The sequence below is a fragment of the Emys orbicularis genome, chromosome 9 (genome assembly GCF_028017835.1).
Source record: "Emys orbicularis isolate rEmyOrb1 chromosome 9, rEmyOrb1.hap1, whole genome shotgun sequence".
NCBI classification, from domain to species: Eukaryota; Metazoa; Chordata; order Testudines; family Emydidae; genus Emys; species Emys orbicularis.
Window position 1 is genome coordinate 54,213,482 of NC_088691.1, and position 70,181 is coordinate 54,283,662.

General features: G+C 52.6%; 1 protein-coding gene across 2 annotated transcripts; it reads left to right on the forward strand.

The window, feature by feature from the left end:
• The first annotated feature begins 9,188 nt into the window (after positions 1-9,188).
• Positions 9,189-53,336, forward strand: PFKL (phosphofructokinase, liver type). 2 transcript variants are annotated; one of them, XM_065411023.1, is made up of 22 exons: positions 9,189-9,276; positions 24,229-24,302; positions 27,071-27,148; positions 31,361-31,550; positions 32,446-32,611; positions 32,880-32,924; positions 33,404-33,512; positions 34,925-35,020; positions 35,117-35,209; positions 36,007-36,132; positions 36,630-36,694; positions 39,308-39,371; positions 40,300-40,449; positions 40,798-40,868; positions 42,743-42,830; positions 45,795-45,947; positions 47,468-47,632; positions 48,679-48,740; positions 50,229-50,340; positions 50,782-50,881; positions 51,412-51,517; positions 52,033-53,336. In XM_065411023.1, exons 1-22 carry the CDS (start codon positions 9,189-9,191, stop codon positions 52,178-52,180), a joined length of 2,349 nt encoding a protein of 782 aa, XP_065267095.1. In that variant the 3' UTR covers positions 52,181-53,336. The 2 variants fall into 2 exon arrangements, with proteins under 2 accessions (XP_065267095.1, XP_065267096.1); XM_065411024.1 differs by having other exon boundaries at positions 9,201-9,276; positions 40,303-40,449.
• Positions 53,337-70,181: the final 16,845 nt, after the last annotated feature.

A 70,181-nucleotide genomic window follows, 5' to 3' on the forward strand; every position in this document is an offset into this window, starting at 1 on the left:
AGAGACCATCTATCACAAAGGCAGGCTTGCCTGGGGGGCAAGATAAATCGGAGTGTCCAAGGGGACTGTCTGTGACTCTGTGTTAAGGCTGTTATAGTGCTTGAGTTCACTCTTGTTACTGGGTTGGTGAAATCTAACTCTAGAACACACCACCAGTTCAGGGTTCGTGCCCTGCTTTCTGACAATCTGCCCTGGGTGTGGCACTCAGGGTCATGAGCCACTCCAGATAGCGGGACAGTGCTCAACAGCTGTTTTAAAACAGATCATCGATTGTAATTCAGCATTTAAACTGACCCCTTGCAGGGGCCTGTCAATGGGAAGAGGAGAATTTTCCCCAAACACTGACATTCATCAGATGGATTGTTGGTAAACTAGGATGCTTTGAGAAAAGTGTGTTCAGCCGGATCAGAGAGAGGGATGCATCAGTTTCAGGGCGTGCCTGCCCTCCTGCTTCACCCATGTCCCAAGTCCCCTGCTGGGAAGGAAGAGCATGGATCTTTAGGGCATGGAAGGTGGCAGCAGAGTGGGGGGACAGCGGAAAAGGGAGGAAGGGGGGACAGCAGGGAGAAGAGCAGTATGGGCCAGAGCAGTGAAGAAAGGGTGATGGGTTAGCAGTGGAGTGGGGGAGTTTCACTCCTTCTACAGACCTTAAAAGTTTTATTGGCCTCCCTGTGAGCCTTTGGAAGCTCACTGGGACTCCCATAGCAAGCCTTGGGTGCTTCTGGGGGCCCCCTGCTTGCTCCTCACACCACAGTGTCACAGCAGGGTACTTCACAACCCCTTGCCGCTAGAAGCTGATCCCCATGAGTCTAGACAGTCCTATTGTGCTTTGGTGCATGGCTGATGATCCAATGAGCTCATGCAGGAGGAACAAGTCTCCGCAGGCTGGTGGGGTAGAGGGGTTGGCCTCATCCTGAAGAGCATCCGCCAGCTCTGTACCACAAAGGCCCCTTGACAATGGATCCCCTGCTCTTTGCAAACAATGCTCGTCTCAGACCTGACAAACTCGCTATGTCAAATCCATTGCATACAGGGAATGGCCTAGCAAGGGTAACAGCTCAGGTCTCTACTGAACACTTGCAGCTTGTGGATGTTCATAATCCTGGTGTGATGTGTGTACGGGTGATATTTAAGGTCTTTTAAGAATTAATATAACTATATTGAAAATGATGCCCCGATGGTCTTAAGGTTAAAAGGAGACACCAGGCAGTAATATTACTCGGTGACAGCCTATTTATGCAGAGGGCGTGGCCACCCCTCCCTGGTCAGCCAGCACCGTAATGCCAGGCTCAGTTGTCTGGCAATGCTCCACCCCAGAACCATCAATGGAAAATCATCAAAGACAACTGCAAACAATCAAAACCCTTGGAGGTCAACAAGGAATATTACAACCAGGGTGACCAGATGTCCTGATTTTATAGGGACAGTCCCGATATTTGGTGCTTTGTTTTATATAGGCGCCTATTACCCCCTACCCCCATCCCAATTTTTCACACTTTCTATCTGGTCACCCTAATTACAATAGATGGGGGTGGACCTGTCTATGGATAAAGACAAAAGACTGCTTCAGTACAACTAGATTTGGCAGGATTCGATTTTAATCACTATCTGTCAGTAAAGGGCAGTTTCAGCTGACCCACTGAAATCAACGCAAAAGAAATACTATTTTTCAATTCACTTCGTACAAGTACTGTAGTGCGATCTCTTTATCATGAAAGCACAACTTATGAATGTAGATTTTGTTAGTTACATAACTACATTCAAAAACAAATCAATGTAAAACTTTAGAGCCTACAAGTCCACTCAGTCCCACTTCTTGCTCAGCCAATCACTAAGACAAACAAGTTTGTTTACATTTATGGGAGATACTGCTGCCTGCTTCTTATTTACAATGTCACCTGAAAGTGAGAACAGGCGTTCGCATGACACTTTTGTAGCTGGCACTGGAAGGTATTTATGTGCCAGATATAAAAATTTTATTAAAGCTAAGGTTAAAAAAATTATATAATACGTAGGTTGAGAAAAGAGTGTCTGTACATCTGGGTATAGTGCTTAGATTGTCCACAAATACAAAGTTTGTTTTAAAAGTCATAAGATACATATAGTGCTTAATCAGCAATAACTCAAATTTAGGTGAATACAGTTTAGATCGGGGTCTCAAACTCAATTTATCTTAGGGCAGTGCCAGTCCTCAAATCCTCCCAGCGGGCCAATAATGTCACTCATGCCGCCCAGAACCCGCCCCCCAAAACTCCGCCCCCCCCACCAGTCTAAGGCTCTGGAAGGGAGTTTGGGTGGGGGAGGAGGTCTGAGGTAGGGGATTGGGGTGCAGGCCTGGGAGGGAGTTTGGGTGCAGAAGGGGTGAGAGGCTGGGCTCTGGGAGGGAGTTTGGGTGGGGGGGGGTCCGGGGTGCAGGCTCTGGGATGGAGTTTCAGTGCTGGGTGCAGGCTCTGGGCTGGGGCAGGGGGTGGGGGTGCAGGAGGGGTGCAGACTCTGGGAGGGAGTTTGGGGGCTGGGGAGTGTGGGGAGGGGGTGCAGGCTCTGCGAGGGAGTTTGAGGGCAGGAGGGAGTGCGTGGGAAGGGGGAGGGGGTACAGCCTCTGGGAGGGAGTTTGGGGGCAGGAAGGGGTGTGTGGGGAGGGGGTCGGGCGGTGCGGCGTTTACCTGGGGCTCCAAGGCGGAGTGGGTGGGGGGAGGCTCCACGCGCTGCTGCCCCCAGGCACTGCCCCCACAGCTTCCCATTGGCCACAGGGGTGCTTGGGGCGGGGGCAGTGCACTGAGGCACAGCCCTACCCTGCCCCGGGACAGCAGGGAGGGGCTGGCAGCCACGTGGAGCGAGCGCACAAGAAGCTGCTCAGCTCCGCTGTGCTGCCGGTGGTAGGCAGGATCCCGGGCCATTTTAAATCACCCAGGGGATGCACGGCGGGGGGGGGGGGGGGGGAAGCGCCCAGGGGCAGCAGGCAGGGCCAAGGGAGAGACCCGGCCCAAAAATTGCTGGAGCCCCACAGGCCATATTGGGGAGGTTCTCAGGCCGCAAGTGGCCCACGGGCCAGGACTTTGAGACCCCTGGTTTAGATATTAGCATCCAAGTATTTGGGTACATCACTCATGAAAAGTTATACAGAGAGTTGGTTGTGGAAAGAAAATATATCAGTGAGTGAAGATTGTCCCTCAGTAATTGAGAATTTAAGGTAGGTTGTCCATTTCGAAAATACAATCCATGAGGAAAGTATTTCAGTTACTTTCCCGACTGTGCTTCTCATCGGCTCTTCAGCTCACCCTCCTGGTATTACTGATGTCTGGTGATGTGTTCTATGTAGATGTCCCTCGACCACCTGATGGCATCCAACACCATGAATTGCCGCATCAGCCAAGCATAGTGCTGACCGATTCCGCATTCTCTCAACGCTCACTTGTCACTGGGGTCCCATGCGCCCAGGGCTCCAACGATCAGCACGTGTGTCTGAACCTGGTAACCGTTAGCTCTCAAGGTTTCGGCCAGAGGGGCGTATTTCTCCACCTTTCAAGCTCAGGCATTGTGGAAGGCCAGGGTCCTGTTCTTGAAGGGCACTGTGACATCCACCATCATGATCTTCTTCTGGTCCTCGTTGGTGATGACGATGTCCGGTTGCAGTTGGCTGTCGGTTCCAGGGATGGCAGAGTTCATGGCCACCTTCCCTACGGGTGGCGGGATGGCTCTGACTAGGCGATCTTGGATGGCGTTGTGTCACAGCTTCCAGGCTCTGGAATGGGGCTTGCAGCTACATAGGACGTGGGGTAGGGTCTCATTGCCATAGCCACACTTCTTGCATCGCTTGTCCAGATTTCCATGGCAGACGACTCCGTCCAGCGGAACGCAATTGAGCCAGGCCCTGTGGATGAACCTCCAGTCGGCAAATCGGGTGAAGCTGCCCCTAGAGAGGAAGTGGTTGCTGGCATCCCACTTGCAAGTCACCTCGAATGCCTTGCCCTGGTCTGGCTTCTGTTTCAGGTTTTTCACATATTGGCAGCAGATGCCATCCTTCAGGGTTCTCTCCAGCATGGTTCTAACTCTCAGAGTGACAACTGTGTGCTCTGCATTCTTTACCTGTGGTACCAGGACTCCCAAGTCCTGGCGTTCCTCATACCACATCCAGCGGCAGCCTATACACATCTCCAGTTGTTGAGTAGCATTGCGGACATCAGTCCAGAGCGAAGCAAAGTCTCCTCCATCTCTTCCAAATTCGCCTTCCAGTGAGCCACTCAGGTAGGTGGTGACATCTTGGTTGGAGGGGTCCTTGCGATTTGCTTCTTGATGACATCCAGCATAGCATTTTCTGCAATGTTCCTCACCATGGCATCCGGGCACATCAGAAGACGGAAGGCATGAGTGATCACTGCAATGTCGCAGAGATCACCCATACGAGGGACGTTGGCGCTGCCCTGCCTGTGCGAAATGTACACCAGTTCATTGCTGGCTCTCTGGGGAAGAAACACCCACTTCTTCACTAGCTGCCTGATGGTGTTGTCTGCCTTGTTAAGAGGTACCTTCATCACAGCAGATCCCCTCAGGATGAATGAAATACGGGGGATCAGGAAGGTGTTCAAGGCGTTGATCTTCTGCCATGGTGCCAGTAGGGAGGAGTCGATCCCGGCCACATCTCATAGGATCTCCGTGATGATATCCTCAGGTGTGTGCTGGACGCAGAAACCTGTGGGCGTGCCGAGATGTTGGTACGCTTGCCCATCCTTGAGGAAGATCATGGGTTCACCCTGGATCTGAAATGGTGTTGCCTGCTAAACCCAGGGTTGGGAGTTCAGTCCTTGAGGGGGCCATTTAGGGATTTGGGGCAAAAATCTGTCTGGGGATTGGTCGTGCTTTGAGCAGGGGGTTGGACTAGATGACCTCCTGAGGTCCCTTCCAACCCTGATATTCTATGATACTGCCATTGACATAACATTTGTATGCCCCTTCATGCTTCAACCACCATTCCATACTTCTATGCTGATGACACTTATTAAAAAAAAAAAAAAAAAGCATTAATTAAATTTATGACTGAACTCCTTGGGGGAGAACTGTATGTCTCCTGCTCTGTTTTACCCGCATTCTGCCATGTATTTCATGTTATAGCAGTCTTGGATGATGAACCAGCACATGTTGTTCATTTTAAGAACACTTTCACTGTAGATTTGACAAAACACAAAGAAGGTACCAATGTGAGATTTCTAAATATAGCTACATCACTAGACCCAAGGTTTAGGAATCTGAAGTGCCTTCCAAAACCTGAGAGGGACGAGGTATGGAGAATGCTTTCAGAAGTCTTTAAAGAACAACACTCTGATGCGGAAACTACAGAACCCGAACCACCAAAAAAGAAAATGAACCTTCTGCTGGTGACATCTGACTCAGATGATGAAAATGAACATGCGTTGATCCGCAGTTCTTTGGATCGTTATCAAGCAGAACGCATCATTAGCATGGACGCATGTCTTCTGGAATGGTGGTTGAAGCATGAAGGGACATATGAATCTTTAGCGCATCTGGCACATAAATATCTTGTGACACCGCCTACAACAGTGCCATGCGAATGACTGTTCTCACTTTCAGGTGACATTGCAAACAAGAAGCAGGTAGCATTATCTCCTGCAAATGTAAACAAGCTTGTTTGTCTCAGAGACTCGCTGAAAAAGAAGTAGGACTGAGTGAACTTATAGCCTCTAAAGTTTTACATTGTTTTGTTTTTGAATGCAGTCATTTTTTGTACATAATTCTACATTTGTAAGTTCAACTTTCATGATAAAGAGATTGAACTACAGTACTTGTATGAGGTGAATTGAAAAATACTATTTCTTTTGTTTATCTTTTTTACAGTGCAAATATTTGTAATAAAAATAATATAGAGTGAGCACTGTACACTTTGTATTGTGTTGTAATTGTAAGCAGAGTCAGGATGAGCTCTACCCTGACATCTGGTGGTGAATTGTGGGAGAGTTGTGGAAAAAAACTTCAGGGGCTGATCTTGTTTGCATAGGCACACCCACCCCACCTAGCATGAGCCCAAATGGTCACTTTGGCTGCTGTGGGATCCCCAGTTTCTCTGTTATTGGGGCAAGAAGAACAAAGTGTTGTTACCCTGATTATGTGAATCAAGGACAATGAAACTGTTTTATGACAGAGGGACTCGCCATCAACTAAGTAGCACTCGCTAGACAAGGGACATGGGTTCCAAAACCCAGTGAATTGAGAGAGGCTGGGGATAGAGATTTGTACCCGATAGTATGGGCCCCTCTTTGAGGGCCTGAAATACCAGTTGCTTCTTCTCTCTCTACTGTGGAATATCAGAGCTAATTTTAATTCCATTAGGAGTCTAGTTACAGGCTGCTGAGCTGAATTCATTTTGGGCCAATGGTGCACCAGCACTGAGGCTCCCCTACTACAAGCTGACATCACTAAAAAGCTAAAATTACTGAGTGCTGGGGGGGGGGGCCTGAAGATATGTTGCTGAGCAGCTGGTGGACTGGCTCATGATGAAGGCTGCAGCAGAACCCCATGGAGAGGCGGGGCAGTTGGCCTTGGACCACGTAAGGCTTCCCCCCTCCACACCCCCAGGCTGGGAGGTAAAACTCTGAGGTAAAACTCTGCAGATAAACTTTTGAACTCTGGGGCTGCACTGACCAGGGACAGAGACTTTTGGGTTGTTGGACTTTTGGGTTGCTAGACTCAAGAGACTTTTGGGGTGTTGGAGTTTTGGGACTTTGGGTGATTTTTTGGGTTGCTCTACTTAAGACCCAGAGGGGAAAAGGATACTGCCAAACTTACTTGGGGGGGGGGTGTCTTTTGCTCATGGTTTGTTATGAATCCTGTTTGTGGTGTTTCCCCATATAATGCCGCATTGTTTCCCTCCTTTATTAAAAGGATTTTGCTACACTCAGACTCCGTGCTTGCGAGAGGGGAAGTATTGCCTCTTAGAGGCACCCGGGGGGGTGATATGTAATTGTCCGAGGTCCCTGGGTGGGGGCTCGAGCCGGTTTTGCATTGTGTTATTGAAACGGAACCCCTAGATACTGAACCCGGCCCTTGTTGCTGTCAACTCAGATGGGCAGAACAGTTACATAATTGAAATCAATATATTTGAAAATGTAGAAAACATCCAAAAATATTTAAATAAATGGTATTCTATTATTGTTTAACAGTGCGATTAATTATGATTAATTTTTTTAATTGCTTGACAGCCCTACTTGTTTTATTATAAGTACTAACAAGTGCTGTGTGAGTAATGGTGATTTAAGATAACACTGGTAAACTGGGGTTCACTGCACCTCTGGGGCGGAGGATGTGCTATTTCTGTGAGTAGCCAACGTCAAGGGCTGGATATCCCAGGGGAATGATTCAATGGGACATAGATTCACCTATTGTTAATCTGCAAGGAATAGTCCAGAGGAGAGTGCTTGTGTGGCGGAAAGGCTGGTGGTCTTTGGGTGCTAACACCCAGCTCCAATGGGCCAGTCTACCTCTCGCTAGAGGGACAGGGTAACAATGTGACATAGTCCAGGGTACCACAAGAACTATCAAAAGCTCCTCTGGGTAAGGCTATTGGGGAATGAAGGGTGTGTTCAGGATGAAGATCGTGGATGGAGTGGAAGAGGCCTTGAGACCTGGCTGGGAGAGGGTGACTGTTGCTCTTGGTGGGGGCTGCTTCAGGGGAGCTGGACTGCAGAGGCCCTGGAGAGGAGCAGAGCAGACAGCATGTACGGTGAGGAGGAGGAGGCAGGTGGGACAGTAGTAGTAGTCAGGGGAATAGATAGGAGGGATTGAGGAAGCCAATGGCATGGGCAAATGCCAAGGGGGAAGATGCTCATGGGGAGAGACTGGCCGAGGCTGCGGGAGGGGAGGGCCAGCAGGGTGTAGTGCAGTTTCAGAGCAGGCTGGAGGCTGGCTCCTCTTGTGAAGGTGTTGGGGGTTTCTTTGAGGCTGAAGACTGAGGGGTCAAACATAGTGATTGCTTTGTTCAATTGCTCGCCCACAGATGATATGGTGGCGGTGCTGGGTGTGGTACTGAATGGGGCCAGGTCTGTAACGGGGACAGTGTCTGGGACTGGGTGTCACTGCTAGGCAGGGGGTTGTTGGGGTTGAGGTGTCTCTGCAAAGGGGCTGGGTGTAACTGGCAGGGAGAAGAAGCGGGTTGGGGCGTCTCTGGACAGGGGGCTGAGGGTTGCTGGGGCCAGGGTGGCTCTGCAGGGGGACTGGGTGTCAGTGGCAGACAGAGGGTTGGTGGGGTCAGGGTGTCTCTGGACAGGGTAGGGGCTGGGTGTTACTGGCAGGTGGGGATTGCTGGGGCCATAGTGTCTCTGCAGGGGAGTGCCAGTGGGGAGCAGGAGGTTGCTGAGTGTATCCGCAGGGGGACTGGGTATCATTGAAATGCAGGGGGGTTGCTGGGGCAGGTATCACTGCAGGGAGGTGTCACTGGGAAGCAGGAGGTTGCTGAGTGTATCCGCAGGGGGACTGGGTATCATTGAAATGCAGGGGGGTTGCTGGGGCAGGTATCACTGCAGGGAGGTGTCACTGGGAAGCAGGAGGTTGCTGGGGTGTATCCGCAGGGGGGCTGGGTATCATTGGAAAGCAGGGGTTTGCCGGGGCTGGGGTGTCACTGCAGGGAGGTGGCAGGGGGTTCAGGACTGCCTCTATATGGAGGCGGGGTATCATTAGCAGGTGGGGGTTGCTGGGGCGGGGGTGTAAGTAGGAGGCAGGGGGGTCGGGGCTGTCTCTATATGGGTGTCTGGCAGGTGGGGGTTGCTGGGGCGGGGGGAACTGCAGGGGGGTGTCAGTGCCCGGAGCGGTCTCTATATGGGGGCGGGGTGTCAGTGGCAGGTAGGGGTTGCTTGTGAGGGAGTGTCACTGCAGGGGGTGTCAGTGCCGGAGGAGGGGGGGGGGGGGTCGGGGCTGTCTCTATATGGGTGTCAGTGGCAGGTGGGGGTTGCTGGGGAGGGGGTGTCACTGCAGGGGGGTGTCAGTGGCCTGAGGGGGGGTTCGGGGCTGTCTCTATATGGGGGCTGGGGTGTCTCCACACGCGGGGCTGGCAGTCCCGGACGCAGAAGCAGCGGGGCGGGGGCCCGGGCAGGGCGGAGCGAGGCTGAAGGTCGCGGGGAGGCGGCGCTCGGCTGGCTACTGCCCGTGCTGTGCTGGCGGCGGGGAGGCGCTGAGTTGGCGGGATGGCGGCGGCGCTAGACCTGGAGAAGCTGCGGATGTCGGGGGCCGGTATGGCCCTGGCGGTGCTCACCAGCGGGGGGGACGCACAAGGTGAGCCCCCCACTCCATCCCTCCAGGGGGACTGCGTCCAGCCCCCCCAAGCCTCCTCCGCTCCCCGGGGTGCGTCCCGCCCGCCCCCCAAGTCTCCTCGCTTCCCCGGGGGGCTGCGTCCCGCCCCCACCTCCTCGCTTCCCCGGGGGGCTGCGCCCAGCCCGGCCCCTCCCCGCGGGGCTGCGCCCAATCCGCCCCCCCGACCCTGGGGAGGGGGCTACACGGGCCCTTCTCGGGCTCGCTCCTCGCGCGCGCTCCCCCCTCCCCTGAGGGGGCCCGAGGGTCTCGGTTCGCACGTGCCCAAACCCGAGTCACGTGTGCTGTTGGTGAACGTGCCTCTAGTCATGGCGACCGGCCTGAGCAATAGATCCCAGAGGCGAGGTTCCGCCCTCTGAACAACCTCGCGGAGGAGGGGGCGTCTTTGCTAATCGCCCCCAGAGCGCTCGATGGTCGGGTGGGCAGGTCCATCGCAGAGCCTGTGGGGGGGGCCAGACACCACCAGTCGATCCCTGAGCCCTTCCCAGCCCAGGTGGCATGGCAGTGCCTGGGTCCTGGAGGGCAGAGGGGGACATGCTGGGGGCCCTGCTTGGGCAGAGGGCCTGGCCAGTGGCATAGAGGTCAGGGCAATGCAGGGGAGCCAGGTGGGGATCCCCTCTCGCCCTGACACCCACAGGTGCAACACCCAGGCATCTCGCGTGCCAGGCCTTGCCTGTCGCCATGGTGCCCTGCACTGGTCACACAGACTGTGCAGCTGGAGCTGCGAGCGCTCAGCACCTCTGAGAGCCAGGCCCCAGCGACCCTCAGCTCTGCCATAGGGCTGTATTAGCCCCACAGCTGCCGTGAGGGGCACAAACCCAGCAGGGTGAAACGTATGAGGCACGTTGCCCCGCTGCCCCCAGCAGCTGTGCCTACTGCCTGGCTGTGGCCTGCCGGTTCGTCTAGTGGCCGCTGTGGGGTTACGCTGCCCTACTGGCTTCTCTTATATAGTTGCCAAGTGTGTGAGCCAGACCAGATGGTGGCCCAGGAGTGACCTGCAGTGAAACTGACTAGGGATTGGAAATAAAGGGAACAGTCTACAGCTGTCCCTACCAGGAGATCAGTGCATTACCACTTTATGGCATAGCTGTTGAATCTGTGATTAGGGTGATGGTAATACTCGGTGTTTACACTGATAGAGATTTCAGAGTAATGAAAGATCTGCTAGGTTACAGTCAGGATGTAAAGAAACGGAGTTCCTATATTGTATCTTTTTTGTTTTAAAATGTAATCTTCAGGAGCATTTGGCATCTTAAATGGTTCTTTCTTTCTTTTTTTTTTTTTTTTTTTAATCAGTTTACCTTTAATATGGGTAAAAAAAAATCAGGCCACTAACATGCCGTTTGCTGCCATCACATTGTCCACTCTGCTTGTGTGAGCTACACCTTTCCTGTGTCTGTCTGGTGTATTTCAATTGTCAGCTCTTTGGGACAGGGACTATCTAGTATTCTGTTTGTACAGTGCCTAGCACAATGGGGCCCTGGTCTTGGTTAGTCCTTAGGCACTACTGTAATAACTGTGATTAATAATAATAAGCACTGAAACATCAAGAAATAGCAAGAGTGCATCTAAACTAGTAGAAGAAGAAGAATTAGTAGGGGAAGCAAAAGTGGATGGGAACCTGGGAGGCAGTGACCATGAGATGGTTGAGTTCAGGATCCTGACACAAGGAAGAAAGGAGAGCAGCAGAATACGGACCTTGGACTTCAGAAAAGCAGACTTTGACTCCCTCAGGGAACAGATGGGCAGGATCCCCTGGGAGAATAACATGAAGGGCAAAGGGGTCCAGGAGAGCTGGCTGTATTTTAAAGAATCCTTATTGCGGTTGCAGGAACAAACCATCCCGATGTGTAGAAAGAATAGTAAATATGGCAGGCGACCAGCTTGGCTAAACAGTGAAATCCTTGCTGATCTTAAATGCAAAAAAGAAGCTTACAAGAAGTGGAAGATTGGACAAATGACCAGGGAGGAGTATAAAAATATTGCTCAGGCATGCAGGAGTGAAATCAGGAAGGCCAAATCACACTTGGAGTTGCAGCTAGCAAGAGATGTTAAGAGTAACAAGAAGGGTTTCTTCAGGTATGTTAGCAACAAGAAGAAAGTCAAGGAAAGTGGGGGCCCCTTACTGAATGAGGGAGGCAACCTAGTGACTGAGGATGTGGAAAAAGCTAATGTACTCAATGATTTTTTTGCCTCTGTCTTCACAAACAAGGTCAGCTCCCAGACTGCTGCACTGGGCAGCACAATATGGGGAGAAGGTGACCAGCCCTCTGTGGAGAAAGAAGTGGTTTGGGACTATTTAGAAAAACTGGACATGCACAAGTCCATGGGGCCAGATGCGCTGCATCCGAGGGTGCTAAAGGAGTTGGCGGATGAGATTGCAGAGCCATTAGCCATTATTTTTGAAAACTCATGGCGATCGGGGGAGGTCCCGGATGACTGGAAAAAGGCTAATGTAGTGCCCATCTTTAAAAAAGGGAAGAAGGAGGATCCGGGGAACTACAGGCCAGTCAGCCTCACTTCAGTCCCTGGAAAAATCATGGAGCAGGTCCTCAAGGAATCAATTATGAAACATTTAGAGGAGAGGAAAGTGATCAGGAACAGTCAGCATGGATTCACCAAGGGGAAGTCGTGCCTGACTAACCTGATTGCCTTCTATGATGAGATAACTGGCTCTGTGGATGAGGGGAAAGCAGTGGATGTGTTATTCCTTGACTTTAGCAAAGCTTTTGATACCGTCTCCCACAGTATTCTTGCCGCCAAGTTAAAGAAGTATGGGCTGGATGAATGGACTGTAAGGTGGATAGAAAGCTGGCTAGATCGTCGGGCTCAACGGGTAGTGATCAATGGCTCCATGTCTAGTTGGCAGCCAGTTTCAAGCGGAGTGCCCCAAGGGTCGGTCCTGGGGCCGGTTTTGTTTAATATCTTTATTAATGATCTGGAGGATGGTGTGGACTGCTCTCTCAGCAAGTTTGCCGATGACACTAAGCTAGGAGGCGTGGTAGATACACTAGAGGGTAGGGATCGGATACAGAGGGACCTAGACAAATTAGAGGATTGGGCCAAAAGAAACCTGATGAGGTTCAACAAGGACAAGTGCAGAGTCCTGCACCTAGGACGGAAGAATCCCATGCACAGCTACAGACTAGGGACCGAATGGCTAGGTAGCAGTTCTGCAGAAAAGGACCTAGGGGTCACAGTGGACGAGAAGCTGGATATGAGTCAACAGTGTGCTCTTGTTGCCAAGAAGGCTAACAGCATTTTGGGCTGTATAAGTAGGGGCATTGCCAGCAGATCGAGGGACGTGATCGTTCCCCTTTATTCAACATTGGTGAGACCTCATCTGGAGTACTGTGTCCAGTTTTGGGCCCCACACTACAAGAAGGATGTGGAAAAATTGGAAAGAGTCCAGCGGAGGGCAACAAAAATGATTAGGGGTCTGGAGCACATGACTTATGAGGAGAGGCTGAGGGAACTGGGATTGTTTAGTCTCCAGAAGAGAAGAATGAGGGGGGATTTGATAGCAGCCTTCAACTACCTGAAGGGGGGTTCCAAAGAGGATGGAACTCGGCTGTTCTCAATGGTGGCAGATGACAGAACAAGGAGCAATGGTCTCAAGTTGCAGTGGGGGAGGTCTAGGTTGGATATTAGGAAACACTATTTCACTAGGAGGGTGGTGAAGCACTGGAATGCGTTACCTAGGGAGGTGGTGGAGTCTCCTTCCTTGGAGGTTTTTAAGGCCTGGCTTGACAAAGCCCTGGCTGGGATGATTTAGTTGGGAATTGGTCCTGCTTTGAGCAGGGGGTTGGACTAGATGACCTCCTGAGGTCCCTTCCAACCCTGATATTCTATGATTCTATGATTCTATAAACTCTACCCCTCATAAGAGTCTATAATGATATGAGCACAGGGTGCTGTTCTTATTAAGGCATAGATTCCTTTGATTTAAAGAAACATTGCTTAACACAGCAGCAAGGGCATAGTGGAATCTGCAGCCTGCCACTGTCTGCTCTGACCTCTGCAGTCCAATGCCCTCCTTCCAAACTGAAGAATGAGCTTTAGTGTCTGTATCTGCCCCCTGATGTAATAACAACAGCTGCTCCACACATGCTATTTCTAAAATAAGGGGAATATTAGGGTGCCAATTCCATCTTCACAATCGCAGCCCTGTGAGCACTAAAGTGGTTTAAAATAAAGAGCTAGAACAGATTTTATAATGGTGACAGTGTCATTTATATTTTCATTCTCACACTCCAACAGGGCGGAACCAGCTGTGCCCAGGTATTCCAGAAATTTCACCTTGAGACTGAGAGCAGTTCTGGAAAACTTGAGCCTGAAAGGTGAAAGTTTTGGAAAACTATCAGCAACTGAAAACAAGGGGAAAAAATATAAACATTTGCATAGTAACCCCATGTTTTCAGTTGACTCCTCCCTCCATAATCTGTTTTCATTTCTTATTGAGTAATCTGTCTAAGTTAGATTGTAAAACTTTATGGTAGAGACTTCGTCTTTTCACTTGTCTAAAACGGCCATCCACACCAGCAGTGCTATATAGATCATCATAATACTCATAGTTATGTCCCTTGGGGAAAAAAAAAAAAACAATTCCTCTTTCCTTATTGTTTACATCTTTCAAATACGTGTAGTTATCATATTCCCCCATTAGCAGTCATTTGGCAAAGTTCTGTACACTTTAGATCTCCTAATCTGGCCTTAATTCCTAATTTCTTGGCTTCTTTGTGCCTCAATTTCTGAATCCTACTGTTGCAGTAAAATTTATTTGCAAGCAATATGAACATGTTGAGCACTATGGGCCAGATCTTCAACCTGTGTAAATCAGAATAGATCCCTTGATTTCAGTGAAGTTACGCTGATTTACACGAGCTGAGGATCTGACTCAACATGTTTATTGTATAGATAATGCACCCCCTACTATTATAAATATCACAACCCCTTTTTACATTCCTCTTCTTCCCTAATGGCAATGGTAGTGATAGGTTGGAAAACAGAGATCTGGTGGTGCCTAAATTAATCTTGCTAAGCTTTGTTTTAGGGTGTTGGACTTATGAAACCAGAGAAGGAGGAACCTGCCTGCCTGATAGAAAATACCCCATTTCTCCAAATATCGATTCAGGGAAGCACTTAAGCACATATTTAAAGTTAGGTCTATAAGCATGTGCTAAAATGCTTTCCTGAATCGGGGCCCTAGCGATCAGCCCAGCACTTACTGATATCCTGCCAATGCATTTTCTCTTGCAGATCCACATGGCTGGGATTACTGTATTTTTCCTCTGTGCAGTTTCATTCTCAGCCATAGGATAAACTTGTAGACAGCTTGTTTAAATCTCATGTGGATTAGTTTGTTTTACGTGCTGCAGTCCAAGGATTAGCTAAAAAGTCAACATTAGATTCTGCTAAGTGCTGGAATTCTGGGACAAGTTTCAGAGGGGTAGCCGTGTTAGTCTGTTTCAGCACAAACAACGAGTAGTCTTGTGGCGCCTTAAAGACTAACAAATTTATTAGAGCATAATCTTTCGTGCGCTATGACCCACTTCTTCAGATGTAGAAGTGAGTCATAGCCCACGAAAGATTATGCTGTAATAAATGTTAGTCTTTACGGTGCCAGAAGACTCCTCGTTGGAATTCTGGGAGTGGCTCTGCCCTGAAGGAGATCTTTCTAAGACTCCTCTGGCCTGTAGACAAGTGCTTGCACAATCTGTTCTAGCAACTTCACTCCTACTTCACTGATGTTTGTCTGGCAGGGCAAAGAGCATGTTAATGATGAAAGTACAGTACATAGCTGTAGTTACTGCAAACACTAGCAAACTAGCAGTCCTGCAAACACTAGCAAGTGAATAACTGAATAGCCCCGGGGAAGTTAATAAATGCAGTAAAGCTACTCATGTGTGTAAGTGTTTGCGAGATCTGGCCCAGTGTAACTAAACCGGTGGTTTTCAACCTGTGGTCCACGGACTTCTGGGGATCTGCAGACCATGTCTAAGATTTCCAAAGGGGTCTGCACCTCCATTTGAAAATTTGTAGGGGTCTGCAAATGAATAAAAGGTTGAAAACCACTGCTCTAGACCTGATAACAGCTAGGCACTGGCAGGTGACAAGTTGTTATTGCTGCTCCTGATTGGTTGAGAACTGCACTTATGCTGTTTACCTTCTTTCCCCCACCCTAAGCCATTAGTCTGTCTGTCTCATTCACCTAGATTGTAAACTCTTGGGGGGATGGGCTGTCGCTTCTGTGTTTATGCCTAGAATGATGAGGCTCCAATCCGGTTGGCCTCAGGTACTACTGTAATGTTCATGTTCATGTGACACCACTGTATTCTCCGATAGTCTGAGCTGCTTATGTCCTAGTTTTGCTGCCAGAGTCAGTCACAGCACAAAGAACAGCTAACTAAGGCGTGAACAAACTGTTCCATTTCTAACCCTTTTTTCCATCTGCCTTTGCTCAGGGTAGCTGGCATGGCACTCTGCCTGTCGAGGAGCCCCAGGAGGGCTGCAGCTCACATTTCTCTGGATTGCAAGGCAGTGGTAAATCTCTGGGGTTGTTTGACCATACAGCACTGCTTCTCTTCATAAACCCCCATCTCCATTTTTCTTTCTTGTGGCATCTTTGTGGGCAAGCTTGTAACTTTGAGCAGTGCTTTTGCATGTCACCTCTAAACAAAGGTTAGAAGGATCCCCTTTGGCAGATACTTGAGAAATCCTCTTGTTCAATTTCCTGCAGCATCGGGGTTCTGCAGAATCTGAGCTGTTACTTTAAAAAAAAAAATGTTTCTAGCACCAGTGTATTTTGTCATAGCTGGTAGCCTAAACCACCTGGCTGGTATATGCCAGGTACATTTTCAAGGCCTGCCCCTTGATAAAAGGTGATTGTATGTCTGGGCAGGGATTCACCTGGCCAGCGGTGTTTTTGCTTTAAGTGACTGGCTTAATTTTTTTAACAAAGAAAAGTGATTTTTATTGCATTTTAACACACACAAATATATTGGGTCAGATTAATCTCTGGCGATGTCACTGGAGTCAGCCCATCATGAATACAAATGAAAGGCTGGCTTGTTTGGCAGTGTGGTCTCCTGAGCCAAAGTTAATACAGCCTGAATCTTCATAGGAAGCATCAGGATATGGAGGTATGTTCAAAGAACTGCTAGCCATCCTGTTCCCCATTGGCACAACTCTAACCCCAAGGGACAGACACTGAAGTTTGCTCTTGTCGGAGAATAACAGAGTTCTCACTTTTTGTTTGGGTACAGCAAATCAGATACTTTATTTTCTTTCTCTCTATCAATTGCATAGAGGGAGAGAGCTAAGCAGGTCTCTCAACAGGTAAACAATTACAGCAAGCATTTATACCTTTTGTTACAGACAATAATGAGCAACAACTGCATTTTGTTTATACATAGGTCATTCTGATATCTTGTTTTGCTCACTAATGTAGACTCTTAGTCTACATTCCATATTATCTACACATTATCTACACAAGGTCGCAACAACTTCTCACACAGTTCTTTCCCACTCGCCTCACACATTCCTCGCTTCTACAAATCTCGCATTATTAGGGTTACAGTTAGCCTAACTCTTGCTAACGAACTGTCATGCATTGCATCCCCTTCATGTCAGTTCTTTCTCTGCTTCCACACTCTGTATGAAATGGCAGTGCCAAACACAGGACTGCCTGATGTGAGCAGTTGCTGTGGGATCTGAAACTGAAATTGCCCAATCAGGTGGGAAAACAGCTGAGACTTGCTACATTATCTTCCAAGGGCCTAAAATAGACTTGGGTTGAAAGGAGCATGCATAGAGAAAGGGAGGAACCAAACAGTTCTAGCGTTGTGATAAGTAACAGGAAAAGGGGATAGATGTGAAGGAAGAGCGTTAAGGGGAACCTGCTCTATGCTACATAATGTTAATCAGCACTCGTGGTCAGATGTGGTAACTAAGGGTATGTCTACAACAGGGGTTGGCAACCTTTCAGAAGTGGTGTGCCGAGTCTTCATTTATTCACTCTAATTTAAGGTTTCGTGTGCCAGTAATACATTTTAACGTTTTTAGAAGGTCTCTTTCTATAAATCTATAATATATAACTAAACGATTGTTGTATGTAAAGTAAATAAGGTTTTTAAAATGTTTAAGAAGCTTCATTTAAAATTAAATTAAAATGCAGAGCCCCCCAGACCGGTGGCCAGGGCCCGGGAAGTGTGAGTGCCTGAAAATCAGCTCACGTGCCGACTTCGGCACGCGTGCCATAGGTTGCCTACCCCTGGTCTACAATATGACATTAGGTGGATTTTATAGAAGTCGATTTTTCGAAATCGATTTTTATACAGTCGATTGTGTATGTCCCCACTAAGCGCATTAAGTCGGCGGACTGCGTCCTCACTACCGTGGCTAGCATCGACTCACGGAGCAGTGTACTGTGGGAAGCTATCCCACAGTTCCCACAGTCTCCGCTGCCCATTGCAATTCTGGGTTAAGCTCCCAATGCCTGATGGTGCAAAAACATTGTCACGGGTGGTTTTGGGTACATGTCGTCAGTCTCCCCTCCCTCCGTCCCTCTCTCCGTCCCTCCGTGAAAGCAACTGCAGACAATCATTTCGCACCTTTTTTCCTGGGTTACCTGTGCAGACGCCATAGCACGGCAAGCATGGAGCCCGCTCAGCTCACCGCTGCTGTTGCGAGCATTGTAAACACCTCGCACATTATACTGCAGTATGTGCAGAACCTGGCTAAGAGACGGCAGCACGAGGACGATTGTGAGGAGGACATGGACACAGACGTTCCTGAAAGCACGGGATGTGGCAATTGGGACATCATGGTGGCAGTGGGGCTGGTTGATACAGTGGAACGCCGATTCTGGGCCCAGCAAACAAGCACAGACTGGTGGGACCACATAGTGTTGCAGGTATGGGATGATTCCCAGTGGCTGCGAAACTTTCGCATGCGTAAGGCCACTTTCCTGGAACTCTGTGAGTTGCTTTCTCCCACCCTGTAGTGCAGGAATACCAAGATGAGAGCTGCCCTGACAGTTGAGAAGCGAGTGGTGATAGCCCTGTGGAAGCTTGCATCGCCTGACTGCTATCGATCAGTCGGGAATCAATTTGGAATGGGCAAATCTACTCTGGGGACTGCTGTGATTCAAGTAGCCAATGGAATCACTGACATTCTGCTATCAAGGGTAGTGACTCTGGGAAATGTGCAGGTCATAGTGGATGGCTTTGCTGCAATGGGTTTCCCTAACTGTGGTGGGGTGATGGAACCCATATCCCTATCTTGGCACCAGGCCACCTTGCCAACCAGTATATAAACCGCAAGGGGTACTTCTCAATGGTGCTGCAAGCACTGGTGGATCACAAGGGACGTTTCACCGACATCAGTGTGGGATGGCTGGGAAAGGTGTATGACGCTCGCATCTTTAGGAACTCCGGGCTGTTTGGCAGCTGCAAGAAGGGACTTACTTCCCAGACCAGAAAATTACTGTTGGGGATGTTGAAATGCCAATAGTTATCCTTGGAGACCCAGCCTACCCCTTGCTCCCATGGCTCATGAAGCCATACACAGGCAGCCTGGACAGTAGTAAGGAGCAGTTCAACTATAGGCTGAGCAAGTGCAGAATGGTGGTAGAATGTGCCTTTGGACGTTTAAAAGCTCACTGGCGTTGTTTGCTGACTAGGTTAGACCTCAATGCAACCAATATTCCCATTGTTATTACTGCTTGCTGTGTGCTCCATAATATCTGTGAGCGTAAGGGGGAGATGTTTATGGTGGGGTGGGAGGTTGAGGCAAATTGCCTGACTGCCAATTTTGAACAGCCAGACACCAGGGCGATTAGAAGAGCACAGGTAGGTGCGCTGCACATCAGAGAGGCTTTGAAAACCAGTTTCGTGACTGGCCAGGCTTCGGTGTGACAGTTGTGTGTGTTTCTCCTTGATGCAAACCGGCCCCCTTTGTTGATTTTAATTCCCTGTAAGCCAATCACCCTCCCCCCTTCGATCACAGCTGGCAAAGGAAATAAAGTCACTATTGTTTTGAAACCATGCATTCATTCTTTATTAATTAAAAAAAAAGGGAGATAACTGATAAGGTAGCCCGGGTGGGGTGGGGGAGGAGGGGAGAAGGGAAGGGCAAGGCCACATTGCTTATTGTAGCCACACTACAAATCAAAACTGTTTGAATGACAGCCTTCTGTTGCTTGGGCCATCCTCTGGAGTGGAGTGGCTGGGTGCCCGGAACCTCCCCCCCTGTGTTCTTGGGCGTCTAGGTGAGGAGGATATGGAACTTGGGGAGGAAGGCAGGCGGTTGTACAGTGGATGCAGCGGCGGTCTGTGCTCTTGTTGGCTTTCCTGCTCCACCAGACACCTGAGCATGTCCGTTTGCTCCCCCATTAACCTCAGCATTGCATCCTGCCTCTTCTCATCGCGCTCACTTAATGCTTTCCTGGACTCTGCCACTGAATGCCTCCATGCATTCAGCTGTGCCCTATCAGTGCGGGAGGACTGCATGAGCTCGGAAAACATGTAATCACGAGTGGGTTTTTTTCACCTTCTAATCTGTGATAACCTCAGGGACGGAGATGATAGGGGGAGCATAGAAACATTTGCACCTGCGGAAAAGGGAGAGTAAAATTTAAAATGATACATTTCTGAGAGCAAAAGGGAGACTCTTTCACAGTGAATCAAGCAATTCACAGCAGACAGCACATGTGCTTTAGGTACAAGGTCGCATTTTGCCTTTTATATTGAGCGCCTCCCGGTATGGTGACACATCACACACAGCTGGGCAACAGAATTCTGTTTCCAGGCAGCCATGATAAGCCAAAGGGTACGCGGGTTTGGCTTCTAACACCTTCATAACATGTGGGAATGTTTTCAAACTGCAGCACCCTCCTTTCCCATAGCAAGCAATGCCGGTTGGGTTTGCCATTTAAAAGGAGGGGCTGCGGTTTTCGGGTGGATGTGCAGCACACCCCTCCCCCCACCCCTCCGCATGGCTATTTGGGATGATCCCTTCACCCCTCCCCCCACCACGTGGCTATTCTCAGGGATGATCCCTTTTAGCCAAGCGCAAACAGCCCAGCATGAATGGGGTCCTTTTACTGTTCCCTTACAAAAATTCCCCTATTTCAACTGGGTGACTATGAATGATATCACTCCTCCTGAGGCTGACACAGAAAGATATAGACCGAATGTTGTTTGAAAGCGACCAAAACCCAGGACCATTCCTTGCCATGCTTTGTGCTGCAATGATTCCAGACTACTTGCTACTGGCTTGGCGTGGTAAAGTGTCCTACCATGGAGGACGAAATAAGGCAGCCCTCCCCAGAAACCTTCTGCAAAGGCTTTCAGAGTACCTCCAGGAGAGCGTCATGGAGATGTCCCTGGAGGATTCCTGCTCCATCCCCAGACACGTTAACAGACTTTTTCAGTAGCTGTACTGGCCATGAATGCATCCCAAGTCTTCAGGGCAAATCAGACATTAAACACTATTGCTTTTAAACCCTGTAGTGTAGTTAAAAATGTGCACTCACCAGAGGGGCCTTTTCCACCTTCAGGATCTGGGATCCCACCTTGGGAGGGTATTGGCTCCAGGGTGATGAAAAGGTCCTGGCTGCCGGGGAGAACGGATTCACCGCTTGCCTGCTGCGCATTCTCCTCCTCCTCCTTCTCCTCTTCCTCATCCACAAAATCCTCCTCTGAGTTGCGTGAGGCTCCCCCCTTGCAGGTGTCCATGGACAGTGGTGGGGTAGTGGTAGGGTCCCCCCCTAGAATGCCATGCAGCTGATCATAGAAGCGGCATGTATGGGGCTTTGACCCGGAGTGACCGTTTGCCTCCTTTGTCTTTTGGTAGGCTTGCCTGAGCTCCTTGACTTTCACGCGGCACTGCTGTGTGTCCCTGTTGTAGCCTCTGTCCATCATGCCCTGTGCGATTTTGGCATATATATTAGCATTTCTTCTTTTTGATCAGAGTTCTGCCTGCACAGATTCTTCTCCCCATACAGCAATCAGATCCATTGTCTCCCGTTCGCTCCATGCTGGAGCTCGTTTGCGATTCTGGGGGGACTGCATGGTCACCTGTGCTGCTGAGCTCGCCATGCTGACCAAACAGGAAATGAAATTCAAAAGTTCCTGGGGCTTTTCCTGTGTACCTGGCCAGTGCATCGGAGTTGAAAGTGTTGTCCAGAGCGGTCACATTGGAGCACTCTGGGATAGCTCCCGGAGGCCAATAACATCGATTTGCGCCTGCACTACCCCAAATTCGACCCAGCAAAGTCGATTTTAGCGCTACTCCCCTCGCCAGGGAGGAGTACAGAAGTTGATTTTAAGAGCCCTTTAGGTCGACGGAACGAGGTTGCTTGTGTAGACACATTCATTATAAAATCGACCTAACGCGGCTAAATTCGACCTAACCCTGTAGTGTAGACCAGAGTCTAGTGGGGACCCAGCCATGGAGAGGAGTATCTCACAGTCAGTTAACAGCCTTTCATCTCCAAGCAGTTGGAGTCAATCTGATTTAGGTCAAAAGTCAAATGATTCTGGAGGGCTCATCCTAGTCCATTGTGATATTCGTTCACAAGCACCACTCACTTTGATGCTCTCTAATCAGGAGTTGTCTGAGCCTGGAATAAATAGTAAGGCGGTTACAGATCCTTGGATTTACTAGACCACTAGTGAAGTACCTGCCTGTGTAACGCTGACTGACCCCGGTCATCAGCGGGCCAGATCGAACCAGGGACCTCTGGAGCTTAGTGCATGAGCCTCTACAGCAGGAGCTAAAAGCAAACTGGCTCTTAGCTAAGGCTGTAGAGCAGACTCATTTAACTCTCTCTCTAAGTGGGCTCGGTGCCACTAGATGGGACAGAACACCACACCCTGGAGGTGTGTGGGTTACACCTGCACTGTATCTGGCTCTAGGCAGGGGGAATTGATTTAAATCAAAGCGATTTAAATCACTGAGTGGGAAGCCTCAATTTAAATCTATTTTAATCAGCCTTTTCATTTGTACTTCAGTTATTTCTAAAGAAAGGTGCACACTCATTGGTTGATATAACCATTAAAATACGTTGATTTACAACTAACTAGAGCCTTGACGCTATATTTGGTACATCTTTTTGCTATCTAGGAGGGTACACTATAACTATATACATTTATTTAAGCAACTATATAGCTTAATATTTTCAGATTCTTATAAACTGTACATTTTTAGTATGCCAGAAAATGGTGAATGAGATATTGCTTATTTACTAACTGAGGCTTCCCACTCAGTGATTTAAATCGCTTTGATTTAAATCAATCCCCCCTGTCTAGAACCAGATACAGTGCAGGCAGGTACTTCACTAGTGGTCTAGTAAATCCAAGGATCTGTAACCATCTTACTATTTATTCCAGGCTCAGACAACTCCTGATTAGAGACAGCCAAAGTGAGTGGTGCTTGTGAACGAATTTCACAATGGACTAGGATGAGCCCTCCAGAATCATTTGACTTTTGGCCTAAATCAGATTGACTCCAACTGCTTGGAGATGAAAGGTTGTTAACTGACTGTGAGATACTTATACTAGATAATTAACTTTTTGTGCATGATTTGCATCAAGCTGCATTAGGATGGGTAACTGGAATTTAATTAAACACACACAACAGCATGTGAAGTTTATTTGTATTAAAACAACCTTAGATATTTTGGATACCTATCAAAACATGTTTCACATTTACAGTTAAATGATTTCTTAAACAGAGGAATTAACTGTATTTTTGTTATTTAAATCGGATTTATTTTGTTTAAATTATATTATATTTTCCTAAATAACAGTTTTAAAAAGAAAAGCTTATAACAAATAAAAAAATCCAACTTAATTTAAAAAAATCAGATTTTTTTTTAATTTTTAAAAAACTCCGATTTTTATCCACCCTCCTTCTAGTCCAGCACTTTCACAGGTGGTCACTTTAATTTTGGTTGTAACAAATGGGTTTGATTGTTTCTGTCTGGTGCACTCCCCATTCTCACATCTTTTCAGATAGGGGGAGGAATTGCAAAGCTTTAGGCGAGAAGCTTTATGGTGAAATTTGCTATGGTTGTCAATCTAATAGCAGTAGCTGAAAGAAACTAAAAAACAAAAACAACAAAAAACAAGCAAACACCCTGCCCCCCCCCCCCAAAAAACCTTTATTCTTAAAATTACTTTCTCATTTCCTTGGTCCTGCTCTCATGTCTCTCTCTCCTTCCTCACCTTAACTTTCACATGTTCCTTCCTCATCCCCTCTTGTTTATTCTCTCTCTCTCTCTCTCTCATTTCTACATTCCTTCCCCGCCTCTTCATTTCAGCCTCTTCTCTTTTTCCCCCAGAAGCCATCTGGGGTTCCCCATTTAACCCTGCCGGGCAGGCAAAAGGTTTAGCCGCATGCTGGAGAATACAAGAGCTAACACCTGCTGTCAAAGACAAAGAATATTGTGAGGGCAAGGTTTAGGTTGAAGCTAGCCACTGGGAAGGCCTGGTAATCTATATAATCACAGTGCAAGAGGAGTCTGGGGGGACTGAGGTACTGTGAGCCTATATATTCTATTTGGTCTGGTTTAGCTGTAGATGAGGAAGTGGTTATTTATAATGTGTTACTTTCTTGTACATGAAAACTACTTACCTGTATTAAGTGTAGCTAGCTTTCCTACTCCTGGTCTATGTATTTGTTGTTGAATTGCCTTAGTCCATCATTTTGATGGTGAGAAATAGTAATAAACCTATACTCTTACTCCCCCAACTTTGTGATTGCTATCGAGATTATAAATTGGGAAGCTTTGATCTAATAGCAACCTGAACCATATTGAAACTCAGGACTATAAGGACCGGTCCCTGTTTTGTGGCCCCTATGCCCAAGTGCTCAGTATTGACTGTGGTTTATTTTGTACTCCCTTTCCAGGTATGAATGCCGCCGTCCGTGCCGTGACTAGCATGGGAATATACGTTGGAGCAAAAGTTTTCCTGATCTATGAGGTTCGATTCAATATTTTTTTCTGTCATTCTCAAGGGGTAGAGATTGTATAGCTTTGTCCTGTAAATGGCTAAGTGCCACCTATGGAACTTGGAGGGGGAAATAAACTGGGGCTTGGTTATGCTGTGATAGTGCAGCATCCTTTCACCTCTAGTGACCTCTGCTCAGAGCCTGCCTGTGACAGGGAAGGATGATCGCACCCCTGCTTTGCAAATGATTACACGGAGGCGAAAGAGGAGAAGGGACTTGCCCTAGGTGGAACCCAGGAGTCGTGACTCCTAGTCGCCAGTGTGTTAACATCAAGTTGGCGTGACTGGTGGCTTCTTCCCGGGGGAAACCCCAAACTGGGATAGACGGGTTAGCTATAGCTCGTGACAGATTCAACTGGCAGAGCTGTTGGGCAGGAGGAGCTCTTTCTCTTAGCTCCTTGGTATCGGGATCCCTACAATCATGGACATTTCTTTTCAAGGGTCCCCTCTCCCCTCCCCCCTTCACTCCCACGGTCTTGCTCAGCTTCATTTGTGGTGACTTCAGTTTAAGGCAGAGAGTTGCCAGGTTCTTGGCACAGTTACTGCTGGGTTTGCAGCCGGGTTGTGCGGCCGCATCCAGTTGGGATTGACAGAGATGGATTAAGTTTTTGTGGGGCCATGGGCCAGAGCAAGTGGGGGGCCCCTCCCCACTCCCCCGCGCTCCTGCCAGGGAAAGGGGGTTGGGCATGGGGGCATGCCATCCCACCCCTCTCGCCTGGTGCGCCAGCGGGGTGGGTGGGGTGGGGGCTTCCCCTGCTCCCCAGCAGGAGTGCTGGGGCAGCAGGCGGAGTGGGGCAAGCCCCTGTGCTCTGACCCCGCCCCCCGGAAGGAGCTCTGGGTGGGTGGGCGGAGAGGGTCGGGGCCCCTGGGGATGGGCCCCATTGGCCCAGCGGCTAATGTGCCACTGGGGACGGAGGGTTTTCTCGCTGTGCCGTTACAAATGGAAGGTGCAGTTCTAGCTCACTTTGCCAACGAGGGCTGGCCCCAGGCTTGCAGTGGAAACCGTACACTAAATAAATACACATGCAGCCAACATCTAACCACATTGGTGACCCTAACGTGGGTGGTTTAATTAAGGTCTGCTATCTCCACTGTCTGCCAAAGCTGAAACTGCACACTAAATAAACACACATGCAGCCAACATCTAACCACGCTTCGTTGTTATGATCCCTGCTCTTTCTCCTTGGACTCCTCCAGCCCCGAACAAAGTCAAATCTGGGCTGTTGAGCTTGTCCACTAGCAAATGAGTGTAAAAGTGGATGAAACACAGCAGCTGGCTATTTTGGGGAGGGGGCAATTTAGAACCCCCCTTTGCCTTCGTTCAGCCCTCTCCCGTCCCAGTCGCCCCTCCTCTCCCCACAAGGAGCTGGATTACAAATGCCAGCTGCTTGGAGAGCTAGTGAAATTTTAACCGCCATTCACCCCTGCAGCTGTTGCCCAGTAACAGTCAATGGGAGGGTGTGGGGTGTGATCCCCGCTTGAACTCTCAGGACGTCCGGAGCTTTGTTCTGTTCCTTCTGTGCGAGTGTGCTGCTGGGGACTGCGGCATGCTGCTTCCAGCCACCCCAGCAGCCAAAGTGTCTCATAGCAGCCTTTAGCTTGGGTGGATTCTGTGCAGCAAAATGTTAGTGCTCCTGGTCTCCTCCGGGTGCTCATGAGAGTCACTTCCCACTGCAGAGCCATGGAAACCAGGCCCTCTTCTGGTGTGAAGTGGCACAGTGTCATTTACTCCATTGGCTTTACACAGGCTGAGGATCTGGCCCTTTAGTTTTTATTTTAAATGTTTGAACTAAGCTAACTCCTCCCCTTCCCCCACACTAGGATGGCCAGGTGCCTGGTTTTCAACCAGAAAGTCTGGTCGAAAAGGGGACCTGACAGTGTCCAGTAACTGCGGGCGGGGGAGGCAGGAAGGCACCAGGTCATCACTGCACCAGCCCCTACTCAGCTGGGACCGCATCCTACATTCATCGGGCAGCTGCAGCTCCCAGCCCCCCAGCCCTGGCTCGACAGGCAAGACCCTTCCATGCTGAGCAGAGTTAGGGGAGAGGCAAAGAGCAGCAAGCAATGGGGGGAGGGGGGAGAGAGACGGGAAGAGGAGCAAATGGGGGGCGGCGCCTCAGGGAAGAGGTGGGGTGGGGCAGGGCAGGGGAGGTTCCAGCACTCCTGCAGCAGTGTCCGGTTTTTAAATATTACAAAGTTGGCAACCCTACCCCACACGCACAGTGAGATGTGAAGGCTTCCATGCCCCATTCGCTCCTGAGGGAGAAAGGCAGGGACGGGGAGGTGGAGCAGGAGAGGGGAAGCCAGCTGTGTCCCTCCTGGTCTGTTTCAGCCCTTAGTGGGCACAGGGAGATGCTCTGTGGCTGAGGGAGGAATTTCTGACTGCCAGTAACTGACGCCAGGCCCTGAACCCAAATTGTCAGTCACCTGGGGTGGCATTACCTTCCTGCTGCCTTGGACGCGCCTAGCAGGCTCTGCACTAACCCCAGTCTGCACTCGCCATTGCGGGGGCTCACACAAGGGTTACCTGCGGTCCTGCCAAGGAGCTGTTTTACAGCCTCACCCTCCCGTGAGGTGTCTGCCTCACTGATCCCTCACCCAGGCCCAGAGAGACGTGTAGCCAAAATGGACCAGTGAATCGGATCAGCCGCACAGGAGCTGCTGGGTGTTGGCTGGCTGGCCAGGCCCTGCTTCAGCGAGGCGGTCCTTTCACGTCTGCATCTTTGCTTCTCTGTTTGCAGGGTTACGAGGGGCTGGTGGAAGGAGGAGAGAACATTAAGCAAGCAAACTGGCTGAGTGTCTCGAACATCATTCAGTTGGTAAGCAATTTTGCTGTTGCCCTCTGTGAGTATAAAGGCCTCTCAGTCCTTCCCTTTTAACTTGTGCAGCTCACATGCATCTCTGACGCATCTGCCCAGTGTTGCGATTTCCTCTGGTCTGCGGGGGTCAGAGCTGGAGAGGGTTTTCTGAAATGATTTAGTAATAACATATAAAATCCTAGTCTTTGCTCCCCATGGTCCCGTCTACACTGGGCTCACACTGAGTTTGCTGAGCTCGGTTTTATAGCTCAGTTTGGCTGGTCATGTTGGGCAAAGCTAAACCATGTTCTAGTCCAGTTCGATGGAGTCTAGATGCTGGATCCATCCAGCACATGTTGAACACCAGGGCGAACTCTTTAGCCTGGGGATAGAGGCTGTTCTTCCTGTCCTAATGATTGCAACTGCAGGCCCAGGGCACGCTGGTAGTAGGGGGTGATTGATTATACAGCGCTGTGTGTGCTCCATTCTCTGCTAGCAGGAGACAGTGGGGAGAAAGCGTTTTTGGAAAGAGGCTGTTCCCCTGGAGGGGAAGTCAGTGTAAGCCATCCGGCAGCATAGCAAGGCCGGAGAAACCGTGTTAGCTGTGCCCTTTTCCTCAAGAGAGCAGGAAGGGGGCCATCTCAGAGGTGACACTTCATTAAACTTGCTAAATGGCTGTGTGTGAGTTCCATCCATGTCTGTGCATGCCCCTTTCCCAAGCCCCGAGGCAGGGAGCGGGTCTCCTTTCTCTGTCCCTCTTGGTAACAGTGATTCACGTCCTACTGAAACACGCCTTTGGGTTGATTTGACTCCATTGTATGATTTAGACATCTCCTTCCCCCTCACGAGTCGTCTCTCCTGCTTTCCTGCTCAGTCTGTGCTTCTCACATCAAGGTCCTGGAGCAGCTTTGGTCTTGACTGCACAGCCAAACTAATCGAGGACTGGTGCACCAAGTTGCGGTCGTTCGGTGTGATAACACAGTTTTGGTGTCAGCTGTGTAGACAGCCCCAAACTGTGTTAAAACATGCTTGGCTCGTTAAGGGCCCATTGACCCTACACTGTAAAGACAGCTGTGTCAGCAATACCACTGTCCCTGCCACAGTTTGCTCTGTAGCGTAGATGGGACCTAACCATGTATATAACTGTGTCCCTGAACTGGGCTGCAGGCTCGGACAGACCTGGGCCGTAGCAAGATTCTGATTCATGGTGAACACAAGGTTAGGGCCCATCTACATTGCAAAGTGGAAACTCTGCTGGGGAAATTCTGCCCTTCACAGTGTACTTGTAGTGTAGATGGGACCCCAGCTTAAAGGGGACCAGCTGATGGGAAATTAATTGAGTTTAGGCACTCTGGTCCGTGTCCCTGTCTTGGTTCTTTCTGACGTGTAAAAGATGTGGTTTTGAGTTGTGTGTTTGCTTGCGGTTTTACCTTGAAGTATCTGGGCTGTCGCGTCTGAGCTTACCTTGGTTTGCTGGAGGTCTCCTTGGAGGTCTCACATGAGGACTGAGGCTTTCTGAGTCCTTCAGTGAACAAGGGGTTGTTGAATCTTTAATAAAGGCACCTAAAGCCATCTTGTCTCCCACAGGTTTCTGAGGCATTTGAGTTCAATAGGCTTTAACAAACCAAAGGGCCAGATCCTTAGCTGGCACAAATCAGCATGGCTCTCTTGAAATCACACAGACAGTCTCCCCTGCAGTCAGTGGGGAGAGCTGATTTACACCGGCTAGGGATCCAGCCAAAGGAGATTTAAACAGGTGCCGCTGGCATGGTGTCACTGCCCTGCTAGAAACACTGGAGAGAGGGACTGGAATATCTAACGTCAAAAACAAGCAAGTAGCCAGTCCCCCCCCAGATACGCTTCCAAAACCAAACAGCTTGATGTACCTTCCCAGTGGTTTCTCTCCTTGGAGCCCTATTGCTTCTCCTTGCTAGGTCCTCTTCTAGGCCCCGCCTGCTCCACAAAACCAGCTACATTTAAACACAGCTGTGCAGCGTGGAAACACACAACCAATCAGGGCCACAAAAATACTTCCCAACGGCATGTCAGTGTGGTTCTTTGCATAGCACAATGGCCTGGGCTAAAGCGTGGTTCAGCCCCACACGCCCCCTGCGAATAACCTGGTTCTGCCATGACCTGGTGTAACAGACTTTGGGGGAGTGGGGGTCCTGGAGCAGGGACTTTGACTCTTACAGAAATACCATCTTAGCCTGTGTTTAAGGGGCAAGGGCTTCAGTGGGGTGGGGGAGGGCTCTGCCTTGGAAACACTGGCTTTGTCTGTTCCAGTGTGGGTCGCTGACCCAGATGAGGTGCTAGCCCCATTGGTTTCCAGCTGGGATCTACCAGGCGCCCAAGAAAGCTGTAACTGCTGTGTAGCCAGGACCGAAACCAGCCAGCTATGCCGGCCACTTGGGAGCATCCCTCAGTTCCTTGAGCCTTTCATTCCATTCTCTTGTGTTTTCTCCCCTCTCCCTCTAGCATCTTCCCTGATTTGAGCAGTGTGTCTCCCTGCTCACAGGTAATGCTCCGGTGCTGCATGCCCTCCCCACTCCCGTCTGTGTGCTGCTGTTCCACAGCCACTGGCATTCAGCATGCCACGCCTTGCTTCGCTTGGTAGTGCCGCCCGCTCATCCGTGGGGAGTGACCTCAGAAGCCTGGCTCCAGAGGAGAGGGGCAGGGAGTCACATTGGTGTCCCTGCCACGACTGCCTGAGGGACCTGGCAAGTCCCCCCGCGTTTACGCCAGGCCTTTCCAAAGCAGTAAAGCCAACCGTGGTAGCGAGCTCCTGAAATCCGTGGCATTTTGTCTCTCTGCCTCCCTTGTCTTCCCTCCTTCGCTTTCCTTCTCCGACCCCTTCTCTGTTTTGCACGTGCCAGTGTTTTTACCGCCATGGGTGTAAGGTGCGCTGCTGACCCGGGAGCTGCTGTCTATGCGGTTGTGAGTGTGTGGTGATGGGGAAAACAGGCCAGTTCCCAACTCTCCCCCACGCTCGGGGTTGGGAGTATGTAGCAAAGCAGCAGGGTCCGTGGGGATAAAAGCAGCAGTTAGGCCTCACAGTGCTAGTTAAGGTACATCAGCTAAACTGTAGCAAACCCCAGGCGCAAATGCAAGCCAGAGACAGGCAGGCTCCTTGCCGGGACATGCCCCTAAATGAACCAGAAGCAATTTGCATGCTGGGCTGTGACCCAGAACAAAACAGGGCAATCTCTTGCGGGGATGGGCCAGGTGCCAGGCCACCAAGTGCCCAAGGGAGCGTTTGTTCTTGCCAGCACCTTTTGGAGAGTCTGCTTCCAAAAGGAGAGCTGTCTGGCAGCGAGACGGGCCATTAGTGGTGCAAAGGGGTGGGGGGCACATTAGCTCCCTTCGGGGCAGGAGGGTCGCGACCACTTCTTTGGGCTTGATTTGAAATCGGAGCCGGAGGAAGTGCCTGAGACAAATACAAAGGCTGCAAAGAGTTATGAAAGCTGTGGGTCTGACGCCTTGGTGATGAGCTTGTGGGAGGCCTGCCCCAGCTGGCTCAGTCCGACTCCCAGGAGAACAGCCGTCCTCACTCCGTATTGTTCCGTTGGAAGGCGAAGAGTTGAGATCCCAGCAAATGGACGCGAGGGGCACGGTCAGGGAGGCGGTGGGTGGCGTGTTTTAAGTGGAACCGTTACGTTGCTGGTTAACTCTGCCCCAGCTGTTTTCTACCCTGGGACCAAAGGAGACTGGGAAGATTTGAAACGGAAACGTCGGGTGGCTCCTGCCTGAACTACGCTGCTGCGGTGGGGGAGGGGTGGCAGCTTGCCGTCACAGCACAGGCTGGCTCAAGGCAGGTGGTTCTGGGGAAGGACAGGTGGAAACGCAGAGCAGCATCTTCCCCTGGCTAGTGCCTGCTGCAGCGGGCAGCAGAGGGGACAGCTGGCCAGAGCCCGCCCTCCAGCCAGTGCAACATCAGCAGTCACAGGTGTTGGACCCCTCTAGAGCTCTAGGTATGGTTGAATCTTGGCCTACTGGGGCATGGGCCGGAATAAGGTTCCTGCACCCTCTTTCCTCCCCTCTACCCACAGGTAACCTGCTTGGCCTTCCCCATCCTTTAGCTGAAGGGGCAGGATGCTTCCCATAACTGATTCCCAGGTGGATTTGCCCCAAGAGCTTGTGCTCCTGAGGGTCGGTCCCACCCAGTTGGCCCTTTGCATCCACCAGCTGCTCTGGCTGTTTGTTTCCTCTCTCACCTTGTTCTGCTATTTGTAGGGCGGCACGATCATCGGCAGCGCCCGCTGCAAAGCCTTCACCACGCGAGAGGGGCGCCTCCTGGCTGCCCACAACCTGGTGCAGCACGGCATCACCAACCTGTGCGTCATTGGCGGGGACGGCAGCCTGACGGGGGCCAACATCTTCCGGACGGAATGGGGCGGCCTGCTGGAGGAGCTGGTCAAAGACGGTACGTGCCAGCGCAGGCCCCAGTTTGAACTGCAGCGTAATACAAGCACTGTGCTAATCCCCAGGGCCAAAGCCAAAGGGGGGGGAGGGGTAGCTTGAGCATGAGACATCATCAGATTCATAGATTTTAAGGCCAGAAGGGACCATCAGATCAGTTAATCTGACCTCCTGTACATCACAGGTCATTACATTTACTCAGTGCGTTGAGCCCAATAACTTGTGTTTGGCTAAAGCGTCTCCCAGGTAGGCCTCCAGTCTGGATGTGAGGACATCAAGAGATGTCCCTTGGCCCTCTGTTCCAATGGCGAATCGCCCTCACTGTTAAACTTGCCTGGCATCAGCTTCGAACTGTGGGTTCTTGTTCTGCCTTTCTCTGCGCAAAGGCACATGTGGGCTTAGGTGCGAAGTCTGAATCAGGAACGTGAGCCTGAAGTCTTGAAATTATATCAAAAAGGAGTTAGTCAGGATGCAGCTCTCTGTTTGATCCAGGAAGAAAGCGGGTGTGATCGTGAAGTTGGTTTGATGGCTTTGAAGGCCTAACAGAGGAGATCACCATGAAATTAACCACAATTTCTAGACTGGTCTTTTTTTTATATGACTCTCCTTACTGCAACTTGTCAAATCTGCTTTTCTGGTGGATCAATTGGGAGCTGCATGGCTGCTTCCTGCTGTCTGCAGCAAACGGCTTGGAAGACTCAGGACAAGGACAATGGCCTTTTCCAGTCACACTGTTCAAGCAGAACAGGGATACCTAGATTTAACATGTATTGTCAAAGTAACGGCTTGCTTTGCATGCCCATAAGCAGGGCCCATTCTGCCCCGCAGCCGGAGCAGTGTCTTGTTCTGCAGGGAAAGTCGGGAGTTGATCGCTGCAGCCTCTCTGTGTTTAACCCCAGGTAAGATCACCAAGGAGGTGGCTAAGAAATACTGTCACTTGAACATCGTCGGCCTGGTGGGCTCCATCGACAATGATTTCTGTGGCACCGACATGACTATCGGCACGGACTCTGCGCTGCACCGCATCATGGAGGTGATCGACGCGATCACCACCACGGCCCAGAGGTGAGCGGGGAGTCCCTCACGGCTGCCCTCCTCTCTCTGCTGGCTCCCTCTCACAGAACGTACAGGAGGGTGTACCAGCTCGGCAGGGCCAGAGCCAGAGCTCCGTACTGAACAATAACACAGCGCTGCACAGCCCTTGCCTCTGACCCAGATTCTTGGGGGATGCAATGGGAGGGGCCTTTTGATGACTGAACATGACTCTGGCGAAGGAGCCTTGCTGTAGAGAGACACTACTCCCCAAATTCTGATCCTCGTTCTCTTTTTGCAGCCACCAGCGGACCTTTGTGCTGGAGGTGATGGGCAGACACTGTGGGTAAGGAGAGGCCCCCACTCTTCGGAGGTGGGAGGGCGAGGGTGGCTGTCTGGGAGAGGGGGAGAACCGGGGGGTGTGTGGTGGGGATGGTTGCTGGCAGTGTCTGGAGGGGAAGAGAGTGGGTTTTGGGTAGGAGGGGAGGAAGCGGTGCTGAGGGCAATGGAAGGTCTGGGCTGTGTGGAATGCACTGCACAAGAGCCAAGAGAAGTCCCTAATCAGCAACGCGCCCTGGGGCAAATGGGAACCAGGCAGTGGTTTGCTCTGGTGGAAAGGAGACTGCTGCCAGCCTCTGTGGTTACTAGCAACATAACCGTAGTGTGTGCAGGCCCAAGGCATATTGCAAGCTAACCATGCCACTAACTCTGTCAGGTGCTGTCATGTGGACAGGATCTCTCATGCTTACTCCCAAGCCATGAGAGGCCTGAACTTGTTTCGATCCCAAGCCACACGGTTCTTACCTCCCTAGTCTGCTTCCCTAGGTACCTGGCACTGGTGTCTGCCTTGGCCTCGGGTGCTGACTGGCTTTTCATCCCAGAGGCCCCTCCTGAGGATGGCTGGGAGGATTTCATGTGCGAGAGGCTTGGGGAGGTGAGTGCTGTTTGGGACGCGGCAATCATCTTCTGTCAGCTGGGGAAGTGAGCTCGGTTCGGTGGGGAATCCAGAGAGAAATGCCACTCCAAGCTTCTACTCTTCTTCCTTGGTCTCTCCTTTTTATCTGCCCTTCTCTTAGTCCTGCCACTTGGGCAAAAAGGATCTTAATGAAGTGACACCCCCATTTCAAAGCAGGAGTCTATTCTTAGCATCAGCAGTCCAATGTTCTCAGCCAAACACCTGGTAAATTTCAATTCAAAACTACTGTGGGACCAGAAGGCTGCTCGGGTGCTTGGAAAGAATGCTCATGGAGCGTGTGGGCAAGGATGACTCAAATGCTTTGTCTTCACTGGTCCTTTACCAAGCCGTGATCTCTGGTCTTTTGTTCTGTTAACTGTATAATGGGCACCCCTCAATAGGGTGCACATCTGTATTAGGGCCCCAATCCTGCACTCTGCTCCATGCCAGCAGATCTGCCTGCCCACATGGACCCCACCGAGTCGCACACAACGATGTACATGGTTGTATACAACCCTTGTCTTTTCCACTAGAGTTTCCACTACGGGCTCATTTCCTTGAAAACCAGCTTCTGTAATTGTTTTGGGTTAGACAGCGTGGTGGTAACAGTGTCTTCAGACAAAGCCAATTGATAGGGCGAGTCCCCCCGCCTTCCCCTTTAGGGTTTCCACAAGTGGGCATGCTCTGGGCCTGGCCTAGTTCTTGTGCCCTCCTCTCTCATATTAGGAACAGCTTGGGCCAGATCCCCAGCTGCTGTGAATCGGAACGGCTCCGCTGCAATCACTAGGCGACACCGATTCCCCCCAGTTGAGGAGTTGACCCCTCTTGAAGGCTGAACCGGGCATTTCTAGCGGAGCCGGTGCATGAAGGGGAGTGTGGGCGCCAACAGGAGTTCAAGAGGGTTGAGCCAGTCTCTTTAATTAAACAAAATATGCCGCTGAATACAAATCCAGCTGAAACGTGCCCAGGGGAGGCCCAGAGAAGACTGGCAGGCATGGCCCTATTGAAGTTAATGGAGCTCCGTGGGGAGGAGGGGGCTGCTTTCTAGAGTTCTGCAGACCGGGAAGTGCCATGCTGCGTCCCTGGGGTGCGGTGGCACGTTGCTGGGTAGCGGGATTCTGGCCTTGAGCTGCAGTGGCTGGAGAAGATTTTGAGAGATCTCCCCGACTTGAGTGAGGGATGTCACTGCGTTTTAGCAATGGGCACAGAAACATACAGCCACGGTGCATCCTCTCCATCAGTTTACCAAGGAACCTGCAGTTCCCCGCTCCAGGCAAGGGAGCAAAGGATCAGTGCTGAGCACCAATGAGCTCCCTGAACAGCCAGCGGAGCCAGTCTGTCTGCTCCTGCCAGCTCCGGTTAAGTCTGGCTGTTTCTTTCTCTTGTGGCAGACGCGCAGCAGAGGGTCCCGGCTCAACATCATAATCATTGCTGAAGGCGCCATCGACAGGAACGGCAAACCCATCTCCTCCAGCTACGTGAAGGATGTAAGTGACGCACTCTGGGGCGCACGCTCCTTTGCTGGGGGGCTCTGGAAGTACATTGGCCTGTAACAAACCCACTCTCTTTTCTCTGCTGAACAGCTGGTTGTCCAGCGCCTCGGCTTTGACACCCGGGTGACCGTTCTTGGTCACGTGCAGCGTGGTGGGACCCCCTCGGCGTTCGATCGCGTGCTGGTAGGTACAATTGGTTTGGCCGAGAGGGGACTTGTTTGCAAGCGGGCCCTGTGTGTGATCGCAGCGACGGCTCTGGTGTGCCTGCATTTGGGAGGGTGAAATCCCAGCACGGTGAGCAGGAAGTGGGCCCCTGGAAGGTTCCCAACGCTAGGTGCACTTGCTTACAGGCTTGGGGGAATGCCTGGAGTCACACATACAGTGCAGCGTTCGTTGGTGCTTGACCCTGTTGTGCAGAACAGAGACTAGTAACGATCTGGGATCCTAATTATCTAAATTAGAGAAACAAACCCACTGAGCCACAGAATCCACCCATCTCTTCCCTGCCCCCTCCGAGGGGCTGTGCCGGAGCTTTGTCCAGTGGCCCGTGGCTCTGATACCTGTGTGGGAAAGTGAGTTAATGAGGGGGAAACACCCGAGCACAGAATTAAAACCACCCCTGCAGGAGTTGCAGCAGCACCTGTCTCCTCTGGTGTATGTGTGGGGCAGGGGCTCGCTCCCTGGAAGTTTCTTTGGCATGTGGGTGTCTGGGAGAAGATCTGGGTGGCTGCGGGATCTTTCAGCGGCAGCTCTCAGGTACGTTTGTGCCCCACCAGCTCAGTCTCTCCTTAACACGTGGTGTGTTTTGTGTAGCCAAGCCCACGTGATGCTCCGATTCCCACTAGCATGTCTGTACGAGGCTCCCCACTAGCACGGCTGCCTCTGACAGGTGGGCGTGAGCCGTGCAGCGGGGCACGTGGCAGCAGCGGGCCCGCACTAGAGAATCAGCCCTCTTACCAAAGTTACTGTGTCCTCCGCAGAGCAGTAAGATGGGGATGGAGGCCGTGATGGCGCTGCTGGAGGCCACGCCTGACACGCCCGCCTGCGTGGTGAGCCTTTCCGGGAACCAGTCTGTCCGCCTGCCCCTGATGGAGTGCGTCCAGGTGGTGAGTATATGGGGCAGCTCTGGGTGGACAGTTCTACTGCTCAGTTTGGCCTCCCTCTCTTTTATACTGTACTCTGCTGTGGCACATGACAGCGATTAGCAAGGGAGAAACAGCACTCGAGAGTCCAGAACAAATGGAGGATGGCCCCAGAGATCTGCGTATCTGGGGGTCTGTTCTAGCTATGCGCAGGTGGGGTTTTATGTGTCATTAGCAATGCAGAGTCTCACACACACAGATCCCCTGTATCTCGAGATTTAAAGTCCCAGTACATCCCTTCTGCTGTCATCCAAAGCCTGAGTCTGTGTGAGAGAGAGAGAATCCATTTCTGGCCTTGTTCTGCCCTGTTTGCTCCCTAGCCAGGCTCAGGGGTTACTAAGAGATAATCTGCCAAGTGTAATTTCATTTTCAACCGTGTCTCACATTTAGCTGACTTCCCTTGAATTACGTGGGTTTTTCTTTCTTACTGAGCCTTCCCCATCACTTTTTTTTTTCTTCAGACAAAGGACGTGCAGAAAGCGATGGATGAGAAGAGGTTCGAAGAGGCAATCCAGCTCCGGGGGAGGTGAGGCACCCTGCTTATGGTGGAGCAGCAGCTCTGCAGTAGCTACGGTTGAGAGTCACTCCCCTTTTTAAGATGACTATTCTCAGTACTGCACAATGCACGTGCTCACTCAGATTGCTCTGAAACTTGCTGTGGCTCATGGGGATGTGGGATAGGGTCAATGGTGCAAATTTGGGGTCATTTGAGCAAGGGGGTTCCAAGCTACAGTCCCTCTGCCCCCCCACTCCGCAAGAAATCCTGTATTTGCAAAATCACCTGGTTCTTCTAATGTTTCTGTGCACATCTGGGGCCCAGGTGATGGCTTTGATCCTCCCCAAACCGATCTCACTCCTTGGGATTGATCTCAGCTTGTGCCCTGCACCCCTGGCTCTTTGGGGGAGCGATGCTGACCGTTACTGAGAGTGACATTTGGAACTGCAGGGCGGTGAGAGCTAAACTGACGCGCCCAAGGGAGTGAAATGCTTGTGCACGAGGCCCAGGGCAGGGGCAGGGACTCTGCATCTCCACTCTCCCGCCCCTCCCTGCCTGGTCCTTCTCGCGGCGCTGGGGGAGTGAGCAGGCGGAGGGAAGGTGGGGGTGGGAGCTGTGCAGAGAAGTGGGATGGGAAGGGGGGATCAGAGCTGTGCAGTGGGCGAGGTTGGGGAGGTTTTATCGCTCTCCCCCCAACCCCTCCACATCCCTGCCCCTCAGTTCTGTCCCCCTTTCAAAATACGCCCCCCGCCCCCCTCCCCAGCTCCATGCTAGTCCCTGTGCTGTTCCCGTGTCCTCTGCCCAGCCCCTTACCCTGCGGGTTCCCTGCCAACGCCTGCTGCCCACAGAGAGGAAGGCTGTGGGGGGGAGAGAGGGGGTGATGAGCAGATGGCACGGGGCAGTGAGGGTGCTACGTGCAGCCAGGGCATGCTGGGGCTGGGTAGTCGCTGCCACGGAGCCAGAGGCCGGGCAGAGGGATAGCTGGGCCGTGGGACATGGGGAGGGGCAGAGAAGTTGTTTTGAAAGCCAAGGAAATGGACTGCAGCAGCGTCGTTAAAGCACGGCTCCGGCCGCCTGGTGGGCGGGGCCCATCTGGAGGGCAGCTGACCCTCTGCCTCTGCAAAGAGCAGCTGGCGAGCAAGAGTGACTCCAGCCCCGCACTGCAGCCTCCCCTGCCCTCAGCAGGCGAGGTCCCAGCCTGCTGCCGGCATCCGGAGCAGCGCTCTGCACACGCAGGGGACACAGCCCACGAGCCCTGCGGGGGACAGACAGCCTCGCTTTGCTGAGACGACACTTGGGCTCAGGCCAGGCACGGCGAACAGGAGCCATCTACCCTGGCCTGAGCCTGCTCCACACAAACCCCCCGACTTGCTGCTCCCTCCCCTTCGCCCTGGCCCTGAGGAGCCCTTCTGAGATACTGCCTTCGCTGACCCCTTGCTAAGTCCAGAGACCACTGCCACCTCTGCCAGCAGAGAGCCAGCAGTCCCATGATGCAGTCCCTGTGCCCTGCCACTGACACACCCTGCAGCTCCCAGCGCTCAGGGCAGCCCTGATCCTCACGGTACACGTGCACTGTCACCGCAACAGCTCTGCCAACTTGCTCCAACTGCTCCCTCCTCCATTCAGTACAGCTACTGCTAGCACAGCGACCGCAGCTGGGGGGCATGCAGATAAATGCTGCCGTTCAGATCTGTGCAACACAACACAGACAATGACAGGTTCTTTTGATCACTCTTCATGGCTGCTTCTCATCGCATCATCCTGAGTGTGCCATTTGCACTGGCTATTGCCAGCTCCCGGGGGCAGAGTTAAGGTTGTGCTTGGGTTGTGTGTGATGTTCCTTAACCCTGTATTGCCTGGTTTGCGTAGCAGAGCTCATCATTCTGGAAGGGCATGAGGCACCACTCGGCAACCTTCACTCATTAGCAAAGTTTTGCGGGCAGTTAATTAGCAGCACAGCCCATGCAATCAAATCTGCACGTGGAGCTAGTCAGCATTTCTGTTAGAAAATCCCCAAAGCGAAGTTGTTCTCACTCAGCTACCATGATTTAAAATCTTGTTCAGAAGGCGGGAACCTGGAATTCTGATGAGTTTAACACTAACTTAACCAAAGGAAAATGGTTTTGCCATTTCCCAAGGCTTTGTGAGTACTAAAACGTACCAAAACTGCCTTAAAAAAGATGAAATTTGGGAGGGGGTTGCTCTAAATGGGAGAATTAACTGGGATCTGGGAGAGGAAGATTCAGAGTAGTCCAATGTTCATGCACAAGCAACGAAAAACACTAGTTTAAATTCTGGAAGTACAATAGCATAATGACATCAACTGTCCAGCCTTTCCCTCCTTGGGGAATGCAGACGCACAACTAGCCGAGATACGGGGGTCACACTTCGTTAGCTACACCCTCAGCTGGAGTAAATCGGCATAGCCTTACCCCCTTGCCCCCCTCCCCTCCGAACACCCAGTTCCTACAGTCTGACACCCTGGAGCTGTTCTCCTAGGCACATGGCCCTGCCCCCTCCCTGTTTAAATCTGTGATCTCCGGCTTGGCGCTGATCGCTAACTCTGGAGTGGATCCTGCGGGTGGGGTTCGATGTGATTGTGGTGTGGGGTGACTGGCTCATCGAGAGTGGTTTTCTTTCCAGGAGCTTTGAAAATAACTGGAACATTTACAAGCTCCTGGCACACCAGAAAACAGCCCATGAAAAGGTAAGTCACGGGGGAGAAGGTGCAGATAGTGCTTGGGCTCTTGGGTCTAATCTAGCATGGACTGCAAGTTATTGAAAACTAAAAAAAGGTGTCCACCCACCCGTGTGCACCAATACATCTGCATGCATACACGGACACACCCACCCACGTGCACGGACATGTCCACATGCACGCACCAATGCACTCACCTGCATGCACTGACACACCCGCATGCATGCATGCACCAACACACCCACCCTTGGATGCGCACACAGACCTGGTCTCAATCTCACACCCAGATCCCCCAAAAGCATCAGGAGGCAGAGCCCAGGTTCACTCTTAGCTCAGGTAGCTTTTCAATGACGGAAACCCCTCCTGTTAAGAGGGATGGAGATCTCGCTAAGAGGGTGGCGAGGGGCCTAGTGGGGAAGCTGCATGCTGGCTGTCCCTAGCAGCATGTGGTCCTTGGAGGGGGCTGGGCGGGGGAGGGGGAGCCAAGTGTGCTAGGGGCTCCCTAGGGACAGGCAGAGCCGGTCAGTATCTGATCCTGCTCTCCCTGGGGCTCCCGCAGCCTGGCAAAGAACAGGCCGTGGTGCAGCAAGACCTGCTCTGCACTCTTTCCCGCACCAGTGGGGAGCTGGTGAGCAGCTGCAGCAGGGAAGGGTGGGCTGCCTCTCCCAGCACCCCGGCCCACAGCTGAGCAGCTCCTGGGGCTGCCGGGAGGCCACACCCCCTCCCACAGTGACTGATCCAGAGAACTTGTGGTCACAGTGATCCCTGGAGCCTCAAACCCAATGGGTCATGGAGCAGAGTGCCCCTGGTGCCATTCAGCTGATGTGGCTGGGGCTGGCTGGCGTGTGGTGTGGCAGTGCCGCAGTGCCCCGGGCACGCGTGTGCTCTCCCTGCTGCCGCTGTCTGTGCCGACTGGTGCTGTTTGTCTCCCTTCCAGCAGACTCAGTTCAGCCTGGCAATTCTGAATGTCGGCGCCCCGGCGGCCGGCATGAATGCAGCTGTCAGGTCGGCGGTGCGTATCGGGATCTCCCAGGGGCACACGGTCTACGTGGTGAACGATGGCTTTGAAGGCTTGTCGAAGGGGCAGGTACACCTCTCCAGTTTGACTGCGGGCGGGGGCAGCTGGGGGCAGACATTGGCATGTGCCTCTGGGGAACCTACTCGGGTGGCTTCATATTAACACCCCTGGCGAGTATTTGCCACGTCACCAAGCCGTCAGTAAGCTGGCCCCGTCCAGTGAGATCGGCAGGCTGAGCTCAGCCAGCGCGGAGAGCATAAGCAGCCAAATTCCATCCTCCAAAACGTGCCATCATCTCACTGCCCAGAGCCAGGGGATTTGCTGACGGGTGTCTCAAGCTTCCCGGCAGCCAGGCTGGGAGCAAATGGGAAAAGGCCGGACTGTCGTCAGCATGAACCAAGACATTGCTCCTTTCAGATCCGCAAGGTGGGCTGGCATGACGTAGCAGGCTGGCTGGGACGCGGCGGGTCCATGCTGGGCACCAAGCGGTAAGTGCCACGGACAGGCTGGTGAATCTGAGCAGTGCTTGCTGCTAAGCACAATGAAAAGTGTCAGGGCAGGAGCAGAGAGACAGGGGCCAAGCGCAAGCTTCTGAAACTCCGTGACCCACTGAGGTAGGGCTGGCCTCACATGTACTTTGAGCAAACGCCTGTTAATCTCCTTGAAGCAAAACCCGTGTCTAGAACTGGTCTGCCTGCTGCATATCCCAGAGCAGAGCCATTGCCAGCTCACGCCTGGGGTCGCCCCACGGCAGCCTAGGGGTCACTCCAGGGTTCATTAGAGTCAACATCTCCCATTGCTGTTGAGAGGAGAAAAGGCCCCATGTGAAAAGGAAACTTCCCCAAAATGGGAGGCGGGGGGAGCAACTGGCCTCTTGGGATCCTGCTGCAGGGTGCGTCCCTTCGATCCGGCTGTGAATTCATAGGGTAGCTGCAGGCACCTGTGTGGAACGAGAGCAAACTCTGCCTGCTCAGGCTGCCTGTGTTGTCCATCCCTTTTGCACAAGGCGCAAATCAGACCCTGGGGCTCAGTTGTCAGGTGTCCTGGTGCAATGGTCTGAGATCCCGGGGCCTAGCTGGGTCACCAGGCTTCTCTCCTCCCTCCCGTCTCCACTCTGCTCCCCAGGCGCGCGGTGTGATGTGGGCTCTTGGGTGACAGCTCTGGGGAGCCTGCCTGAGTCCTGCGCGGAGCTGTGCCTGGCAAGGAGCATCTGCTTCAGCGCTAGGAGCACCGCAGCTCTGCAGAGCTCGGCCGGAGACCCAGGCCCCGGGACGGTCCCCAGTACCTTCTCACCGGGCTGTGGCTCTGGTGCATCCCAGCATGGTCGCCGGGCCTCTCCCAGGCTGCCAGTGTGTCCTAGAAAATAACCCGTGAGAGATTAAACACACCCAGCCTGCTCCCTCTGCGCTACCCGGCACTGGAGTCTGGGGCCGAGCTCGCTCCGCTTGGAGGGTGGGGCTGGCAGAACAGCCTTCGGTAAGTTGGCAGATTGGCTTGCCCGCCATCCTTATCGGTGGGTGAGGGTGTCCTCCCAGCCCAGACAAACCGAGCTGTGAGTGCAGCTGCTAGCACCCCCGGGAGACTAGGAGCAGGTGGGTTTAACGATCCCTGTGGTCTCGCTGCTCCCTGGGGTGCTAAGAGTGCAGTTCATGCTTCTGGGACCCGGCGAAGGGGTGTGTTGTGTGTTTGTCGACTCGTGTTCTTGTGAGAGAGACTTTCTCTCCTAGGGTGTCCCAGGCAATAGCCAGATGCCACTGTCCTATGCAGACCTCTCTGTCGTAGATGTGAAAGCCAGAAGGGACTGCTGTGATCATCTAGTGTGACCTCCCATATAAAACAGGCCAGAGATCGTCACCCAGTGGTACCTGCTTCAAGCCCGTATCTTGTGGCTGAGCTAGAGCATATTTCCAGACAAGTTCCTCACCTTATCCTTGCTCTGTTCATCCTGAACAGAACATAAGAACGGCCACACTGGGTCAGACCAAAGGTCCATCTAGCTCAGTATCCTGTCTTCCGACAGTGGCCAATGCCAGGTACCCCAGAGGGAATGAACAGAACAGGTAATCATCAAGTGATCCATCCCGTCGCCCATTCCCAGCTTTGGCAAACAGAGGCTAGGGACACCATCCCTGCCCATCCTGGCTAATAGCCATTAAGCACTAATGACTGGGTGGCAGGGAGGGAATTCTCTTGCCATCCAGTCAGGGCTGAGATTTCAGGTGACTGTCCCTTGATGAAGTGGGTTCCTTCTCACTAGTGTGTGTTCTTCCCTGGGTGTGGCCAGCCCAGCTCCCGGCTGTAGAACCAGCGTGGTGTGCAGGGTACGTTCTGCACTCAGCCACCCCCTTGTTTCGCTTTACAGAACTCTTCCGAAGACCTGCATGGAAAAGATCGTGGAGAACGTGCGGAAATTCAACATCTACGGCCTCCTTGTTGTTGGAGGCTTTGAGGTGGGGTGAGGCTGCCAGCCCCTTCGAGGGTCTGTTGGGCAAAGGGGGCTGGTGAATTATTTTGTATGACAGCAGAACCTCAGAGTTACGGACCCCTTGGAATGGAGGTTGTTCGGAACTCTGAACAGTGTCTTCACCTCCTACCTGTAAGCGGCTGCCCCGCCTGTGGGGGTGGGGACAGGCAGCTGGGTCTAGCCCCCTGGCTGCAAGGGTGAGGAGTGAGGCACCCTGGGGCACCGTGGTGTCAGTGACTGCGCAGTGCAGTCTGTGGCCCCTTAAAACTGAGATGCTCCTCCAGAGCCCAGCGTGCCGGCAGCCGCTCGGCCTCCGACTCCAGCAGCTCACACTGCAGGCCAGGCTCTGGCCACAAGAGCAGCAGGTCCTGCCCCAGCGCCTTCCTTGTAGCATAGCAGCTTCTTTCCTGGGCTTAGACTGAGCTTGCAAGCTTGTCCCCCTCCCGACCAAGGGGAGGGGATGAAACCAGCATCCACAGCTTACAGGAAAGGGGCACAGACGCCAGCGCTGCTCCTGCTCTGCCGGCTCGGGCTGCCAGCAGGGGCTCACTGCTGTGCCTGCAAACCTCAGCGTCTTCACCTCCTAGCTGTAAATGGCTGCCCATGCGTGGGGTGAGGGTGGGAACAGGCAGCCCAGATGTGCCTACCTTTAAGGTGCAATGCAGGCACAGTACAGTATTTGCCTTTTTTTGGGGTCTCCACTGCTACCTAATCACGTTCTTCTGGTTCCACATGGTGTCCGGTTGACCGCTCAGTCCATAACTCTGGTGTTTGGGTCTTCAAGGTTCTACTGTACTTGTATTCCAGCTGAGATCAGGGCCCCGCTGCTAGGCACTAGACGTGCTGGTGGTAGGAGACAATCTCCACCTCAAAGGGCTTACAGTTCTGAACAGACCAGGCAAAGGTGTTCTAGCCCCATGTTGCAAATGGAGAACTGAGGCCCAGATGGATGAAGCACCTTGGCCAAGTCACACGGGCAGTCTGTGGCAGAGCTGGGACTAGAACCCGGATCTCCTGAGTTCCAGCCTAGTGCTCTAGCCACAGGCCCATTTCTGTGATGATGTGTGTATCCCAAACTGGGAAATGTGGGTGCTCAATATGGCCCTGGACACACTGTGCATGTGCAGGAGCTGCCTGGGTACACCCCAGCCCCATGCTGTGAGGTAGGGACCACAGCTATCCTGCTTGGGGTCAGAAGATCACAAAAGGCTGAACCCGTTCAAGCTGGACATAGCATGCGCTTAGCAAAATGCACCTGGTGTGAGGTGAGACACGGGCCCTGGGGTCTGCTGGGTGCTGTTGTAACCTGGCCTCGAGTCAGGCACCCTCTCTTGGCAGGCTCCATCAGCTCCTGCTCTAGGCCACTGCATGCAGGATGCTTCTCTCCCCTTCCGGGGGCCCATGAGCCTCCTTTCTAAACCAGCTGGGGTAAAGCTCTGCCCCTATGCTCTGTGCCTGGAGTCTGGGTGTGAGTCATGGCAGCAGTCACTGCTCCTGACAGTCATAGGTAAGAATAGCACTGACGTGTTCTGCAGCTGATGGAGCCCCACAACCCCCATGTGAGGCAGGTATGTGTTATTAACCTGTTGTCCCCATCCTGGCCCCTCCACAGAGATGTATTTGGACCCACGCGCTGGATCTGTCTGCTTCTGGGCAAGCTCCAACTACCTTCTCTGGCTCTGGCCTCTCAGGCCAAGACTCTGATGCCACTTCTAAGGAATAGGCCACTGTGGCCCAGCTGTCCTGAGCCCCCAGGACCAGTGCTGGCTTCCCAAGACAGCCCAGTCACACAAGGACACCCTCCCTAGAGCTCCACCCCAATGGACACTCAGGTTTAAGTTTAACCCTTCAGGGACACATGACAATTGAAGCAAGTTGCATGGAAACTTTGCAGAAGAATTTCTAAACCAATCGCACTTTACTGATAGACAAGAGATACACAGATGTAGGCAAACAAAGAAAGCCCTGTATGCCACTCCCTTCCTCAGGGTCCTCCCAACTCTGAGCATTCCTTGGATTTTGGTCCGTGCCTTCTGGGGTCCCAGCTCCCCACTCTGGGACCCCTCTCCTCTAGCTCAGTCTTCTCTTCCTGAATGTGGAGTTTCCTCTGACTCCTGAAATAAGCTCCCTTTACCTTGTTGCTCTCCAGCCATCAGGAAGTCCCTCTTCGCCCAGCGAGCATATTCCTTTTTAACAGCAAGTCGTAACACTCCTTGTCTTTGTTCCTTCATTTCTGCTGGGGATTTTCCATTGCTTCAACCCCACCTCCTGCAGCCATCCTGGGGAACTGGTGTCTCCTCTGCTGCAGCCATCTCTTTGTTCTAGGGTGCTTCCCCCTGAATGGAAGGTTAATGACTCTTCATTGTTCCTGTTGTAGCCAGGTCTGGGTGGAATGTGACAGACCCCATTAGCAGATGGCTGATTCAATATATGCTGAGGGATAGTTATACAGAGAGTTCATAAAATCAGTTCTACACTGAGAGATTCCCCAAGCCACTGCAGCCACATTTTAGGAAGGGATGTTGAGTGATCTTCCCAAAGGCCTACAGAGCTGGTGTTAGCACTGGGATTAGTAGTTGGCAGGCTCAGCAGGGAAAGCCAGTGGCTGAGCTCGGCACTAGTATTATTATTTATTATTTATTACTGATATTGTGGATCCCCAGCCATGGCCCACGACCCCGCTGCGCTAGGTGCGGCACACACAGAACAGAGACAGTCCGTATCCCAAAGGCCTTACCCTGCGGAACGCTGAAGCAGGCAGTTGGGGAGCTCCTGTGGCTGCTGTATGTGCATTGCTACTTTGGGGGGTAGATAGGAGATCTGAGTCTCTGCTAACCCCCAGCACCCTTGTGAGCATGTCAATTCAGGGAGCATCAAGCTGGCCTTGCCCTGGGGGTGGGTTATAGTCTCAGCTGTGTCTTTACATTTCCACTTGTGCTGCCCCCTGCAGGCGTACGAGGGGGTACTGCAGCTGGTCGAGGCACGAGGGCAGTACGAGGAGCTCTGCATCATCATGTGCGTGATCCCGGCCACCATCAGTAACAACGTGCCTGGGACCGACTTCAGCCTGGGCTGCGACACAGCCGTCAATGCTGCCATGGAGGTGAGGCAAGTCGGGGGGCGGGGGGGAGGCATGACAACAGGCTCCCTGAAAGGTGAGCAGGAGACGTGTCGCTGCTGGGAGATGCATTCCCATCGCAGGCCCGGATCCGCAAAGGGGCTTGGGCACCGTGACGCTGAGCTTCGCAGTGCCTAGCTTGTAGTTACCTAGATAACCCTGGGACCAGCACTGCGATCTGCAGAGCCTGAGGTTTGCAGCTAGGCTGCTGCTGCTTCCAACGTCATTGGGCCAGAGAGGGAGCAAGCATGACTGTGGTCCAGTGCATGGGGCGTCCCCCTGCAGGGTGAGTCCCAGCGTCCAGGCCCCTTGCTCCAGGCGCTCTCGCCCACCCCCTGACAAATTCCACAGTGCAGCTAGGAGCCATCAGCACAAAAACCTGCAGCCTGTTGAACAGGGAAATGTGGGGAAGGAGGCGGTGCCATTTGGCTGCCCACCATCCCCTGCATTTCCAGCGTGGGTCACCCACACAGCCCCATCCTCCCCCTCTCCCCTCTGCACACTGCCTGGGGAGCACTCGCTCACCCCCCACATAGAGCACAGAGACCCACCCCTTGCAGCCCAGGCTCCTGCTGGGGCCAGCCTCGACAGCCTCCTGCACCCCAAAGCAGCCCCTTCCTCCTCCCATCGCTGTGTGGGGCCTTGTCCTCCGTCCCCGCGCTGGCTAGACGCTCTGCTCATCACTCTGGCTACGGCTTCACTACAGGGGGGGGTCGATTTAAGATACGCAAATTCAGCTACGCGAATAGCGTAGCTGAATTCGACGTATCGCAGCCGACTTACCCCGCTGTAAGAACGGTGGCAAAATCGACCTCCGCGGCTTCCTGTCGACGGCTCTTACTCCCACCTTCGCTGGTGGAGTAAGAGCGTCGATTCGGGGATCGATTGTCGCATCATAAATCGATCCCCGAGAGGTCGATTTCTACCCGCCGATTCAGGCGGGTAGTGTAGACCTAGCCTCTGCTAAGCCACCCTGAGGCCTGGCCCTGGGAACCATGCTGGCCCTGTCGGCAGAAAGGTTCCACCACAAACAGGCCCAGGCCTGTGTCACCAGGTTACGCGCAGTAAGGGGAGGGGACCCAGGGGTACTTCCCCTTCCTCTGCCCGCTCAGCCTGGGCCCCTCCATGCTCTACGGGCTGCCAGACAGCGGGGTCCTCCCCAGCACAGGGCTTGGACCCCAGAGCTGCTCTGATTCCGAGCAGACACCTGCCGGTCAGTGGCAGAGTGCTGCCTGGAAGCGGGGGTCAAGGGCCCTGTCCTGCTGGGGCGTGCATCCAAGTTGGGTCTAGTGTTTCAGGGGTGCTGTAAGGGTTGTGAAGGGCCAAGCTATCCTTGGCTGCCAGGCTGGAGGAGGAGAGCCTGTCTGCTCAGGATGACAGCAGACATGGCTCTGACCCACGGCTGGTTTTCCTTGCCAGCTGTCCATGACCCGGGGTGGGGATCCCATACTTGCTCCAATTCTGACGTCTGTGCTAACGAGCCCTCTCTTCTCTCCCGGGCACAGAGCTGTGACCGCATTAAGCAGTCAGCCTCTGGCACCAAGCGCCGCGTCTTCATCGTGGAGACCATGGGGGGTTACTGCGGCTACCTGTCGACAGTGACCGGCATCGCCGTGGGAGCGGACGCCGCCTACGTCTATGAGGATCCTTTCACCATTCACGACCTGAAGGTGAGCTCGCTCTCTGGCTCCCGCGGAGATACGCCCAGCTCTGTGCAGAGCGTGTCCTTCCCTGTGGGCGTGATGTGGGCCAGACTGAGATGCGGCCACACGATATGTACGGGAACAGGAAGAGCATGCAGCAGGTGGCTTTGCTCCAGCGTTCCCTTAGTGTGTTTGGGGCAGACATAGTACGTGGGGCAGACGTAGTACGTGTAATTATTTTGCAGCACCATTAATTAAAGGGAGGAGAGAGAGCGCAGGATGGTTCCTGGGAAGAGAGAGCCGTGATCTCTGCCTCACTCGCTGGACCGAGGAGATCTAAGCGTGGGGGTTGCCAGTGGGAATTCGGTGAGGACATCAGCTGTAGATGTGACGGGGAAGGGCACGGTGCTGGACATGGGGTTGGGAGGGTCTGATAGGGATCCCTGGGCCCAAGGACCATGAGGTAGCAGAGGAAAACGAATGGCTGCCTTTCATTGCCTCATCAGAGCTGAATCTGAGTGCTGGATTCACAAAGGCCCCGTGGCAGAGGCTGGTGTGGTAACCTCCCACCGTGAGGATGGCATCACCTCCTGCTACAAGCATAGGCTCCCTGGGTCCCTCTGATGCAGAGGGTGAAGGGTCTCAAGAGCCTGGGCCATCAGGGAGGTGAGAAAATGTTTCGCCAGAGGCCCTAGCAGTACAGCTCACCCAGGGAGGCAGTGGAATGAGCCCTGGTAACTCCCTTCCCCCAGGCAATACCTAGGGGCCAGCCAAGGTTTGTTCATGGCTGCACTAGCGCAGGACAGAGGAGATGCCCCCATCGGATCAGCTTCCTCTCCCTGCCTGAGAGCACGTTGCAGCCCTTGTTTAGACCCTGCCGGAAGGAGGAGATGATGCTGATTGGATGAGGGTGTTTCTGGGTTGGGGTTGCCCTGCACCGAAGGTTTGAATGGAGGGAAGGCAAGAGTGGGGCTAAGGGCCTTCTCTGGGGCGGGAAGCCCCTGGCCGGGCAGGTGCTGGGTGGTGGGATAGTGCTGAGTGCTGTACTAGCACGCCCCGTGTCTGTCTTGTAGGCCAACGTTGAGCATTTGACTGAGAAGATGAAGACTGACATTCAGAGGGGCCTGGTGCTCCGGTGAGTCAGCCCAGGGCTCTTCTCTCTGTGGCAACGCAGCTCTGCAGGCTGCACCACCACTGCGAAACTAACCCAGCTTCCACGCTCCAGCCCGCAACCAGACTGCATGGGGCACCGGCCGGCCCCCTCAGCACCCCCTCAGCGCCAGGCTGAAGAGCTGACGCAGAGCTGGGCAGGGGGGTGGCCCTGCTTAAATCCTGCTTGGGGGGAGGGGTTAGTAGTTTTAACCCTTTTCCTGCTGCTGAGGAGAGTACCCCATGGGATGCACGTTTGGAGCGTAGAGGGTTCAGGAGTGTGCCGGCTGAAGGACACAGCCCTGACCCTCCAGGCAGCCCGGCTGCTGCCCGTTGAATGGCTACACGTGCACACAGGAATCGGGGAGGGACTTTCAAGGGAAGCCATCACGCTACGCAAGGGTGGAGAACATTGGTTTTGGTGCGGCTGCGGTTGAACCGCAAAGAGTTGAAATGAACCAGTTTGAAGACATGAGCTTGGGGCTGGGAGTCAGCCCCATCGCAGAGCAGCACCCCAAGCGCCAGGCTGTTTTTAGGGGGCTGCGACAGCTTTAGCTCTTTGAGGGCCAACAAGAAGCTCTGACCTCCGGCCTTCAACGCTTTTATTTCCAAACCTGGCAGTTCAGCTTTAACTCGAATCAGCCTATTGAAGCCCCCAGTGGTTAGAAACATAGGCAGGAAATACTGGGACGAACCAGCGAGGGAAAAAGCATGTGAATGGGGGAGAGGAAACGGGACCGCAGGAGCAAGGGGTGAGACCTGCGGGTGGTAGGGGTCAGCAAGTGAGACGTGGCTGTGCCGTGCGGTATGGCTAGTGCGGGGACGGTCTCTTCCAGCCTGGCTGAGACCACCCCTGGGGAGCTACCACTATCTAGCACAGCTGAGCAGTGCCTGTTTCACCAGCTCTGGTGCCTGGCGGGTGGAAGCCTGGGGAGAAGTCCCTCAGAGTGGTGCACAGGGGGCTGTCTAAGAACGGGATGAATTAGATGTAGCCTCCAGGAGGGAAAGTTCCCTAGCAGGATGATTTCTTTGGCTAGGCCGAGGTGGCAGGCCCATCCCGTGAGATGTTTGAAGCAAGGCTCCACAAAGAGCTGGCTAACACACAGCCGGGGCAATCCTGAACTGGTAGGGCGAGGGAGAGCTAGATCTCGCTGGGCTCTTCCATCTCTAATGCCTAGGGCTTCGGCCCTGAGCCAGGGCTTGGCACGCAGGGCAGGGGGAGTTTCCTGCACTGGGCTGTTGACCTGCCAAGCTTTGGTAACTGCGGAAGGTTTCAGAGACAGCCCGGCCGGGGGTGGCGGTAACCAGGTCGTGCTGGGATTTGGGATCATAGATTATTGTTCTAAGCACTGTGCAGCTCCCCGCTTTGCCCATGGCGCAGCGAGCTGTGGGTAGGATCCTCTGCCCCCCACCATGGCCTGCTGAATCGCGGGAGGCAGCCCCGCTAATGTGCTCTCCTTTGCCTTCCCCCAAGCAACGAGAAGTGCCATGAACATTACACCACTGAGTTCCTCTACAACCTGTACTCGTCCGAGGGCAGAGGGATCTTCGACTGCAGGATCAACGTCCTGGGACACCTCCAGCAGGTAGGCGGCAGCCGCCCCGACTGGGCTGGGAACCCTCTGGGCAGGCGGCTAGGGCCAGAGATGGGCTCCCGTTCAGCTCAGGAGGAGAGGCTGGGGCCTAGTCACCTCTAGGCCCTGCCACCCCTTTGCTTTCACTGTCTTCCTGCGCTCACGGCAGTGCGGAGGCCTCCGCTCACCGTGCTTAGCCGGTCTGAGTGTCGCTCTGCAGGCCGCACCCCTCCGAAAGCACAGCACATGCCGTGCTGCAGCTGCCTGGGCTGTATGCTCTGTGTACGGCCCAGAGGCGGGTGGCCATTTCCAGGGCACCCACTTCCCGCGTTACACAATGATGAGTAGATGTCACTACCCCCGCCTAGTGCCTCCCCCCGCAGCTGTGCGACAAGCTCCCTTTGTTCCTGGCTTAATTCCGTGCCCCATGGGGCCACCCGTCTCCGTTTGCAGGGCGGAGCTCCGACCCCCTTTGACCGTAACTATGGCACCAAGCTGGGGGTGAAGGCCATGCTGTGGATGTCGGAGAAGCTGCAGGAGGCTTATCGCAAGGGTAGGTCGAGCGTCACGGCAAGGGGAGGCCTTGTCTGGCATGGGGAACGTGGGCGAGGATGCAGTGCTTGCGCTGGGCTCAGAGAATGCTCTGCCTGCCAAGGCACTGACACTGAGCCCCTGGGGTCCATCAGGCAGGCTTCTCTCCACCGCCCCCCAGCCCCCGGGCGAGTGTCCAGCGGCTGAGCCAGGCTGGTAACTCTGGCCCCACCAGCCCTGGTGATCCGCGGGACACACTCAGCATGGGGAAGTGTCCGTGCAATTTCCCAACCTGCCCCAGCCATGGCCTGCAGAAATGGCCTCTAGAGGTGAAAGGGGAGCAGAGGCCCCACAGCTCAGTCAGTCCTGGCCTGGAGTGGCTCGTTACGAGGTAGCCCCAGCTGATGGTGCAGCAAGCCGGCTCCTACATTCCGGAAGCCCCTTGCTGAGGCTGGGGTGTGTTGCTGGTTAGTCAGCGCTCTGCAGGGGAGGTGGGGGACCCTGCGTGGCTATGTCCATGTTGCTTCTAACGCCCCGCCTGTGGTCCCACAGGGCGCGTCTTCGCCAACTCGGCAGACTCAGCCTGCGTGATCGGGCTCAGGAAGAAGACGGTGGCCTTCAGCCCCGTGACGGAGCTCAAGAAAGTCACCGATTTTGAGTGAGTACCGGGCTGGGAGCGAGGGGGATTCCCTTCTCCCAGTGCGCCAGCCTGCTTGGGAGCCGGAGCCACAGCCAGTCAAGCCAGCAGCGATGCGCCTGTCACGCGCTGGCGGCAGGGACTGGAGTTGGCCTGACGCAGTCATGGGCCAGGACGGCAGTGTTCCCAGCGTCTCGGACAGAACTGGCTGGGCGATGCCACAGCTCAAGAGCAGAACTCATTTTCCCTTTCAGCCTGGTTTGATCTCCCCCGTCTGACTCCCTCAGAAAACCTGCTTTCCACCCGCCGGGCTCCTGGTGCATTTCAAAGCCTGGGGTTACTGGGGTTTCCAAGACGGGGCCAGTTTCCCTTTGCAAAGCCATCTGTTCCGCTGTGGGGAAAGCACGTCTCGCGGGCTGGAAACGCCGGATGGGGGGGATTTGTCCATCTGCCGGGAGCACGAGTCTCTGGGCTAGACCCTTCACTGCTGCAAGCCAGCTCGGTGCAGGGCTGATCTCTGTCCCTCTCCCCCACAGGCACAGGCTGCCGCAGGAACAGTGGTGGCTCAATCTGCGCCTGATGCTGAAGATGTTGGCCAACTACCAGATCAGCTTGACTGAGTACATCTCTGGCAAGATGGAGCACGTCACCCGGCGCACCCTCAGCATCGACAAGGGGTTCTAGCACCGCCCCCCAGCTGCAGGGACGCTGTAGTGCCCCATCCCCTGTGTCTCTATTGCTTTTCCACACAGTGTTAGCTGAACCCCAGTCCCCGGTGCCAGGACGGGGGCTACCAGGTGCTTGTGCTGGCACGCTGGCTAGCGTGACTCCCAGGATCTCCTGCCTTCTGGGGATTTCAACCAGCCTCCAAGATTAGTTGACACTCCTGTCTCCCACCCGGCCTGCAGAGCGGGTCTGTGATCTGCCTCTCCCCTGCTGGGTCTGGGCTACAGGGTCCCAGGCCTACCGATAGTTCAGTGATCAGTGGTTTGGGTGCCTGGCTAGAGCCACCTTACAGGAGCCTGATTCTCAGCAAGCTCTGTGGACAGACCCTCAAAGGTACTGAGGTGCCTAACTCCCATTGGTTTCAGAGGGACGTAGGGGTCTAAAGACCCTTCAGGGTCTGGGCCCAAGCCAGGCCCCTGTAAGGCTTTCCCGGTGGGCTCGTCCCGTTTGAAGAGATCGGCCCAGGAGGCTGGTGTCTGGGGGAGGAGCGTGCTCACATCCAGTCCGCGCAGGGCAGATCCTTTAGCTCACACTCGGATTTTGTTCCTGTTACTTAATGTCTTCAGTGTCTGATGAATTCTTCATGGTTCACTCACATGGCCAAAGGTGTTAGTGTCACCCGCAATGAACTGGAAGGGACCAGGGATGAGAGTCAGGTCTCCGCAGGCGCTTCCCAGTGGCTTTCTCTCGCCATTGCGTAGGCACCCAATAAAGTCCCCTTCTGTTCTTCCCAACCTGGCAGACGTGTGTCACCTGCATGTTCCCGCTCGCCTCCTCTGTTGGGACACTTGCTAAATTGCATTTCTTCCTGGCAGCGGGAGTCTTCTCTGGGTGCTGGGCGCCAGCCCAGCCCAGCTCTGTGCTGAGCAGTCAGCACCCAGAAGACACGAGTGCTTGGCTTCTGTTGCTCTCCAGCGCAGGCTCCTAGCACGGCCGAGGCGCTCAGCGCCCTTCCCGGCCCTTGCCAATGCTCCTCATGAGCCACCATGTCCAATGCACGCTGTGGGGTAGTCACCGTGGCTGTAGCTGTGTCCCGGTGTTCTCTGTGCAGTCCGTGTCTTGTGCTGTCTGTGGCGCTGCTTGTGTCTCCTAGCGATAAAACCTGCTGAACCCGAACCTGTGTCTGGAAAGCGGTGCTTGCGCCCCTGCCTGTGTGGCCGAGCACCAGCGTGGCTGTTCTCCATGGGGGCTTGGAGCAAGGGAGAGCACGGCTCCCAGCTCTCCGTGTTGGCGGAGTCCTGTGGCGCTGAAGTGGAGAGAGAAGGGCTGTAGATCGTAGAGAGGGTGAGCTAATTTGGAAAACAGGCCCCTCTCCCCTGCTGTCACTGGTTCACTGCCCCCGTGCTGTGGTGTTCTTGTCCGTCCAGACGCTGAAACCCCACCCAACGAGGCCTCAGCACGGTGTCTGGCTCGCTGGGAAGCAGGGCAGTGATGCAGCATGAAATCCTAGGCGAGGCCGTGGTTTGGCTAAGCTTCAGCTGCACGCGCAGCGTGTAAACGGCATCTCTGCAGCCCGCCGTGGGCCTTTGCTGAGTGCTAGGCGTCTGCTCTGAGCACTCTGTGCAGCTGTCCAGGAATAATGGGCAAGGCCCCATACCACAGAGTACCCTTCCCTGTAAGAGTCCAAGGAGTCCAGAGATCCAGGAGCTTTCCCTGAGTCCATACTTATAGCTTCTTCTCCCAGAAAACAAGCTGACAGGTCACCACCCGTTTGGGCTTTTTCTTTGATTGGTGGAGAGATAGGAACGCATTTAGAGTCTTCGATCTCTGATCATCGCACACAATGACCACTTGCCTTCAAACGCGCAAGAATTAGCACTTCCCTGCTAAAGTTCTTCATTTGCATTCCACAAGGCTTCTTGCTCATTTGATGGGTTATTTAGTTACCGGGGTACACACAATGTAAATGTTTATTACATCATAACAGGATACAGATAAGTGAAAATGCATGTAACATCCCATTAGTTTTCATGAAGCTTAAACACCAAATACACTCTGATACAATTAACAACTGCTTTAATCTACACCAGGGGTCTCAAACTCAATTTACCTTAGGGCCAGGGCCAGTCCTCAAATCCTCCCAGCGGGCCAATAATGTCACTCATGCCGCCCAGAACCCGCCCCCCCCAAAATTCCGCTCCCCCAAACTCTGCCCCCACATGCCTAAGGCTCTGGGAGGGAGTTTGGGTGGGGGAGGAGGTCTGAGGTAGGGGATTAGGGTGCAGGCTCTGGGAGGGAGTTTGGGGGTGGGAGGGGGTGCAGACTCTGGGAGGGAGTTTGAGGGCTGGGGGTGTGGGAAGGGGGAGGGGGTGCAGGCTCTGGGAGGGGGTCGGGGGTGTGGCTCTTACCTGGGGCTCCAAGGCGGGGTGGGCCGGGGGGCCTCCATGCGCTGCTTCCCCCAGGCACCGCCCCCGCAGCTTCCCATTGGCCACAGGGGTGCTCGGGATGCTGGAGCCCCGCAGGCCACATTGGGGTGGTTCTCGGGTCGCATTTGGCCTGCGGGCCGGGACTTTGAGACCCCTGATCTACACTAATACACACATGAATTGGCCTGGAGCTTTGGTATGAGCTGGCACCTGGTCTGCCAGCATCACAATGATCAGTATTTCCATTTCACACATGGGGAAACTGAGGTCTAGAGAAGTTGTGACTCTCCCAAGGCCCTAGAGCAGGTCATTGGAAGAGAATAGAGACCACATCTTGACTCCCAGGGCAGTGCCTGGCACCAGGACCATGCAACCTCAGAGGATAATGATCCTGCGCCATTTGTGATGTGTTTTGAGCTCTAAGGCGCTAAGGTTACAAGTGTGTGCAACCATGCCTTTGTGGGCCACAACTGAGGATGCCAAATTCAGGACAAACTGCTGAGAAATAGGGCAGATACACCCCAAGACTGGTGGCTAATCCCTCCCATAGGATATACCAAACCAGCAGCAAAAGTAAACTGTTTCACCACACTGGCTAACAAGAAGTCATAAAAGCAGTTTCCTTTGGCATTCCAGTTCTTATATCACCACCAAAAACTCTGGATTTAAAGGTGAGTGGTTTTTTACAACCAGTATCATCAAATAGAAGGTTCTCCTGATCCCAAAGGACCAGCCACATACCCAGGTCAATATAGAACTCAGATCTTACCCAAAAATCACGCTAATGCCAGTCCTTTAGTATCTAAAATCTAAAGGTTTAAGCATAGAAAGAAAGAAAGGTGAGAGTTTAAATTGGTTAAAGGAATTTAAAAGAATCAGTTATCCAGTAATGACAAAGTTCTTGGTTCAGGCTTGTAGAAGTGATGGAATAAACTGCTGGCTTATAGCAAGTCTCTGGTTGCTTCCAAATCATTGGAAGGTCTTCAGTCCATTGGTTATAATGCTCCCATTAGTATAGTCCAGAGTTTTGGGCAGGAAAGAGGCAAAATGGAGGTGTTTCCAGTGCCTTTTATAGCTTCTGCCACGTGGAGAGAATCCCATTGTTCTTACTGTAGAAAAGTACAGTAACAAGATGGTGGTTGGAGCCACATGGACAAGTCACATGTCCATGCATTTTGCCTAGTCACAGCAGGAAATTCCATTAAGTGTAATAGGCGTCTCTCATGGTTCATTGTCAGTTAAATGGTATTTTGATGGACCACTCAGTTTGAATAATCCCTCCAAGATGTGCTGGTCAACTACCTTGTGGGCGCTACCCCAGGAGCAAACATTTAAAATCCAGGTATAGAGCCAATATTCATAACTTCAAATACAAAAATGATACATGCATACAGATAGCATAATCATAACCAGCAAATCATAACCTTTTCATAGCCATCTTACATCCCACATTTTGTACAAGATTTGTTGCAGTGGTTGCAACAATGATCTATATGATCATATTTTAATCAGATAACATCACAGTGTGTTTCAGTGGAGTTCAGCAAACACCCGCACACTGGCTTTCAGCTTTACAACAGTTATACATCCTGAAACACAAAGGAGTCTGGGAAGGATTCCGGGCCAAATGCCAATGACGCCTTCATCAGTCACCATTGTCCTCCCAGCTCACTGCTCTCCCACCTGAATTCTGACCCTTACAATTTGCAAAAATACACAAAAATGTCAAAATACATTCCTAGGAAATGATCAGCTCTGCTTCCTCCTAGAGAGCAGATAACACATGCATCATATGGGTGGAAAAACGTATCTGGGCCAGAAACCTGTAGAGTATTGCGGGGCCTTGTGGGGACACCTCAAATAAACATTACCCAGCAACTTTCCTTCTCACTGATAGAAAAGATCACCAAATAAAGTCCTGGCCACAGATGTGGCAAGATCCCAAATAAATAGAGCACTCAGGCAGGCAGGAAGCTCTGATGAGGACCAGACCAGATACTCAGAAGCAACAGCCTGTTCTCTGAAAGTCACAGGAAAAAATATTACAGGGCTTAGCGATCTGGCATCCTTCCTACTGCAGCTCTCATTGTAAACTGCAAATGTAATTATTTACACCTGAGAGGGCTAACAAGAGACTATAGTTCAGTGGGTCTTTCTTCCCCCATAATTATTCTTTCTTATCTGCTGTAACAATTATCCCTTATCACTTTCCCCGGTCTATAGATGCTTATGCAAGCAATACGTACATTAAAGGAATGGTTTCCTAGCCGTTCTATGGACATAGAGGCACCCAAGATGGTTCAGTACCGTTTAACAACTAGAATGCCCGAACGGGTACCTTTCCGGCAAGGACAGCATTCTGGGCCTTAGAATTCAACATACTCTTTGTTAAGATCCTAAAGAATAGTGAATGAATAAACAAATCAAATATGCAGAAAGTAAAGGATGAAAAGGGTTAATATTTACTAACATATGCGCCCCTGTTGCTATTGTTGGCTAACCATAGCAACACCTGCCTGTCACTCAGGCCCATAACATGGGCGTCATCTTTGGCTCAGACCTCTCTCTAGGTGCTCCCATCCAGGCTATGGCTAAGTCGTGCAGATTCTTTTTGCACAGCGTCTCCAAGATACGGCCTTTGCTGGCCGTCCACACAGCTAAAGCTCTCATCCAGGCAACACCCTTTTCTCTGGCCTTGACAAATGCAGTCTTGCCCTCTTCGTATCCACTCAGAATGCTGCTGCCAAGGTCATTTTCCTAGCCCATTGCTTCGACCAGGTCACCCCTTTTTTTGCATCACTCCAATGGCTCCCCCTTCTCTATGGCATCAGATAGAAGCTACTTGTCTTCACTTTCAAGGCTCTTCACAGCCAAGCCCTACTGTCATGGCTTTCAGAGTGCAATCCAGACCAGGGAGGGATTGTGTCACCACTTGCCATGCAACCCTGGCTGCCTTACAATGCTTTGCTGCTGTAGCTCTCAGCCTGGGACGCTTACAACCAGCTACCTGTATACAGGTCACACCCTGAATGTCCATGTGCTAGACAGCCCTGGATCAGCCGCCTGTGTACAGCCCCACTCTGGCTTCCACCAGCCTTGGTAACAACCAGCACGGTGACCTCAACACACTCGCAATCCTGAATATCCCCAAAACTGAGCGCCCTGAAGTGCCCAGCCCTCCCCTGGGCTTAGAGAAATAATAAGGTCCGTTGCTCCTTTAAAGAGACAAAAGCACATCACAGCTTATTAACTGGGGTAAATACACCCTTCCCGGGAAACTCAGCGCTGAGTTGGTTGGTAGTAAAAATAAAACAAATGTATTAATAATATGACATAGGTTAAGTGATGCCAGGAAAAAGAATAAAGTTAAAAAGGGTTACTAGCAAACAAAAGTGTAAACATGCAGCTAAACGTCTAATACTTAATCTAGCAAGATACAGGCTTTGTTCCAGATAGTTTGTCTCACCAATTTTCCTTCTTCCCAGCCATGGCTGACTTTCCCTCAGTCACAACCTTCCCTAGCAGTACGAGGTGCAGACTGCCTGTGTCTTCCTGGCTGAAAGAGCTGTGCCTAAGCAGATTTCTCACCTATATTCAGGTTCCAGAGACTTCAGTCTCCCCCATTGGTTGAAGGACCCAGCTTTCTCAGCGTGCAAGAGCTTGTGTCTGGCTAGCGATGGATACCAAAGATGGCTTCTGGCTTTGCTTTTATCTTCCAAAGTTCAATGACTTTGTTTCAAGAGGCAGGATGCTGTCATGCTGTTTTTTTCCCTTTCTGTGGGCTTCCCACTCACCTTTATGTAAATAGGGCTTCCGTTGTTTCTGGTCACACCTTGCTTAATTTCATAGGAGACAGGTAGATGGCTGCCTTCCCTCCTAGCTGAAGGAGACCTGTTTCTCCCTTTGGTTGACACAGACTGGGTAAAGCCTAATATCACTGGGTATCCATAATTCCTTATACAGTGTTAATATGGAGATTTTACCATGATATTAATCCCCACTGTGTCATAGGCTTTCATAAAAGACCTCACTCAGTGCACCTTTATAATAAAGCAATAATGCATACAGTTGATTTGGTTGCTTATCACTTGAGGTGCAACCCCACTGTCTCCTCCTGACTCCGGCAGGAGCTCTGGTACTTCTGGACCTTAATGGGCAGCGGTGCCTGCAGCAGGTTATGCAGGATGCGCACCATTGACAGGAGGGAGGGAAAAGGCAGCTTGCCTGGGGCTCCCTGTTTGAGAGGGCCCCCAAATTAAGCAGTGTTCCGACCCCACGCACCAGTTGGCAGCACTGCTTACTGAAATTTGGCCCAGTGGCCCCTCCATCACGATGCTGGAGGGACAGCCGGGCCAAACCTGAGTGACGCCACGCTAAGCTGAAGTGACAGCGGTTCGGTTGTGCACACCCTGTGGAAAATTTCTGGCGGTAGCCCTGTTGCCGTGGGGCTAGCCAGACCCTGGTGTGATGAGTTCGGTCACAGAGAGCCCCTTGGGACTGTCACCTGATGTGCTGGAATTACCTCTGAGCCCGTTTTCCACTGCCAACTTGGGACTCCAGAACCCTCCCTTGTTGAGCCAGACACGCTAGCCTGCTGCAACACAGACCTAGGTCTGGTCACGCCCCCAAAGCTGCAGACTTTAACCAAAAACTGCTTAGCAAGTCACCTATCTCCAGCACCCAGACACCCAGTTCCCAATGGGATCCAAATCCCAAATAAATCCGTTTTGCTCTGTATAAAGCTTATATAGGGTAAACTCATAAATTGTCTGCCCTCTATAACACCGATAGAGCGATATGCACAGCGGTTTGCTCCCCCGGTATTAATCACTTACTCTAGGTTAATTAATAAACAAAAGTGATTTTATTAAGTATAAAAAGTAGGATTTAAGTGGTTTCAAGTAATAACAGACAGAACAAAGTAAGTTACCAAGCAAAATAAAACAAAACACGCAAGTCTAAGCCTAATACATTTTAAACAATGAATACAGGTAAATCTCACCCTCAGAGATGTTCCAATAAGTTTCTTTCACAGACTAGACTCCTTCTTAGTCTGGGCCCAATCCTTTCCCCTGGTACAGTCCTTGTTAGTTCCAGCAGGCATCTTAGGTGAAAAGCAGGGGATTTTTTACGACTGGGACCACCCTTTGTTCTGTTCCACCCCCTTTTATATCTTTGGCATAAGGCAGGCATCCTTTGTCTCTCTCTGGGTTTTCACCCTTCCTTCTAAATGGAAAAGCATCAGGTTTAAGATGGATTCCAGTATCATGTGACATGTTTATCCTGTGAGACTTCATTAGTCACTGGCTGGCACAGTATACAGGAAGGCTTACAAGTAAACAGAGCCATTTACAATCAATTGGCCTAGTTAATGGGAGCCATCAAGATTCTAAGCCACCCTTAATGGCCCACACTTTGCATAATTACAATAGAACCTCAGAGTAATACTTCATATTTCTAGATATAGATACAAGAATGATACATTCATACAAATATGATGAACACACTCAGTAGATTATAAGCTTTGTAATGATACCTTACAAGAGCATACCTTAAATCAGGCCTGTTCAACACGCGGCCCGTGGGCCCACTGTGCGGCCCACGGGCAAGCGGCGGGGGGGGGGCTTCCGGGTTCACCCCCTGCCCGGGGGGGGCCCAACCTCACAGCCCTGCGCGCCGTGCTCCGACCGCCCTGACGGTCAGAAGCGCGGCTGCCGGGTTCGCCCCCTGCTGGGGCGGGCAGGGGCTGACCTCACAGCCCCGAGCTTCTGACCATCTGGGAGGTCAGAGTGGAGTGCACGCGCGCGTGGGGCTGTGAGGTCGGCCCCCCCACCCGGGCAGGGGGCAAACCCGGTAGCCGCGCTTCTGACCGGGTTCGGCCCCTGCGGGCGGGGTGGGGGGGCGACCTCACAGCCCCGCGCGTGCGCACACTCCACTCCAACTGCCCGAACGGTCAGAAGCGCAGCACACGCATCTCCGTCTCCCGCTCCTCCTGCCTAGCGTACAGCGTCACTTCCGGGGCTGCTGAGGCGGGAAGCACTGGGCACGAGGCAGAGCTGGTAAGTGCGAGCGAGGGGAGAGGCACCTGGCCTGGGCTTGAGCCACAGCTCGCGGGGGCTGGGGTCAGGGGGGTGCTCGGCTCAGAGGAGCTAGGGGTCAGGGCTGCGGAGGGATGGGGTCAGGGGGGTGTCCAGCTCAGAGGGGCTGGGCTCGGAGCTGGGGGGGGATGGGGTCAGGGGGGTGTCTGGCTCAGAGGGGCTGGGCTCGGAGCTAAGGGTCAGGGCTGCGGAGGGATGGGGTCAGGGGGGTGTCTGGCTCAGAGGGGCTGGGCTCGGAGCTGGGGGTCAGGGCTGGGGTGGTGCTGGGGTCAGGGGGGTGTCCGGCTCAGAGGGGCTGGGCTCAGAGCTGGGGGTCAGAGCTGTGGGGGGGATGGAGTCAGGGGGGTGTCCAGCTCAGAGGGGCTGGGCTCAGAGCTGGGGGTCAGGGCTGCGGGGGGCTGGGGTCGGGGGGTACTCAGCTCAGAGGGGTTGGGCTCAGAGCTAGGGGTCAGGGCTGGGGGGGGCTGGGGTCAGGGGTTGTACGGCTCAGAGGGGCTGGGCTCAAAGCTGGGGGTCAGGGCTGCGGGGGGATGGAGTCAGGAGGGTGTCCAGCTCAGAGGGGCTGGGCTCGGAGCTAGGGGTCAGGGCTGCGGGGGCATGGGGTCGGGGGGTGTCCAGCTCAGAGGGGCTGGACTCGGAGCTGAGGGTCAGGGCTGGAGGGGGCTGGGGTCAGGAGGGTGTCCAGCTCAGAGGGGCTGGGCTCGGAGCTAGGGGTCAGGGCTGCAGGGGGATGGGGTCGGGGGGTGTCCAGCTCAGAGGGGCTGGGCTTGGAGCTGGGGGTCAGGGCTGGGGGGGGCTGGGGTAAGGGGGGTGTCCGGCTCAGAAGGGCTGGGCTCAGAGCTGGGGGTCAGGGCTGGGGTGGGGCTGGAGTCAGAGGGGTGTCCGGCTCAGAGGGGCTGGGCTTGGAGCTAGGGGTCAGAGCTGCAGGGGCTGGGGTCAGGGGGTGTCCGGCTCAGAGGGGCTGGGGGGGCTGGGGTCAGGGGGGTGTCCAGCTCAGAGGGGCTGGGCTCAGAGCTAGGGTTCAGGCCTGGGGGGGCTGGGATCAGGGGTTGTATGGCTCAGAGGGGCTTGGCTCAAAGCTGGGGGTCAGGGCTGGGGGGGGCTGAGGTCAGGGGGGTGTCCGGCTCAGAGGGGCTGGGCTCAGAGCTGGGGGTCAGGGCTGGGGTGGGGCTGGGCTCAGAGGGGCTGTGCTTGGAGCTAGGGGTCAGGGCTGCAGGGGTCTGGGGTCAGGGGGTGTCCGGCTCAGAGGGGATGGGGGGGATGGGGTCAGGGGGGTGTCCAGCTCAGAGGGGCTGGGCTCGGAGCTAGGGGTCAGGGCTGCGGGGGGATGGGTAAGGGGGGTGTCCAGCTCAGAGGGGCTGGGCTCGGAACTGGGGGTCAGGGCTGGGGGGGGGCTGAGGTCAGGGGGGTGTCCAGCTCAGAGTGGCTGGGCTGAGAGCTGGGGGTCAGGGCTGGGGTGGGGTGGGCTCAGAGGGGCTGGGCTTGGAGCTAGGGGTCAGGGCTGGCTGGGGCTGGGGTCTGGGGGGTGTCCAGCTCAGAGGGGCTGGGTTCGGAGCTAGGGGTCAGGGCTGCGGGGGGATGGGGTCAGGGGGGTGTCCAGCTCAGAGGGGCTGGGCTCGGAGCTGGGGGTCAGGGCTGGCTGGGGCTGGGGTCAGGGGGGTGTCCGGCTCAGAGGGGCTGGGCTTGGAGCTAGGGGTCAGGGCTGTAGGGGTTTGGGGTCAGGGGGTGTCCGGCTCAGAGGGGCTGGGGGGGGGCTGCGGTCAGGGTGGTGTCTGGCTCAGAGGGGCTGGGCTCGGAGCTGGGGGTCAGGGCTGCTGGGGGATGGGGTCGGGGGGTGCTCACCTCAGAGGGGTTGGGCTCGGAGCTGGGGGTCAGGGCTGGGGTGGGGTGGGCTCAGAGGGGCTGGGCTTGGAGCTAGGGGTCAGGGCTGGCTGGGGCTGGGGTCTGGGGGGTGTCCAGCTCAGAGGGGCTGGGTTCGGAGCTAGGGGTCAGGGCTGCGGGGGGATGGGGTCAGGGGGGTGTCCAGCTCAGAGGGGCTGGGCTCGGAGCTGGGGGTCAGGGCTGGCTGGGGCTGGGGTCAGGGGGGTGTCCGGCTCAGAGGGGCTGGGCTTGGAGCTAGGGGTCAGGGCTGTAGGGGTTTGGGGTCAGGGGGTGTCCGGCTCAGAGGGGCTGGGGGGGGGGCTGCGGTCAGGGTGGTGTCTGGCTCAGAGGGGCTGGGCTCGGAGCTGGGGGTCAGGGCTGCTGGGGGATGGGGTCGGGGGGTGCTCACCTCAGAGGGGTTGGGCTCGGAGCTGGGGGTCAGGGCTGCTGGGCAATGGGGTCAGGGGGTGCTCACCTCAGAGGAGCTGGACTCAGAGCTAGTGGTCAAGGCTGGGGGGGGCTGGGGTCAGGGGGGTGTCCGGCTCAGAGGGGCTGGGCTTGGAGCTAGGGGTCAGGGCTGCGGGGGAATGGGGTCGGGGGTGTCCAGCTCAGAGGGGCTGGGGGGGGATGAGGTCAGGGGGGTGTCCGGCTCAGAAGGGCTGGGCTCAGAGCTGGGGGTTAGGGCTGGGGGGGGATGCCCAGCTCAGAGAGGCTTACCATGCTGCTTATCCCCGCCTCCCCCCTCTCCTGGAGCCTCAGCGCGCCGCATCCAGGAGCGGCCCTGTACAGCGCTGCAGCAGTCTGGCTCCAGCGGGGCGTGAGCTCCCACCGCTCAGCTGCAGCTTGCAGCCCCGCCTCCTTACCACACGGCTCTGAGCAGGAGGAGCTCAGGCCTCGCTGGAGCGACGCCGCTGCAGCTCTGTCCAGGGCTGCTCCTGGACATGGCGCGCTGAGGCGCCGTGGGATGGGGGAAGGCGAAGGCAGAGGCGGGGGGGAGCCTCCGACATTCTCATGGGGGCCCCTGCGGGGCCTGGGGCAAATTGCCCCACTTGCCCCCCCTCTCGGCGGCCCTGCATGAGTGTTGCACCTGCCCTGCCCTGACTGTTGCCGCCTTCCCTGGTCCAGGGACCTTACCCCTCCCTGGCCCCTATCACACTGCTCCCCACTCCCCCGGGCTCCCTGCGGCCCCTGTGTTTGTGTGTTGGAAAGTCACATTCAATCCCTTCACACTGCCCCCCTTTCGTCTCCCTGGCTTAGTTCATAGTCCCAGAAAATCCCTTCAAACTGTCCCCCTTTTCCCCTCCCCTTATTTCATAGCGGGATGATGAACCGAGAGGGTGGGTGGGCAGGTAGTGGTGGTGAGGCTTTATACTTGGTGGGGGGGTGAGGAGGCGAGCGGCGAGTTGGTGGCTAGAGGGAGGCATCCATTTTCAGTATTTTAATTTTTGGTACTGCTGTGTGCAGTAATATAGTGACCCCTGGGGGGTTGAAGAGGCGTGTAATGGTGGGGCCGAGCAGGGAGGGGGCGGGCCCTATTTTACTGCTGTGATCTGGTTACCCTATGTGCGCCGTTTCTTTCCCCCTTGTCACCGAAATATCGGGTCCGCCTAGCTGAGAAATATCGGGTCCGCCTAGCCAATAACAGCCAGACAGGGATAAAGAAAAGGTTGCTTTATTCTGCAGAAGAAAGGAGAGCTTTAGACCTTAGTACAAAAACTCTGTCTTACTAACATTTTACAGATCCTTTATACTCATTCAGACAAAGGCCCTTGCCGTGTTAACACTTGACTGGTGGTTGCCAGACCCGTGCTTTTGCTATCTGGTCAGTGAAAACCAGCTTGGGGCTAGTTCCCTCTTCCTCAAGGCAGAGGAGAGAAGACAGTTCAAAAGTTCAGGCTACTGTGTAGTGAGGTATCTGCTTCCCCCTAATGGCCACTGGTTGACATAAAGGCTGCTAGCTGTTAAGTGGGGTCACTAGTAACTTTCACAGACCCGCCTTCGGGCCTGACAAACCCAAATTGTCAGGCCCGTTGCGCAATTTGCGATCAAGCTGGAGGGAAAGATATCTAGAGCCAAGCGGTTCTGAAGAACCATTTGCCTTAGTTTTCTCTGTGCGGTTGCCAAGTCCACCAGGGCATCGGCGGTAGTTTAATTTTCCAGATGTCTCGGTGAATTACCCAATTCTACATGCATCCTCTCCATGGACCTGGCGGGATTCGGTATGTGGGAGCCCACACCCCCCTAATCGATCCATATGCTTGGAAGGAGCATTGAGAACGTTCGCACTTCCACCCAGAAAGTCTCCAAGTATGTCTCCATGGCCACAGATCAGATAGTACTCCTGATGTGTCTGTAAGGGCACTGGGCCAAGCCTGAACATGCTAGTTCCCACTGCAATGCCTTCCCAGCCTTTGTGATATTCAATACCATTTCTGTCAGCAACTTCTGGGTCATAGAACTAAGAGCGGAGATAACATGTAACTCACCAATTCCAGCCTGTACCTGGGTTAGCTGTGCCCCAGAAATAAGGCTAGTGGCCTTTTCTAATTGCCCCCATTTTTCATCATGTTCTTGGTTCTTAAAAATATTCCAAACTGCTGCTGCACTATTGGCCCCATCCCATAGGGATCCGGTCAAGTCACTTTTCTTTCTAGAGGAAATAACCCAAGCCCTCTGTTGTGCTAATCTAATGGCAGCCCCCTGTGAGCAATTTGGGTATGTCGAGGTGATCTGGAAACTAGATAAGGATAATGAAAATTTAACAGTCCCTAGTGTAGTGTTAATCACAGTCCATTGATATCCTAATACATTTCTCTTTGGTGTAGTACTATACCACATTCCCAAGCATGGGTCCCACAAGTTTCTTCCTGCCAGTGTATAATTCATTGTTTCTTCACCAGGGTCAGTTCTTAATGTCTCTTGTAGGTAGGAATCCCTGGACTTTGGTGGTTTCAATGGAGCAAGTGTTCCTTCTTCTCTTTTCCTGAAACAATCATGGTTCAGCATCATACAGGGGAGAGGTTACTAGCACTTCACCCTGTCTTTTTTCCTTTTTCCTGCTGTCCAGAAGGCACAGCAAAGCTAGAAGGAGAAATAGGCTTATCAGTCAGAGTCCTCCCGAGGTGGAGGGGTCTTTTTACAGTGAGAAGCATGGGTCCAGGTAGGTAGTCCTTGGCACTTCACAGCGGTGTTGGTGGTTAACAGGACTTGGAAAGGGCCTTTCCAGCATGGAGCCAAAGCAGTCTTTTGTTGGTGGATCTTTACATAGACTCAGTCTCCTTGTTTCAATGAACAGCAGGGCTGCTAGGGTCTTTGGGTAGCACTTCTTTTATCTGTGAGAAAAGAAACCTAACATATTTCATTAATGCCTGGCAGTGTTTTGCAGATCTCATAGTTGCTTGGGCACATTCAGGCCCCCCTTTTCTTGGCTGTCAGCCAAGTCTTAGCTGTGGGCAGTGTCCTTGGATGGGGCCAGCATCTTATCTTTGGACTGAGCTTGCTAGCTATTTTTCTCCAGTTAACTCATTCTGTTCTTTTTCCTTCTCCCCTTCTTGGCTTCTTTTAACCTACAAAGGAAACTTCCACTCTTCACTCATACACCTTTTCCCAACAATGAACACAAACACATTGCCATTATACAGTACATTAGTCTTATTATTCAATGTATGCCATATACACCCTTCCAGTAAAATAACTTTATTACAGAGCTTTGGAGCAACAAACCAGGACAAGTACACACACTTTTGAGGAGTCCACTCGGTACAACCTCTAGTGTCCAATAGCTTTCCTCCCTCCCCAGCCCTCTGGCTAGAAATCTGAGGTAGCCAGAAGGATCCCATGTGCAATATGGGGAGTGGGTTAACCTTCCATGTCCTTGCTTCCAAAGACTCTTGGTATGCAAATTTTAACAACAATTTTGGCCATAAAACACAAAAATAATTCCTATTGTGCCAGTAAATGCATGGTACGTTGAATGCTGTTCAGCTGGCATCCGTTTTCTCTGATGATCTGAAAGACAAAAGAACAGAGGTCTACCCCTTCTGGGCAGTCAGTCATTGCTTAAAATATTTCCTTTATATCCACATACTCTTGTTGATTTTAGACAAAACAGAGGAATTACCCCATATTTCCTTGTATTTGTTTCATAGGCAGCCCAGGTTTCAGTGGCTTCTACCTTAATAGTTAGAAAATTGCATCAATACAGATGCTTTCTGGCTTGCTTCCAGATCCAAAGCTATCCACAGCTTAAAGATTCTTACTTAAAAAGGGACACAATTAACTTTCCCAGACTTTTGATTGCCTTCTACTTCTAACTTCTGCTTTCAAACACACAGTGATCTGAAAAAGACAACACAACCTATATTGGTAGGTTTGCATTTCTTTTACCTCTACTACAATATACACTGCACATGTTCTGGGGAAAATGCACATCCTCTCCACAATTCAATTTCCACAACACTAGCCACATCAATTTTTACACAAGGTGTAACTATTTCTTTTTTGAACACCGGGTAAAGGCCATTTACTTAACATATAATCCAAAGGACTATCCTTAGAGGGTTTTACCAGAGACCCACCCATCTGCCTGCTGACACTCTAACAGAGAATTACACAGAGAACAGAGGGAATTATGGCCTAATAGGATCCTATTACAGGAATTTCTACTAATACTGACCGCTACAGGGGATGGGACAGAAGGATCCCAATTCGATCTCAGAGCTTCATCGCACGCGATGGCTTCCACTCTGAGGAATTACGAATGAGAGGCTCAGTTCCATCCACACACCTAACGCCCAAATGTATAAGACAGAAATTCATTAACCGGTTAACCAGAACAGAACCAGACCAGAACCAGAACCAGATAGTGTCTCCTTATCCTATTAGGACTCACCTTATCGGAACACGAACCCCAGGGGCCGCGGTGAAGCAGAGAAAAGGGGCGAAACACCATGTTGGTGCCGTTCCCAGTTTGCCGCAGCCATCCGAAGTCCAATGTCCGAGCTAGGAGAGTCCCATCTGGGTTGCCAGAAACTGTCACCAAAATATCGGGTCCGCCTAGCTGAGAGCCAATAACAGCCTGACAGGGATAAGGAAAAGGTTGCTTTATTCTGCAGAAGAAAGGAGAGCTTTGCACCTTAGTACAAAAACTCTGTCTTACACACATTTTACAGATCCTTTATACACATTCAGACAAAGGCCCTTGCCGTGTTAACACTTGACTGGTTGTTGCCAGACCCGTGCTTTTGCTATCTGGTCAGTGAAAACCGGCTTGGGGCTAGTTCCCTCTTCCTCAAGGCAGAGGAGAGAAGACAGTTCAAAAGTTCAGGCTACTGTGTAGTGAGGTATCTGCTTCCCCCTAATGGCCACTGGTTGACATAAAGGCTGCTAGCTGTTAAGGGGGGCCACTAGTAACTTTCACACCCTCTACAGGCTTCCACACACTGTCAGTGCCTTGCTAGTGTGCCACGCGCCGTGAGATATCTCTTCTCTTTGTGTGTGACTGTGTTTCCTTTGTTTGTGAATTTATTCAACAAAATCTTGAGCTTCATAATGGCTACCATGAGTGAAAAGAAAAAGAGAAAAATAGAATCAGAGCACAGAGTTTTCAACACTGAATGGACAAATAAATACTTATCTACTGTTTCCAAAGACAAAGTACTGTGCCTCGTGTGTCGCGAAACGTCAGCCGTTCCAAAAGAATACAACCTTCGGCGGCACTTTGAAACTAAACATCCCAATTTCGCCAAATTGAACCCAAATGAAAAAATAATTAAAGCAGCCAGTTTAGTGAAAAACCTTAGTGGAGAACAGCAAATTTTCAAGAAAGTGAGCACTGAGAACGATACGGTTACTAAAGTAAGCTTTCAAATTTCTAAGGAAATTGCTGCTGCTGGGAAATGCTTCACAGAAGGCGAGTTTTTAAAAAAGTGTATGTTGATTGCTGTATCTGAGTTATGTTCAGAAAAGAGAGGAATATTTGAGAATGTCAGTCTATCACGCATGACTGTACAGAGAAGAATAGCTGACATTTCTACCAATCTAAGTGATCAGTTAAAGCAGAGAGTCAGTGAATTCTGCTTTTACTCCCTAGCTATGGATGAAAGCACCGATTTAAAAGACACCGCCCAACTTCTTATTTTTATTAGAGGTATTGATAAAAACTTTGAAATTACTGAAGAACTTGTTGGTATGTGCTCCATGACGGGTCGCACAACCGGAAAAGAAATCTCCAGTGAAGTGATCAAGTGCATGAATGATAAATTGGGATTAGAATTCACAAATTTGGTGGCCATTTGAACTGATGATGCTCCAGCTATGTGCGGAAAAAATGTTGGAGCAGTTACTCTTCTTGAAGAATTTATCGGGAGACAAATAACCAAACATTATACATCAGCAGTTTTTGTGTAGCAAAGTCTAAAATTTGAGCATGTAATGTCAGTGGTAGTTTCCATTGTAAACTACATCCGTTCTAGAGGACTAAAACATAGGACATTTCGAGCCTTTCTTGAAGGGGAAGATGCCGAGTGCAGCGACTTAATCTACCATACAGAAGTGAGGTGGTTGAGTCGAGGAAGAGTGCTCCAGCGTTAAGTTGCTTTGAAAGAGGAGGTAACAAAATTCCTAGAAAATGGGCCAATAAAATTCCCAGAGCTTGAAAATGAGTCCCAGAATCAAGATCTCTTTTTCTTTTGTATCAGAGGGTATCCGTGTTAGTCTGTATCTACAAAAACAACAAGGAGTCTGGTGGCACCTTAAAGACTAACAGATTTATTTGGGCATAAGCTTTCGTGGGTAAAAACCTCACTTCTTCGGATGCTGAGGTTTTTACCCACGAAAACTTATGCCCAAATAAATCTGTTAGACTTTAAGGTGCCACCAGACTCCTTGTTGTTTTTCTTTTGTGATATTACAGCACACCTGAATGATCTCAACATTCAACTTCAGGGAAAAAATCAACTTATATTTCAAATGTGTGCAGCAGTGAAAGCTTTCAAAATGAAATTGAAACTTTTCAGAAGTCAGCTGTCAAAAGGTGAAATGTGTCACTTTCCCACTTGTGCACAGCGTATCCCTCAGCACAAACACACTGAGTTAGGAGAAAAATACGCAACGCACATCAATCTTTTGATTGAAGAATTTGACAGAAGACCTACTTTGTCTAAAGATGATGACATCCAGTTGAAGCTGATTGAAGATCCCTTTTCTGTGGATCCAGAGGAAGTGCCACTAGATTTGCAGTTGGAGGTTATTGAACTTCAATGTTCGGCAGTTTACCAAAATAAGCACAGAGAAAGCAGCCTGTGGGACTTCTACAAAAGTCTGGACGATGAAAAATACAAGAATCTTATTGAAGTTGCACTGAAAACATTCAGCATTTTTGGAAGCACTTACATATGTGAACAAACATTTTCCATCATGAACATGAATAAAAACAAGCAACGTTCTTCTCTGACTGACGACTATTTGGAAGACATTATGAAAATATCCACTTCAAATATGACCCCCGAATACGACAAGCTTGTTGCCGAAAAGAGATGTAATATCTCTCATTAAATTTGCAAGGTAATTATGAAAAGAACAAATGTTTTCTTTCAACGGAACAGGTGTTTTTCATTTTTCCATGATTCATAAAAA

Bases quoted from the DNA above. Each gene is read 5' to 3' on its own strand.
- PFKL (XM_065411023.1), top strand. From the start codon at position 9,189: ATGGCGGCGGCGCTAGACCTGGAGAAGCTGCGGATGTCGGGGGCCGGT. The intron at 35,210-36,006 runs GTAGGTACAATT...TGTCCTCCGCAG, and splicing joins CGGCGTTCGATCGCGTGCTG to AGCAGTAAGATGGGGATGGA. The intron at 40,450-40,797 runs GTACACCTCTCC...TGCTCCTTTCAG, and splicing joins AAGGCTTGTCGAAGGGGCAG to ATCCGCAAGGTGGGCTGGCA.